General features: G+C 44.8%; 1 protein-coding gene across 1 annotated transcript; it reads right to left on the reverse strand.

Annotated features, from left to right (window-relative positions):
• Positions 1-9,000: 9,000 nt before the first annotated feature.
• On the reverse strand, positions 9,001-41,503 carry LOC120920425 (B2 bradykinin receptor-like). Its single transcript, XM_040332514.1, has 2 exons — positions 41,335-41,503; positions 9,001-11,006 (listed from the first exon to the last, which is right to left on the reverse strand). Exons 1-2 carry the CDS (start codon positions 41,371-41,373, stop codon positions 9,933-9,935), a joined length of 1,113 nt encoding a protein of 370 aa, XP_040188448.1. The 5' UTR covers positions 41,374-41,503; the 3' UTR covers positions 9,001-9,932.
• Between the last annotated feature and the right edge of the window lie 30,586 nt (positions 41,504-72,089).

Genomic DNA, 72,089 nt, shown 5'->3' on the forward strand with positions numbered 1-72,089 from the left:
AAAAAAAAAACATTTGTTTGCTTTGTTCATTAATATTTTTACACATTTAACATATATTTACACATTTTACATTGAAAAAAATTGATTTAATTTGTAAAATAACTTTTCAATGCATTGTACCATTGCTGGCAGCTGAAGTGTAAACAAAAAAGTTGTGGCAGGTATCGGTAATTGGTATCGGCGAGTACTAAAAAAAAGGACCCCACTATAATTTTTTTTTTTTTTTACACATTACATAATTTTTTATTACATTTCTTTAAATTTGATTGAAGCAAAGAGCATTATGTCTTATTCTATTGCCAACTTGTTTGATAACCTAATGTTATCTAAGGCTAGAACCCCTGTCAGCAGGACAGCAAGTGAAGAAAAATCTCTGTATGGATGGGCCTGCTCACACCCCTCATTATGGTATAAATGCTACATGAATCTTTTTTGTGCAATAGGCAGCCAATAATGAGTTCCCTTAATGCACGTGTGCTAATACATCGCAATGGAGTGAATGGGCCCTTATGAAACTTTGGATAATGGTAAAAACTCAACAGAGATTCTACACCTTTACTACTCAGTCTACAACTACTAAAATATATTTTCGGCTGGACATAAACCTTAACCACTTGCTGTCCAGGGCAAGTTAAAACATTTTCACACACACATTTTTTGCTACAAAATTACTTAGAACTCCCAAACATTATATATTTTCTGAAAGAAAAGGCCCTTGAGAATAAAATGGCGGCTAATGCAATTTTATCACTTATTTGCGCAACAAATGCAAATTTTCGGGGAAAAAATACACAATAGAATACCCCATTTTTTGGTACAATATTGAAGATGATGCTGTGCTGAGTGAATATATACCAAACATATTAAGATTTCGCATGCCTGTAAAATGGTGATAAACGACAAGACCTAAAATTGTCCATAGGGGAAGTGTTAAAGCAGAGTTCCACCTAAAAATGGAACTTCCGCTTAACCCACTCCTCGCCCCCTTACATGCCACATTTGGCATGTAATTTTTTGGGGGGGGGGAGTGGGGGCTTCAGGAGAAGGGGACTTCCTGTCCCACTTCCTCCTTCCACCGAGGGACTGGTAAGGCGATTAGCTTAATCGCCTTATTGCAGCCCCTCCCTGTAGGCGAGCGCCTGTCCAATCGGACCGCGCCGCTCGCGCATGCGCAGTGGGTGCCCGGCCGTGAAGCCGAAAGCTGTCACTGCCGGGTGCCCACACTAGGAATGAAGACGCCGGCCGGTGAGGGGGGGGCGAGGAGCGGAGCCCCGGCTGGCGAGGAGCTGGAGCCGTGGAGCAGGTAAGTGTCTGTTTATTAAAAGCCAGCAGCTACACTTTTTGTAGCTGCTGACTTTTAATAAACTTAAAAAAAGGCTGGAACACCCCTTTAAAAGCTTTTAAAGCCTTTACAGTTTATCAGTTTAGAGCAGGGATAGGCAACCTGGGGGCCCTCCAGCTGTTGCAGAACTACAATTTCCATCATGACTCTGGGATCAATTGTAACTGCCAGCCTTGCAATGCCTCATGGGTAATGTAGTTCCACAACAGCTGGAGGCCTGCTGGTTGCCTACCCCTTTTAGGATTAGTCAGAAGTTATGGCCTTAGAATTATTGTTCTCACTCCGATGTTTGCAGCAATACCTCACATGTGTGGTACAATCACTGTTTACGAGCTCATGCATTTGTTTGCATTCGCATATAAGTGGAGGAATGGAGGTGTTTTGATATTTTTTTTTTTTTTTTTTTATTTAATTTTTTTTTTTTTTACACGTTTTACATTTTTTTTTTTTTTGCATTTATCTCAAGGGCAAAAATATATAAAAAACAAGGTGCAATCAGCGCAAATATATAGATCAAAAAATTATGATATTAAAAGTGTATTTATGTGATACAGACCCCCAGGGTTCAGATCACTGGTAATGCCAGCTGAACACTAAGGGAAATTCGCAAAAATCCTAAGCAAGTAAAAAATAAAATAGAAAAAGTGCAGCGCAAAACTCAAATATATAAATGATACTGGTATACTCAAACACCAATACCATAAGTGTGAATATAAATATGCAGAAAAAAAAAAAAAAAAAAAAAAAAAAAAAAAAAAAAAAAAAAAAAAAAAAAAAAAAAAAATATATATATATATATATATATATATATAAAAAATTAAATACAATTCAAACAAACAGTCCAAAAGTCCATAAGTGTCAGAAGATGAGTGAATTAAACGAAAATAAATCTCCACCACGTGACAATCCACCAAAATTTTGAAGTGATCCCTCCACCGTTGTAGATGGCTACTCTCACCTTCATATATGGACCACTGAGTTAACAGATGGTCAATAAAGCAAATCAAATAGGCAGGTCATGAACAGGAACCAGGCTGATGTATTAGATCCTCATAAGACAACCAAACCGCAAAGGACAGGTGCATGTAAAGAGATAATCACATACTAAGTGCTCACTGTTGCAATGTGTGGATTTATTCTTTAAAAGAAGCAAAAGTCAGGCTACTCACATTTGGCCAGATAAAAAACGGCATGAAGTTGATATAACGTAACGCGTCCGGTGGTTTAGGAGCCTGAAACATCACGTCGCTCATCTGCTGTTCATTCCTAAAGATTGTTACTTCATGCCGTTTTTTGTCTGGCCAAATGTGAGTAGCCTGACTTTTGCTTCTTTTAAAGAATAAATCCACACATTGCAACAGTGAGCACTTAGTATGTGATTATCTCTTTACATGCACCTGTCCTTTGCGGTTTGGTTGTCTTATGAGGATCTAATACATCAGCCTGGTTCCTGTTCATGACCTGCCTATTTGATTTGCTTTATTGACCATCTGTTAACTCAGTGGTCCATATATGAAGGTGAGAGTAGCCATCTACAACGGTGGAGGGATCACTTCAAAATTTTGGTGGATTGTCACGTGGTGGAGATTTATTTTCGTTTAATTCACTCATCTTCTGACACTTATGGACTTTTGGACTGTTTGTTTGAATTGTATTTAATTTTTTATATATATATATATATATATATATATATATTTTTTTTTTTTTTTTTTTTTTTTTTTTTTTTTTTTTTTTTTCTGCATATTTATATTCACACTTATGGTATTGGTGTTTGAGTATACCAGTATCATTTATATATTTGAGTTTTGCGCTGCACTTTTTCTATTTTATTTTTTATCTCAAGGGGCCTAACAATTCCCCTTGCAATAGCTTTGGGTAGTAAAAGGTCCTCTTTATGGAGGCAGTCTATTGGATCCCTGGTGTCTCCCCTGCCTTCCAAAGCAACTAAACAAGTAAAGATCATGCTTGGTTAGTTACTTTCCTGGCTGTATGTAACTGGGAATCATTGTCGCTTCCGGGTTCATTCGTCACAGAGGAGAGGAGATGGGGAAACAGATGTCCCTCCATCTCCTTTGAGGAAATTGTCCCTGACACTTACCGTGGCCCTAGGCTTCCTGGAGGAACAGGAGAAGTTGAAAAATAATGCAAATGGACCTTGTTTGAATACAGGCTTACCGTAACAGAAGTTTGACGGGCAAGATGAGTGATGAAATCCTTTGGCATCCAAGGAGAAAAGACTAAAGTGCATTCCCATCCATAAGCTGTGAGCTACTTTAGCAACATAGGTTCCTCGGAGCCTGAGCTGGATGGAGGGCAGTAGAGACCATGCTGCCTCAACTTTTCCTGTGACTCGCAGAACCCAGATTCTCACTGCACCGCCGCCGGGTCCCCGGTCCTGTGCAGGATCAGTTTAAAAGGGGGAACAAGGCACCTGCTGAGCAGGAGAGCCAGCTGTACTGTCTTATTGCAGCCACCATTCCTCTTCTGCCAACCCCTGCAGCACTGCCAGCTTCTTTTCCTATTTCTCCCTCTGGCTGCACTGTAGGGAGATTGGTCCTAACATATGTACCCCTTCCATCTGCTATCCGGGCCCCCCTATTTACCCCTTTTCCCCACAGCACTCCCGGCTTCCCTCCTCTCCTCTCCGGCTGGCAATTCCGATAGTGTGTACGCAACCAGGGCCGATCCGCCCTATAGGCCCACTATGCAAGCCGATTAGGGCCTCGCAAAGCTGCGGAGGGCCCCCCAAATTACTAGAGGCCTGACCTGGTGAGAAGTGCTTTTCGGCCCCTCACCCCGCTTCTCAACTCACTGGCTGCATGGGAGAAGAGGTAAGAAGTCAGCACCCCCCCACTTCTCACTTTAAAGGGTCACTAAAGGAATTTTTTTTTAGCTAAATAGCTTCCTTTACCTTACTGCAGTCCTGGTTTCATGTCCTCATTGTTCGTTTTTGCTTTGATGTTGCTGTAATTCCTCTCTGTTCTGGACACTTCCTGGTTGTCTGTTTCCTGATCACCACAGTACTGGGAGATTTCTCACGGTGGTGACTAATCAAGGAGGTGTGATTACTGTGTGTAAAACGAAACTGGATTGGTGCTGAGGAGTTTTAGACAAAGTATCACTGCCCTCTATTGGCTGACTGCCCTCTATTGGCTCTCTGTACATCAGAGAACCAGGAAACAACAGCAAAAACAAAACTAAACTGCAGGTACATTATATGATTGGTTTTTATCTATTTTTAATCACTTTTAAAAGGAATCAGTTAACTATTATGTCTCTATACCCTGTAAACAGTCATTTCAGCAAAACATTTTTTTTCCTTTAGTGACCCTTTAATGTAAGATGTAATTTCTGACAGCAGAACACCCCTCCCCCCGCTTCTCAACTTTAATCTTTAATATGACATGTCACTGTTGGCAGCCCCCCCCCCCCCGGGTGCTTAGGACCCCATGGAGGTCAGGATCGGCACTGTACGCAGCATTTAAGTATAGTTTGTTTTTGACTGAACTTCCACTTTAATGATACAGTAGTGGATTTGTGTAATATCCCCATACATACAGATTTCCTAAATTTTTAATTGCCTCAAGAACCCCCCCCCCCCCTAATGGGGCCCCCTTCCACCCTTTGGCTCCATAGGAGCTGTGCTGGCTGATTTGGCTATTGTTACTCCACCAACCAAACATATTTTCATAGTACTGGCCCAGGGGGGCAAATTTCCTCCTACATCTCCGTCCTGTCTGCCCCTTATAAAAGCAGGAAAACATTTAAAATAAACACTTAAAATATAAATAAAAAAGCATTTAACACAATAAAAATAAAAAAAAGACGCAAATTTACAGTCAGAATAATAATGCCAGCAATGAAGAGGTGTGGTTGACATTGCTCAGAGTTCATTGTTATGTACAAGACGGGAAGTGCTGCAGTCCATCCTATTTCACTTATGAAAATAGCCATTCTATGTAGGACTGGAAATCGGAGAATGGCCCAGGCAGGTCACTTCTGAATAGGTTTGTGGACCTTGGCTTTTAACAAATGCAATTCCAGTTGTCTGAAATCAAGGGGGCTTGAGAAAAATCCATTCAGCTGGACCATACATGAGAAGAAAGGCAGGATTAGTCTTTGTGCGTCCAACTTTATGCGGCAGAGGCAGCCATCTTCAAGGACTGGTTCCACCAAATGTCCAGATGACCGCCGCCCCCGAGGGGCCTTTTCTAACATAATAAAGAAGTACACTGTATCCTTTCAGTCTTATCCAATCCATGCATAGGTAGGACTTTGGTTCTGTAGACTTCCCTTTCCTCAAGGCTGTTCAACTGGCCATAAATGTTACAATCTTACTGTACAATTTTCTTTAAATGTATGAAGTCTTTGTCATGCAAAAGCCTACCTGAATGATCTATTCAAATTGTCTTTAACCACTTCAATACAGGGCTTTAAAACCCACCTCCTTCCCGGGCCTATTCTGGCACTTCTTTCCTACATGTACAAATCATCATTCTTTTGCTAGAAAATTACTCAGAACCCCCAAACATTATATATGTTTTTTTAGCAGACACCCAAAATGGCGGTCATTGCAACTTTTTATCTTGCACCGTATTTGCGCAATAATTTTTTAAACTGCTTTTTTTTGTAAAAAAAATGGTTTCATAAATTAAAAAATAACAAAACAGTAACGTTAGCCCAATTTTTTGGTAAAATATGAAAGATGATGTTACGCCGAGTAACTAGATACCTAACATGTCACGCTTTAAAATTGCGTACACTCATGGAATGGCGCCAAACTTCGTTACTTTAAAATCTCCATAGGCGACACTTTAAAATTTTTACAGGTTGCCAGTTTAGAGTTACAGAGGAGGTCTAGTGCTAGAATTGTTGCACACGCTCTAACGCACGCGGCGACACCTCACATGTGTGGTTTGAACGACGTTTACATACGTGGGCGGGACTTACGTGTGCGTACGCTTCTGAGCGCGAGCTACCGGGGACAGGGGCATTTTAATTTTTTTATTATTATTTTTTTTTTTTTTTTTTACTTATTTCTTTATTTTTTACACTTTTTTTTACACTTTTTTTTTTTCAATCGCTTTTATTCCTATTACAAGGAATGTAAACATCCCTTGTAATAGGAATGTGTGTGACAGGTCCTCTTTAAGGAGAGATGCGGGGTCAATAAGACCCCACATCTCTCCTGCAGGCTGGAAAGAATGAGATCGTGAAAAAAAATTCACAGATCTCATTCAAACTAGCCGCAATTGCGGTTTGTTTACTTACGGGGACCCGGGCGTGACGTCATCACATCGCGTCCGGGCCTCCGACGGTCATAGAGATGACTGGTGACCAGATGGTCACCAGTCTTCTCTATGGCAAACATCCGGCGGACGGCGATCATCTCTCCGGGCCCCCGGTGGGACGGGAGAGCCCGGAGAAGCACCGGATGGCGGCGGGAGGGGGGGGATGTCCCCTCCCGCCGCCTGTAAGAACGATCTAGCGGCGGAACCGCCGCTATGATCGTTCTTACGGTGCGCAGGATCGCCGCCGCTAAAAAATGATATCTCAATGATGCCTCCGGGTGCAGGCATCATTGAGATATCCCCCCGCAAAGCCCATCACGTCATATGACGTCCACCCAGGATAACAGGTCCCCGTTTTGGACGTCATATGACGGCGTGCGGGTGTCAAGTGGTTAAAACCCAACTGAACTTTCAGTTTTAATAAGCTAAAGGCTTTAAGGGGACTGGACTGTGGCCAGTGGAAGTAGAAAATTCCCCAGCATCAGTGCCCCATCATTGATATCAGTGGGAGGAATAATGCCCCATTGATGGTATCAGTAGAGAGAATGATGCTCTATCATTAATGTCAGTTGGTGAAATAGTGCCTCAAGGGCCAGATAAAGGCAAGCAAAGGGCCACATCCAGCCCCTGGGCCGCAGTTTGAAGACCACTGCTCTGGGTGTATACAAAAGGTGGGAAAAGTACTACAGTTCAGCCTTAGCCTAGTAGAAAAATCTGCCCCTTGCCAGCATGTTTTAGGGCTCATTCACATTAGCAATTGGGAGGTGGTGGAATCCCATGGTTGAGCCGTGCTTTTACCCTCCCCCAACCGCTACCCCTTTTAGCTACAGAGGCAGAGGTTTGGGGTGTACACATGCTGCGGCAGAAATTATACCTCTAATGCCCTGTACACACGATTGGAAATTCCGACAGCAAAAGTCCAATGGGAGCTTTTGAACGGAAATTCCGACTGTGTTTATGCTCCATCGGACTTTTGCTGTCAGAATTTCCGCCAACAAAAAATTGAGAGCTGGTTCTCAATTTTTCAGACAACAAAAGTTTTTGTCGGAAATTCAATCATTGAACTTAATTTTTCTCGGCTCGTTGTAGTGTTGTACGGCACCGCGTCCTTGACGGTCGGAATTTTGTGTGACAGAGTGTGTGCAACACAAGTTTCAGCCATGATTCAGTCGGAAAAAAAATTTCTTGACGGAATTTCCGATCGTGTGTAAGCGGTATTAGCCTAAAACTGAGGTCATCTTGCAATTCCTCAATAGGCTTCTGGAGAGCAGAAAAAGCAATATGCCTGCCAGCGGGTTTCTGGATCTGATAGGGGTTAGCTTCTCATTACAAAAAGAGGGGATTTATTTGACTTATTTTCTCTTGTATTGCAACCTTTTGGGTTCTTTAATGTACTGTATGGCAGTCATAGCCTGTTGGTTAACTGCTCTTGATGAGAAACAACTATTTTAACAAAGTCCTATTCAGATCCTGTTCTATAGGCCCTCATGGAACAAAAAAGAAAGAACAGCTGGGACAAGAGCTAGGACTTCCTAGCACCCTCTCAGGTTACTGTGCTGGTCTAAAACTCATATACCCCTTGTTAAAAATTTATGTCAGATTTTTATTTTTGTCTGTGAACCATTATTGAGGAGATTTTCCCTCACTTCCTGTCCCTGTGATTCCCATACTAGACTTATCAGAATGGCTCAGTTATCAGTTCAAATGTTGTTTGACGTTCTAACTCTTACCCACTTTCCTAAAATTGTCATTTTGTTTTTGTCTGTATCTTGATAAAAATTGTCATCGATTTCTGGCCTAATGCTCATAAAAACCCAGCAGAGGCTTCAACACTGTATAAAACAAAGGGTTTTTGCTGGAGTTGAGCTTTAAAGTTTATGTAAACCCTAAGGCCCCGTACACACGAGGAGACATGTCCGATGAAAACGGTCCGCGGACCGTTTTCATCGGACATGTCTCCTGGGAGCTTTTAGTCTGATGTGTGTACACACCATCAGACCAAAATCCCCGCGGACAGAGAACACGGTGACGTAGAAGACACTGACGTTCTCAAACATGGAAGTGCAATGCTTCCATGCATGCATCAAATCAATTTGACGCATGCGCGGGATTTCGGGACGCTGGTTACACGTCATAACCAGCGGACATGTCCGATTAGGTGTACTAACCATCGGACATGTCCGACGGACATGTTTCCAGCGGACAAGTTTCTTAGCTTGCTAAGAAATTTTTGTCCGCTGGAAACCTGTCCGCTAGGCCGTACACACGGTCGGACATGTCCGCGGAAACTGGTCCGTGGACCAGTTTCAGCGGACATGTTCGACCGTGTGTACGCGGCCTTAATCAATTTTTCAATTTGTTTGGCATCATACCTCACTGTATATACATTTTTATGACAACGTTTTATACCTGGAGATCCTGCCAGTAACAGCACTTTCTGTTGCAGGCAGACAACGCTAAGCCACTGCCTTGAAATCTGTAGGTAAAGAAAATATCCCTAGTGCCGCACACTGTGCAAACCCGTTCATCACACAAGTGATAGTAGTCTCAGCCCAGCTGTGTCTAAGCCATATCCCCAATGCAGTGTGCCCTGCTGGGCGAAACACGTCAGGGAAGGGCTTAGATGGAGCAGGGCTGAGGCTGTTATCACTGGTGTGATGGACAGGCTTGCACCGTATATGGAGTTTGGGATATTTCCTTAGCCTCCAAAGTGCATAGAGTCAGAACTGACTCCTCACTCAGCCTGCACCCATCGGACATGGCTATAAAAGCCTGAGCGAAGACCCAAAGCTTTACACAGGTTCCCACTGCCTTAAAAGGTAGCATTCATATTGCCATGCAGGCTCCTTCAGTTGGCTGATGGGCTGCCTCTCTGGTAGACCTGATAGGTAACCCGACGGCCAACTATAGGAGTGAATAACATGGCAAGCTGACAATGCTGCAGCCAAGCAAGGCAGTGGCTATGTGTTGTCTTTCTGCAACAGGAAGAACTCAAAGATCTCCAAGTGAGAAATGAAACAAATAAAAAAATTCAAAAAATGATTTGCTTAAAAAACTGTCTGCAGTAAGGAATGATGACAAGTAAACTAAAAAATAAATTTAGAACTATACTTTAAAGAGCAGAAAAAAAGTTGCAGTACCGAATGTTCACTGCAAGTATGTAGATAACTGATGCATTTTTACTCTTTTGCATTAAGCCTTTCTAATGTTAGAGGTCCAAAGGGATCGACCTTCCAACGTACACAGCTTACTGGATCACTGAGAAAATCCCTTTAAAGCAAAACTCCAGATTTGTGCACTCAAGAGATGGACTTCTTTTTCTGACAATCCAGATAAAAGGAAGATTGCATTGTGTCCATGGAATAATTTGTTTGAACGGAAGGGCTCCTTGTCCTGAGCCTTTCCGGCACCAGTGGCCGGTAGACCTCTAATGCTTTCTTTCTAAAATTGTTTCCGACAATTACATACAAGAGTGGATTGATGCAGCTGTTACTGAAGCCAATGTAGGTCGATATTTGGTTAAAGATTTCATTGGGCTGTTTTACAGAACACTCATCCTGGAAGACCTTCAACTGCAGCAACGTGTCTATAAAAGTCGATATTTGGAATGGAAGCCAACAGGCTATAAAGACCAGCAACACGGATAAAACCAACAACGTGGCTCTTTTTTCATTGTTAATTTCCTTAAATTTCTGCATGGTGTTATTTCTCAGGACATTTATAATCTGGAAGGAGCAAAATCCAATGACTATTACAGGTATCAAGAAACCAATAACGTTTAAGATGATATTGTTTACAAGAATCCACTCGTTCGATGGATGTTTTATGATGCATGCAGTGATGTTTAACTCATGGACAAAGTAAACTTTTCGGAAAATAATTTTTGGTAAGCTCACAACTACCGCGAAGGTCCAAATCATGGCGCAGATCACTTTGGCCCACCAAGGTCTTCTCATCCGACCGACAGACATGGTCTTCACTAAAGCCAAGTATCGATCAATGCTGACCATCAACAAGAAGTAGATGCTGGCAAAGAGGTTTAACATGATCACGGTGTTCACAGCAACACATAAGAAATCACCAAACGGCCAGGAGAACCCTCTAGATATGGAAATGGCCCAGAAGGGTAGGCCACTGATGAAAACCAAGTCCGCAGCTGCCATATTCCCCAGATAGATCTCAGCTACAGTGCAGCGACTTTTATGAAACAAATAGACTGAAATGACAAATGCATTTTCTATGAATCCCAAGATGAAGATGAGCCACATGTAGACTGGTTGGTATTCGAACAGCCATCGAAAGCCTTCAATGGCAAAACACGACTTAACTGATGTTGTGGAATTTTCAGACATTGTGAGAGGGGTGACTGGCTCCTGTAAGAGAAACAAAAGTAGAGTTACTGGATATCAAGTAAGCTTTTAGCTGGCCATATCAATCTTTTCTCTAACGTAGTTGTTGCCCTACAGCCAATCATATCCAACATAACAGCATCATGGGCCCCTGTGCAAATTCATGTATTGGGGCCCCTACCAGCCTGGACCCAATTTACGCACCTACTCCCAAGAATTAAAGTATAAATAGTTGATAGAATTAAACATATATTCATCTACTATTTTAAAGCGAAGGTTCACCCTAAAACAATTATATACCATTAAATCCAGCATACTTCCGACATGTACAGTATGCTGGTATTTTTATTTTTTCCGCTGTACATACCGTCTTATAGTTCTTTTTCACCCGGGTTCTCACTACTGCCGGGAGTAGGCGTTCTTATGAAGAGGCGTAGATGATTGACGTGGGGATAAGGCGCGTCACGCATTCCGAAAATATACGAACTTAGACTCGGCTCTATATGGCGCCTACAAGCAGTGGTTTTTACAAAAAAAAATTCTTTATTATTTTTTGCAATATTTTTTTACAATAATTTTTTATTTTCTTTTACAATTTTTTAGGATCACCATTGGGGGGCTTTGGGGAGATATCAGGGGCCTAAACAGACCCCTGATATCTTACTTTTCAGACAGAGAAAGGGGCTGAGGACAGAGATTCCCAAGTCCCTTTCTCTGCAGCCAAGCAGCAGAGGGAATCTGTGCAACACAGGGTGATTAGGGTGTGCCTGGGCACACCTGGCGCACCCTGTGCGCACGCCTATGGGTCTGGGCTTTGACTAGGCCATTCCAACACATTTACATGTTTCCCCTTAAACCACTCAAGTGTTGCTTTAGCAGTGTGTTTGGGGTCATTGTCCTGCTGGAAGGTGAACCTCCGTCCTAGCCTCAAATCACACACAGAGTGCTACAGGTTTTGCTCAGGAATATCCCTGTATTTAGCACCATCCATCTTTCCCTCAACTCTGACCAGTTTCCCAGTCCCGACTGCTGAAAAACATCCCCACAGCATGATGCTGCCACCGCCCTGTTTCACAGTGGGGATGGTGTTCTTTGGGTGATGTGATGTGTTGGGTTTGCTCCAGACATAGCGTTTTCTTTGATGGCCAAAAAGTTACATTTTAGTCTCATCAGACCAGAGCACCTTCCTCCATACATTTTGAGAGCAACAAAAGAGAGGTTGTGTTTTGTAGTCCAGCAGAAAAATTATACAAAATTATAAAATTATACAACAGTTTATAAGCTTGTAAGCATGTCAGACAATGTAAATCCTAGTACCTGAAAGAGAAGAGATGACAATATCCTCACATGTAGTGTGCATGTGGATATTATAAGGTAAAAACAGACATATCTTTGCCTGCATTTCCACAACGCGACAGGACTACTAATCACATTTATGCACCTTATTCCAAATCTCTTTGGAAGTGTTCAACTTCATTGTTGATACATTGTTATATTTTATGTACAAATTCCTGTCATTGTTTATGGATAGGCTTGCCTAGTTAGCCTTTTAGATAGTTTTTTGTGCTGGAAACGGCAATACTTTTTCTTCTTTATTTTGTTCTACATATTACGATATTTTATATCTAAATAAACAAATCTATTTTTTAGAAAAAATCTTTTCTTGCGTAAATATATTCTGACCAACCAAATCGTGCCTAAAAAGTCCAAAAACTAGCCCTTAGTTCTCTCCTTTATCAAATCCTAGTACCTGTTCAGTTCTTAGTGGTGTTCACAAATGACACAGATCAGCCCTGCTGCAGCCTCACACCTTAAAGTGGTTGTAAAGCTTAGATTTTTTTTTTAAACAACAAACATGTCATACTTACCTCCACTGTGCAGTTTGTTTTGCACAGAGTGGCCCTGAACACCGACTTCTAGGGTATCTCTGCGGCTCTCGCGGCTCCTCCCCGCATCGTATAACACCCCTAGGAGAAGCGCTCTCTTGGGGGGTTACCTTGCGGGCGTGCTCCCGAGTCCATCATTCGTGGTCCATAGACGCTGAATGTAGGACTCGGCCCTGCCCACGTCATTGGATTTGATTGACAGCAGCGGGAGCTATCAATCCAATTAAGAGCTGAGAAGCCCGGGCAGAGGGACATCCCCACCGTGGGACATTCCAGGGCTCAGGTAGGTACTTTTTCACCTTAATGCAAACACAAGGGTTTACAACCTTTAATTCCAAGTTACATTGTTCCAGTCTGATCACTGGTGGAGAGGAGAATGAGGAAAGCCTACCTTTTGCTTGCAGACACCCATAATGTCAAGCCAACATGAAGGCAGTATTAGCTTAGTGGAAGAAGACTTTACTCAGTTACTGAAATGTTGACAGGACAAGACTCATTAAGTGCAATTTCTACATCTCCCATCACAGTTAGGCTAATTAATGAAGCGCTCAGTCTCCTAGTTAAAGTTGGATCACTTCCCAGCATACATATGCTTATCGCTGTCAAAGAATACACGTCACTCTCATTGGTTTCTAAAAATGCTGGCTCTGCTACTGCTCCCCGACTGACCCAGCTGCACTGAATGCTGAAATCAGCTTCTTTCTGAGCTCCCTCTAAGATGGGGTTCTTAACTTAAGGAGCAAAATATGTCTGATAGGGATGTAGTGATGTACAACTATGAACAGAATATGTAGACATGGACTTGGCGTGGAGATATAGAAGAGAAATTGAGCACCATAAAAACAACTTTATTATGTACCGTATTTTCCAGCGTATAAGACGACTGGGTGTATAAGATGACCCCCTAATTTTCCAGGAAAAAATTTGGTTTTGGGATATACTCGCCGTATAAGACTACTCCCTTCTTACTAGTCTTTCTGGAAGCTGAGGGGGAGCCAGAACCGCTGACAGAAACAGGCTTTTTCAGATCTCACTGTGCAATTACATTACATTGAATAAAAGTGATTGATGAGCGCAAAAACAATAGTGTAAAGAAAATTCAATAACAGTGAAACGTCCAATAAGGAATACTCTAATGAAGAGTAAACTCCAAAAGTGATGAAAAAATTAATACCACTTAAGTAACATAAGTGACAAGTAGGCACAATGGATATGAAAAATCCAGTGTGTAAGTATGGTACTAGAAATAAAAGCAAATAGTGAAATAAGTTCATATGTGGCAATTCCAAAAAACAGGAGTGATTAGAGATTCCAAAACGGTGACTGGATGTCCGTGCAGAGTGATGACAACAATCCACAAAAAGCAGCTGAGCTCACAGTGCGCTTACCTCACCCACATGCAATAACAGCATGGTATCTCCACAGATGGAATGTCTCCCGAGAAACGAATCCTCCTCACCTTTCCTGTAGTGACAGTAGCTGGAAGCCTGTATGTTATGGAAATAGCGTCCTTCTGGCTATGTCTGCAGATGCGGTCTTCACAAAGATGGAGGCTCCGTGTGCAGAAACCACATTCAGATGACCCAAAATAAACGGAAAAAAACTCCAATAGTGAAGTAATTCCAGATGGATTTAATAGCGTCCACAAAATAAAACAAAGCAGGGTTCAGTGTAACAAAATCTGAACCAAACGAAACAGCGAGTGAAACGGCTATGTGATCGGGTAGATTCGACACTTCCGGTCACGTCTTTCGATGCCTTACGCGTTGCGTCACGTGACTTCATCAGAGCCTCTGATGAAGTCACGTGACGTGACGCAACGCGTAAGGCATCGAAGGACGTGACCGGAAGTGTCGAATCTACCCGATCACATAGCCGTTTCACTCGCTGTTTCGTTTGGTTCAGATTTTGTTACACTGAACCCTGCTTTGTTTTATTTTGTGGACGCTATTAAATCCATCTGGAATTACTTCACTATTGGAGTTTTTTTCCGTTTATTTTGGGTCATCTGAATGTGGTTTCTGCACACGGAGCCTCCATCTTTGTGAAGACCGCATCTGCAGACATAGCCAGAAGGACGCTATTTCCATAACATACAGGCTTCCAGCTACTGTCACTACAGGAAAGGTGAGGAGGATTCGTTTCTCGGGAGACATTCCATCTGTGGAGATACCATGCTGTTATTGCATGTGGGTGAGGTAAGCGCACTGTGAGCTCAGCTGCTTTTTGTGGATTGTTGTCATCACTCTGCACGGACATCCAGTCACCGTTTTGGAATCTCTAATCACTCCTGTTTTTTGGAATTGCCACATATGAACTTATTTCACTATTTGCTTTTATTTCTAGTACCATACTTACACACTGGATTTTTCATATCCATTGTGCCTACTTGTCACTTATGTTACTTAAGTGGTATTAATTTTTTCATCACTTTTGGAGTTTACTCTTCATTAGAGTATTCCTTATTGGACGTTTCACTGTTATTGAATTTTCTTTACACTATTGTTTTTGCGCTCATCAATCACTTTTATTCATATTACTCATTTGTTGTTATTGCAATTTTAGATTTGAGCAGCACTAATTTATTCATTATTTCATTTTAAGTTATTATTTTTCACTCTTCACTTTGGGTATTGGCTAGCGCTTTAGTTCCCCCCTTTTCTAATTACATTACATTCCTCACTGTGCCATTACATTACATGCCATCACCTGCCCCCACTGTGCCATCACTTGCCCCCACTGTGCCATCACTTGCCCCTCACTATGCCATCACTTGCCCCTCTCTGTGACATCACTTGCCCCCACTGTGCCATCACTTGCCCCTCACTATGCCATCACTTGCCCCTCACTGTGCCATCACTTGCCCCTCACTATGCCATCACTTGCCCCTCACTGTGCCATCACTTGCCCCTCTCTGTGCCATCACTTGCCCCTCTCTGTGCCATCACTTGCCCCTCACTGTGCCATCACTTGCCCCTCACTGTGCCTGAACTTGCCCCCCACTGTGCCTGAACTTGCCCCCCACTGTGCCTGAACTTGTCCCCCACTGTGCGAACAGTGCAATCACTCACGTTTTTCTGAATCGACTTGCAGGCGGTGACAGTCTCTGTGCTGCGAGCGTCAATGATTTGAAAGCCGCGCCTTCTCCTCAGACTGTCCTGTGATAGGCGGAACACAAATTTTCCCAGCAGCACCTCTGTTCTGTGTTCCGCCTATCACAGACGTCTTCTCTATCACGGACGTCTTCTCATCTCGTCCGAGGATGAGAAGGCATCTGTGATAGGAGGAACACAGAACAGAGGCGCTGCTGGGAAGATTTGTGTTCCGCCTATCACAGGACAGTCTGAGGAGAAGGCGCGGCTTTCAAATCATTGACGCTCGCAACACGGAGACCGTCCCAGGCGTATAAGACAACCCCAGATTTTGGATGCATTTTTTTGCATCCAGAAAGTCGTCTTATACGCCGGAAAATACGGTACTATTAAAAATCCATTACATGACATTAAAAATTACTCTCCACATAGAGGTTCACAACATGCAAAAATTCCGATTACAGTTCACATGTGGACTCAACGCGTTTCAGGAACACATGTGACAGAATCAGTATATGGAACCCACTCCTAATCTTTAATAGAGTAATATCAGCCAGTAGGGTAGACAGGAATTCATAGCATGTGAATGTTGACCATAGAGATGAAAATGAGTATGTCTCTATGTCTTTATGAACCTTGCTTTGTGCACTGGTTCAAATCATTTGGTGGAGGGGGATTATGGTGTGGGGTTGTTTTTCAGGGGTTGGGCTTGGCCCCTTAGTTCCAGTGAAGGGAACTCCTAAGCATTGTCGGCCCATCCATAAGGGGATCCTGGGCGCCACCCCCTCTCTCCAGCCACCCCCTACATGCAGTGGATAGATTCATGCATAGCATGAATCTATCCGCGGCTGCCCCCTATTCATGTGTCGGGCCCCTTTCTGGTCACCGGGCATATGAATTACAGTGGCCAGAGGCTCTAATAGGCTTCAAAATATAGTGGACTCAGGACGTAGAGAATTGAGTCCACCCAGGTGTGTTGCAACAGCGAATTAAAATTCACTGTTGTAACACTGATCCTCCTCCTGGGCAATCGGGAAGCAGGTATGAAACGGAGAGGAGACACCGCGGAAGCTGCTCCAGGAGAGGACACTGGAGCATCTTTCCCTGAGCCCACCACACTGGAAGAAGGCAACATCTGACCGCTGCTCTCACATCCAGGGCAAAGGACAGTGGGTGGTGGTGGGGGTGTTAGTGCCACGCCGCAGTGGGGGGTAGGTGGTAGTTGTGCTAGTGCCGCTCCACTGGCGGCCCGAGGGAGGAGGGTTGTTTGCCGTCTCCCAAAAAAACATAAGGCATCAGCATACCAAGACATTTTGGACAATTTCATGCTCCCAAAATTGTGGGAACAGTTTGGGGATGACCCCTTTCTGTTCCAACATGATTGCGCACCAGTGCATAAAGCAAGGCACATAAAAACATGGATGAGCAAGTTTGAGGTGGAGGAACTTGACTGGCCTGCACAGAGTCCTGGCCTCATGCCGCTAAAACACCTTTGGGATGAATTCGAGAGGAGACTGTGAGCCAGGCATTCTCATCCACATTAGTGACTGTCCTCACAAATGCACTTCTAGAAGAACGGTCAAACTTTCCCATAGACACAATCCTAATCCTTGTGGACAGCCTTTGCAGAGCTGATGCTTTTATAGCTGCATAGGGTGGGCCAACTCAATATTGAACCCTATGGACTAAGACTGGGATGCCATTAAAGTTCATGTGCGTGTAAAGGCAGGTGTCCCAATACTTTTGGTAATATACTGTACAAGAAGTGGGCTTTAGATACACTTTAAGGGGAAGATTCTCGTACATTTGCATGGGCGCAGCGTATGTGAGATACGCTACGCCGCTGTAACTTACTTTTCTAATCTTTGAATCCAGAAAGAATTTGCGCCGTAAGTTACGGCGGCGTAGTGTATCTCTCACGGCGTAACGCTGCGGAATTCAAATGCAGCAAGTAGGGGGCGTGTTTCATTTAAATGAAGCACGTCCCCGCGCTGAACGAACTGCGCATGCGCCGTCCCTAAATTTCCCGCCGTGCATTGCGCTAAATGACGTCGCATTGGTTTTGACGTGGACGTAAATTACATCCAGCCCCATTCACGGACGACTTACGCAAACAAAATAAAATTTTAAAAATTTGACGCGGGAACGACGGCCATACTTAACATTGCGTACGCCACCAGATAGCAGCTTTAACTATACGCCGGAAAAAGCCGACTGGAAACGACGTAAAGAAATGCGACGGCCGCTCGTACGTTCGTGGATCGTCGGAAATGGCTAATTTGCATACTTGAATTCGATGGGAACGCCACCCAGCGGACGCCGAAGAATTGCATCTAAGATCCGAAGGCGTATGAAGATGTACGCCTGTCGGATCTAACCCAGATGCCTGTGTATCTTGTTTTGAGGATTCAGAACAAAGATATGACGCGGGAAATTTGAAATTACGCCGGCGTATCAGTAGATACGCCGGCGTACTTTCTTTGTGGATCTGCCCCTAAAGGTGCAAAAATAATTGCCATGTGAACATCCAGAGGCGACGTGTACCAATACCAAAAAAAAAAAGACAATTATAACAAACCAGTTCATATTTCATGATTTCCTGCATCAGTTCCTTTGTAGTTATTTTTTTTTTTTTGTTCAATGCCAAGACATGCCACGTTTTGTTATGTAGTGCATGCTAAATGCTTCTTTACACATCATTTGCTATCATTGCTCTCATAAATCTTTTTTTGTTGGAATGGCGAACGTTGAACAGAGTGGGAGCTGGGAGGACTTTAAACCTTGTGGCGTTACGCTCTTTCCACAAATTTCCAAGATCCTGCACACACTGGTACCTGTGCACTCATTAGAGATGAGGGATGGTAGTTCTTTGTATTGTATAGAATTCTGATTGTCATGCTTGGAAAGCAAGCCCATTGTGAACCATATCGCAAACTGCAGATCAAGTACAACCTGTCCTCACTTAGAACACATCTCCTTTCCATTCCCACAGCCATTCATCTTCTGCTAAAAGGACACTATTCATTTTCTTTTAACATCTAGAGAAAATATAGTTAAAGGAAAACCACAAGCAAGACGTAAAATGCCACCAATGCTATCCCTGTCTGTATATTGGTTTTGGAAGCAGCACTAGGGAGAACGCTTAAAGCAGTGTTCCAGCCACAATTTTTTTTTCTTAAAGTCAGCAGATACAAACACTGTAGCCATGGGCGTCCGCTCCATAGGGCAAGGGGGGGCAATTGACTCCCCCTGGAAAATCGAGAATGTGTTGAAGAGTCTTGCGGCTGTGGGCTGTCTGAGCGGTCCCGGGCCAGATGTCACACAGACACAGCAAGCAGAGTGAAGCCGCCTTCCCCTACAGTGTTTATTTGTACACAGGGGGAGGGAACCATGCTGTGACCTGGCTGTGCTGATGGCTGATCTGAGGTACTGAATGGGATGGGGGGAGGGGAGGTCCGTCTGTGCTGAAGGGGGGTCCATCTGTGCTGAATGGAGGGGTCTGTGCGGAATGGGGGGGCTGTGCTGAAGGGGGGGGTCCATATGTGCTGAATGGAGGGTTTTGTGCTGAAGGGGGGTTCTGTGTTGAAGGGGGATCTGTACATTCTCTATGCTATATTTAAATGGGCATGGAGTGAAGCTAAATTATCTCAAGAGCTATTTCACACTGCCAACTGGCCGCGTTATTGGGAAAGTGCCGCTTCACCATCGTTTTAGCTGTGCTATTCGGCCGCTAGCAGGGCGCTTTTAACCCCTGCTAGCGTTTGAAGAAAGAGTTAAATGTGTATCGCCACTGCGGAAGCTCCCCCGCCTGAAAAAATTTCAGCGGACACCCATGACTGTAGCTGCTGACTTTTAATAGGGACACTTATCTGTCCAGGGAGCCTGCGATGTCGGCTCCCCGAGGCCGATCCCTCCATTGGATCGGGTGCCAGTACCGCCATCCTAACTAAGGGAAACAGGCAGTGGAGCCTTGCGGCTTCACTGTCCGTTTCCTACTGCGAATGCGCGAGTCGCACAGCGCTTTGTGAATGGCCCACATGTCCCAGAAGACAGCGGGCCACATTTCCCATGAGACAATGCGAGGGAGGAAGAAAACTTGGAGCTCCGCGGAGAAGGAAGTGGCAGATTAGACCATGTGGACGATAGTGGAGCTTTTAAGGAAGGAAGGGGGGGGGGGGTTGCATGGAGAGGCCAGAGCTGAAGATGGGTGAAAGTGAGATGTGGATGGGGGATGCAGAGGTAAGCGTCTGTGGAAGAGGGCTGAACTCTGCACTCTCTTTGTATTGCACCCCAAACTCTGCACTCCTTGGCCCAGATTCACAAAGACTTACGACGTTGTATCTCCAGATACGCCGTCGTAAGTCCGAATGGCCGCCGTCGTATCTATTCGCCTGATTCATAGAATCAGTTACGCATAGATTTGGCCAAGATACGAGTGGCGTAAGTCTCCTACGCCGTCGTATCTTGGGGTGCAATAATTACGCTGGCCGCTAGGTGGCGCTTCCTTGATTTCCGCGTTGAATATGTAAATGAGCAAGATACGGCGATTCAAGAACGTACGTACGCCCGTCGCAATTAGTTACGCCGTTTACGTAAGACATACGCCGGCGTAAAGATAAAGCATGTCTCTAGGTGGCGCAGCCCATGCAAAGTATGGACGTCGGAACAAGCGTATCTTTTTACGTCGTTTGCGTAAGTCGTACGCGAATAGGGCTGTGCGTAAGTTACGCTCACGTCACAGGCATTGAGCCAACGTATCTTTGGGCGTAAATACGACGTGATACTGAGCATGCGCCGCATGCGCCGTTCGTTCGGCCATGCATCTACATGGGGTCAAGCCTCATTTAAATACAACACGCCCCCTACCAGCCTACTTTGAATTACTCGCGCTTACTCTACGCCCTAGTAACTTAGGACGCAAGTAAGTAAAAAAAAAAAAAAAATCGCAGATCGCTGCCATTACTAGTAAAAAAATAAATAAAAATGCCATAAATCTATCCCCTATTTTGTAGACGCTATAACTTTTGCACAAACCAATCAATATACGCTTATTGCATTTATTTATTTTTTTACAAAAAATATGTAGAAGAATACATATCAGCCTAAACTGAGGAAAAAAATTGTTTAAAAAATATATTTTTTAATATTTATTATAGCAAAAAGTGAAAAATTAGTTTTTTTTTTTTCAAAATTGTCGCTCTTCTTTTGTTTATAGCGCAAAAAATAAAAATCGCAGAGGTGATCAAATACCACCAAAAGAAAGCTCTATTTGTGGGGGGGGGGGGGGGTGACATAAAAATATATTTGGGTACAGTTTTGCATGACCACGCAATTGTCATTCAAAGTGCGACAGAGCTGAAAACTAAAAATTGGCCTGGGCAGAAAAGGGGGTGAAATGTCCTGTATGGAAGTGGTTAATGCTGATTATTGCTAATTGATAGTCTGGATCTTGCAGGGAAAGCAGCTCATATTGCTCATTTTGTATTATTATCTCTGGTTCATATGTACTCATTACCCATATAAAAGTAAAAATGTTCACATGTATCTATTTAGAGACAGGGAGATGAAGTAAATGTAGCGCTGCCCTTGCAAGGGCCACTGAATTTAATTGTTTTTTCCCCAAACATTACAGAGGTCACCAGCCACCCAAGCAGCAGTCCATTCCCTCCGGCTCCAATAAACAGTCTAGGAGTTGTGTTTTTGTGCTTTATTGCTGATACAATTTGTAACAGGAGAAGGATTGAGGCATGGGATACTACAAAACAATTCATACTTAGCATTTAGAGGATAATCTTCTCCTTAAGCACTAGAGGTCCACGCTATAGTCAAATGACGGCTGCAGCGCGGGCCTGAAAATCCGGGAGGCCGTCAATAGACGTCCTCCCCTTTGCACACGCAGGGCGCGCGGCGCACGCTGTGATGACCGTTTCACTGAGACTCCGTGGATCACAGATCCGTGTGATCACTTGATGTAAACAAAGAATCGGTAATCGTTTTTTTTTCTCCTCACGCTGAAAAAAAAAATCGATCCCCGGCTTGTTTACAAGAGACATCGGTCCCGAAGAGGAAGGAGGCACATCTACCTAATCAGTGCGCTCAAATAACGCCTGCCAGTGCCACCTGCCAGTGCCCACAGTGCCACCTATCAATGCCCACAGTGCCACCAATCAATGCCCACCTGTGATGCCAATCAGTGCCACCTAGTAATGCTGCCTATCAGTGTAACCGATCAGTGCCCATTATTGCCACTCATCAGTGCCCATCACTGCCACCTATCAGTGCCCATCACTGCCACCTATCAGTGCCCATCACTGCCAGCTATCAGTGCCACCTATCAATGCCACCTATTAGTGCCACTTCTCAGTGCCCACCAGTGCCACCTATTAATGCCCTTCAGTGCCACCCATCAGTGCCACCCATCAGTGCCACCTCTCAGTGCCCACCAGTGCCACCCATCAATGCCCATCAGTACAGCCTCATCAGCGTACATCAATGAAGAAGAAAAATTACCCGTTTGCAAAATATATTTTTTTAAATCTGTCTTTTTATTTATTTTTTAACAAAACAGAAAAACTGTAGAGGTGATCAAATACCACCAAAAGAAAGCTCTATTTATGGGGAAAAAAAATATAAAAATGTCATTTGGGTCCAGTGACCGCGCAATTGTCATTCAAAGTGCGACAGCGCTGAAAGATGAAAATTGGTCTGGGCAGGAAGGGGGCCCAGTAGGCAAGTGGTTAAACAACTGTAAATACTGGACAGCCTAAGGCCTCATAGCTGGGGACCATGCACCAAGTCTCTGGCATCTGAGTACCCTGCACCACTACACAGCTGTTGGTATCCAGTGCACACATAGCCTGAGCTATATGGGCTGGGTGTAACAAGATGTCTGCTGCTGCTTGCTGCAGCGGAGTGCAGGGTGTACCAAGATGGGCGTTGCAGCATTTTTTTTATATATAAATTCAGTGTCATTTTTCGCAGCATTTCAGTGCCAGCCACCTGTCAGTGCAATCAGTGCCCACAAGTGCCACCTATCAGTGCAATTAGTGCCATCTATCAGTGCCCACAAGTGCTACCTATCAGTGCAATTAGTGCCATCTATCAGTGCCCACAAGTCCCACCTATCAGTGCCAGCCACCTATTAGTGCCCATCAGCACCAGTCAGTGCCCATAAGTGCCACCTATCAGTGCTACCTATCAGTCCCCATCTGTCAAACTGCCACATGACATTGAAAAAAAAGTATTGGTATTCGGTATCGGCGAGTACTTGGAAAAAAGTATCGGTACTTGTACTCGGTCTTCAAAAAGTGGTATCGGGACAACCAGGGTTGGACTGGGACAAAGATTTGGCCCTGGACTTCATCCAGACCGGCCCACTTTAATTTTGCAAACACGCACAAAAAACATTATTTCATCAGTGACCATGACCAGCAGTGGCAGTACATAAATTAATTCATGCTTGTGCCCTCCTTTATTGCAGAAATACTACAGGAGAGGATCAGAGACTGCAAAACGTACTACAGGCAAGGGTCAGAGACTGCAGACATGCTACAGGAGATGGTCAGAGACTGCAGACATGCTACAGGAGATGGTCAGAGACTGCAGACATGCTGCAGGAGATGGTCAGAGACTGCAGACATGCTACAGGAGATAGTCAGAGGCTGCAGACATGCTACAGGAGATAGTCAGAGGCTGCAGACATAGTACAGGAGATGGTCAGAGACTGCAGACATGCTGCAGGAGATGGTCAGAGACTGCAGACATGCTGCAGGAGATGGTCAGAGACTGCAAACATGCTACAGGAGAGGGTCAGAGACTGCAAACATGCTACAGGAGAGGGTCAGAGACTGCAAACATGCTACAGGAGAGGGTCAGAGACTGCAAACATACTACAGGAGAGGGTCAGAGACTGCAAACATACTACAGGAGAGGGTCAGAGACTGCAAACATACTATAGGAGAGGGTCAGAGACGGCAAACATACTATAGGAGAGGGTCAGAGACGGCAAACATACTATAGGAGAGGGTCAGAGACTGCAAACATGCTACAGGAGAGGGTCAGAGACTGCAAACATGCTACAGGAGAGGGTCAGAGACTGCAAACATACTACAGGAGAGGGTCAGAGACTGCAAACATACTACAGGAGAGGGTCAGAGACTGCAAACATACTACAGGAGAGGGTCAGAGACTGCAAACATACTACAGGAGAGGGTCAGAGACTGCAAACATACTATAGGAGAGGGTCAGAGACTGCAAACATACTATAGGTGAGGGTCAGAGACTGCAAAAATACTATAGGAGAGGGTCAGAGACGGCAAACATACTATAGGAGAGGGTCAGAGACGGCAAACATACTATAGGAGAGGGTCAGAGACTGCAAACATGCTACAGGAGAGGGTCAGAGACTGCAAACATGCTACAGGAGAGGGTCAGAGACTGCAAACATACTACAGGAGAGGGTCAGAGACTGCAAACATACTACAGGAGAGGGTCAGAGAGTGTGCGGACATAATTGGGCTGAAATTGCACCCAGGTGACGTGTGCATTGCACAGATCGCACAACGTGTTCCTGTGTTTTTCACTTTGCTGCACTAACTTGGCTGGAAGGGGGGCATTAGTTTGGGCACCTGGAGCATTTGTGCACATCACTTGTGGGGTGCCAAGGGCCACCCCCTCTGTGGCAGAGAGTATCTCTTTGATTTGAGGGGGGAAGGAGAGGATATGTGCTAAGGGGGGGTGGATTTCATATACAAGCCCCCTTGCAGCACAAGTCCTAAAGTGCCCCCTAAAACATATCCTCTCCCCCCAAATCACTCAAAGTGAACTGTAGGCTTGTTCTCCAGTCCCCACCTTTGGAAAACTTACTTTGCAGTTGTTCAGGTAGTCTCAGACGAGCAGCATGGTGAGCCTCCTCCTCCTCTGTGCACACAGGAAATATCACACAGCAGGAGAAGGAGGGGGCGGGCTCAGTTCTCTCCACTGCACTCTGCAATGTATGTGTATCAGGGCCAGGCAGCCGGGGACTGCGGGGAGAGATGTCGGCTGACTCGGCTCTCTCTGCAGTAAAAAGTGTAGCTTGTAGCAGCGTGCAGGAACGAAAATAGCCGCACAAGCTGCTGCTCAGCAAGCCCTCTACAGTACTGATAAGCAGCGGTCAGCAGAGTGCAGAGACTCGGAGCTGTGACTGAAAATCGGCCCACTGATAGATCAGCCCACCGGGAATCTCCCGGTCCTCCCGATGGCCAGTCCATCCCTGGGGACAACCCTATTGATCACCCACTGTGTCCATTCATAAAGGGAAGAACCGTTAAATTACAGATTTACAGGCCCCTTTGCCCACTTATTCTAAGACATCCCCCTGTGTGTGCCCACAGCAGCAGCTGTTGGGAGAGAAGAGGAGGGAAGCCGGCAGCGCTTCCAGGGGGAGTCAGGGCAGTAAGGGGAATCTGCACTGCATGGGATGATTAGAGTGTGCCCAGGCACATCTGGCACACCCTGTGTTCACGCCTATGTATGGGGCGGCCGGGTAGTGGTTAAAGGAAACCGTTGCAGTGACAGGTGCATGGTCTTAAAGTGTAAGTAAACCCACCTATCATGTTCAGGCAAGGAAGCTGCCATCTTGGCCTATGTTTAATCTCCAACTGCCATGATGCTGCACATGTGATCAGTTATGGCACCAGCCATTGGATGGTTTGACAGTTTGGTTGAGAGCACAACCAATGTGACAGTTAGCAATCCCGGCATGCTGGAAATGTAACTGCTTTTTGAAACTGTTAGATCGATGGGTTTACTTCCGCTTTAAAGGAAGACCCCACTCAGCATTCGCTCACAATGAACTTTATTGTTCTGTCAGTGACAAACACTTCAAGGAGAACCTCATCTGACATGGTACTCCAAGTTTTATAAACACTCTGTTGCTGGTTACATTTATTGATGTATTTTCCATTTTAGTGAGCTGGGAAGCTGACCGGTTCTAGAAGTCTCTGGCAACTGTACAAAAGAAAAAAAAAAACAGGAGAGGCAAACATTCCAAAATTAACGTCTCCACCACTCCCTGTTCCACTCTTCAATGTCTCCGGTGACAGAGTGACCACGTACTACAGCAATCCTCCCTGATAGATTATGGTTATTATTAGATGTGGTCATAACAGGGGAGACTTATAGGCATTAATTGCTTCATTTGCACCTGTTGGATATCTGTGAGTCTATTTTCGCTCCTGCTGTGAACCATTTTAACCACTTAAGACCCGGACCTTTAGGCAGGTAAAGGACCTGGCCCAGTTTTTGCGATTCGGCACTGCGTCGATTTAACAGACAATTGCGTGGTCGTGCGACGTGGCTCCCAAACAAAATTGGTGTCCTTTTTTTCCCACAAATAGAGCTTTCTTTTTGTGGTATTTGATCACCTCTGCGGTTTTTATTTTTTGCACTATAAACAAAAATAGAGCGACAATTTTGAAAAAAATGCAATATTTTTTTACTTTTTGCTATAATAAATATCCCCCAAAAATATATAAAAAAACATATTTTTCCCTCAGTTTAGGCCGATACGTATTCTTCTACATATTTTTTGTAAAAAAAATCGCAATAAGCGCTTATCGGTTGGTTTGCGCAACATTTATAGCGTTTACAAAATAGGGGATAGTTTTATTGCATTTTTATAATTTTTTTTTTTTTTTTACTAATAATGGCAGTGATCAGCGATTTTTTTTTTTGTGACTGCGGCATTATGGCGGACACTTCGGACAATTTTGACACATTTTTGGGACCATTGTAATTTTCACAGAAAAAAATGCATTTAAATTGCATTGTTTATTGTGAAAATGACAGTTGCAGTTTGGGAGTTAACCACAGGGGGCGCTGAAGGAGTTATGTTTCACCTAGTGTGTGTTTACAACTGAAGGGGGGTGTGGTGGTAGGTCTGACGTCATCGATTGTGTCTCCCTATAAAAGGGATGACACGATCGATGCAGCCGCCACAGTGAAGCACGGGGAAGCCGTGTTTACATACGGCTCTCCCCGTTCTTCAGCTCCGGGGAGCGATCGCGAGGGGGCGGCTAGAAACGAATAGCCGCCCCCTCATCCCGGATCACTCCCAGACGATTTCCGACCGCCGCATGTACTGGGGGGGGGGGGTACCGATTGGACCCCCGACCCGCGGAAAGGCAGGGATGTAAATGTATGCCCATCTGCCTGTACGTGCCATTCTGTGGACGTATATGTACATGTGGCGGTCGTTAAGTGGTTAACCAAAAACATGTAGCAAAATAAATTTTGGCCTAAATTTATGAAAAAAAAATAGATTTTTTAATTTTATTATTGGATATGTTTTATAACAGAAAGTTATGGGTACAGTGTTGCATGACTTAGTAATTTCTAGTTAAATTAGCACAGTGCTGAACAGTAAAAAATGCCCTGGTCATGAAGGAGGTAAAGTGATCAAAAGTATGCTCGTCTACAGTATGCTGCCAAGAGCGTGACCTGTCTGGCGAGCTTACTGGACTGTGCCCAGTTTATCTTAAGAACCAGTTTACATTAATACTGATTATATCAGTCCCTTGAGTATTTATAACAAAGATCCAGAAGAAAACTGAAATATTTTATGCTGCCGTCACTTAACTGTTTATTTTTGCATGATAATGCGCTTAAAAATGTCTATCTCCAAGAAACAAATTTGGAATAATTTTTATTCTAATATATAATATCCAGTGTAGGTAAGATATTGTTTTGAAAATGAAAAGCTCTTAAAATCTCTACAGAAAACTGAATAACAATTCTGCCTTTTTATTCAGTAGGAAATTAGGAAATAGGTGTGTCTGACACCATGACATGAGATCGCCCACAACATTACGGCATGCACATTCTCACCGACAACTCACACAGAGCATATCATGTATAAACTACTGTTGCAGGATGAGAGATTTCTTATAATGCCACGTACACACAATCAGAATTTCTGACAAGAAAAGTTCGATGTGAGCTTTTGGTCGGAAATTCTGACCGCGTGTAGGCCCCATCGGACATTTTCTGTCAGAATTTCCGACAGCCAAAATTTGAGCTGGTTCTCAAATTTTCCCATTCTTCATTTTTCTGCTCGTCGTAGTGTTGTACGTCACCACGTTCTTGATGTTCAGAATTTCCAACACCATTTGTGTGACCGTGTGTATGCAACACAAGTTTGAGCCAACATTCCGTCGGAAAAAAATCCATGGTTTTCTTGTCGTAAATTCCAATCGTGTGTATGGGGCATGACTCATCTATTGTTTTTTTTTTGCCAACTTCCCCTTGCCAATCTCTTTAGAGCACCCCAATTTTTTCTAAGGCTTCAGATTTTTCAGAGTCATGGACCATAAATAGTTCCTCCACTCGGAGGTTCAGTTCTGACTCCACTCTGAGGTTCACTGCTGCCTATCTGCTTCTTGTTAAAACAGATTGAAGTTCAAGGTGTCCAGCTACATACCATTTTCAGGAGGTCTAAAAATCCAGCCTGTGTGTTTTGTAGATAAAAAGTCTTAAGCCTCGTACACGCGATCAGACTTCCATCAGACAAATCCGTGGATTTCGGTCCGAAGAGCGTTGGCTGTGAACTTGGTATGCATACAGACGGCACAACATTTTCAGCCAACAAAACCTAAATATGTATTTTTTCTACTCTTTAGCGCCACCCTTTGGGCAACTTCTAATGTTGTCTTAATGTTTAACATTGGTTCTGGGCATTCATGTTTGTAACTTTGGATTTTAGTTAGACAGATTTGTGAACACACGATCGCATAATCCGACGTAACAGATTTATTGTCAGACAGGTGGTGAGCATGAACAGCCAACATTTGTTGTCGTTAATTCCGCCAACAGTTGTCTGATGGAGCATACACACGTTCGGATTATCCGACACAACACGTCTGTCAGACAATTATTGTCGTCAAATCCGATCGTGTGTACGGGCCTTTAGTCAGCTACAAATTGCACAGACACAATGTAAACTAAATGGACAACTGTCTGTGCACACCTGATCTTCAAACCTTCAGTACCTATATGGCCATCTGTATGTGGACACGCTTCCAAGATATGATCCGCAGCCACCTCCTCCCAGCCACGTACAAGTCCATGAGTTTCTTGGGACTGTAATTGATCCCTTGAAGACTGCTGATGATGCTGAGTGCTAGGCTCCACCTCAATGCTGACACAATCCTCCTCCTCCTCCCATGGGTGTAGGAACCCTTACAAATCTGGGGGGGACAGCATTTTTACCCCTGACACCTACCTGACACATACACTGACCCCCGACACACCAACCTTACACCTACACTGAAATATGTTAAATGAAGTACAGCGCTAAATGAATAAATACATGAATGTCAATAGGTGTAATTAGGTGTAATGGTGTAATTATTAATCCTCAGGAATCGGATTAATAATTTACTGCTACACACCACTACACTACACTACACACTGACCACACTGACACACTGACCACTAACCCGCACACCACTACACTACACACTGACCACACTGACACACTGACCACACTGACACACTGACCACTAACCCGCACACCACTACACTACACACTGACCACTAACCCGCACACCACTACACTACACACCGACAACTAACCAGCACACCACTACACTGAACACTGACCCACCTGACCATTACACTGACCTACCTGACACCTACACTAACCTACACTAACCTACCTGACACCTACACTAACCTACCTGACACCTACACTAAACCACCTCACTCCTACTTCCTGCACTACTCACATTACACTGACCCACCTGACACCAACACTGACTATTACACTGACTGACACATACACTGACCCCCGACACACCGACCTTACACCTACACTGAAATGTGTAAAATGAAGTACAGCGCTAAATGAATAAATAAATGAATGTCAATAGGTGTAATTATTAATCCTCAGGAACCGGATTAATAATTTACTGATTTTTATGATGTTATCCCTCAGGGCTTTCAGCATGTAAGCCTGTGAGGGAGGCAGAGCAACCGCCGGTCAGCAGCAGTAAGGCCTCTTTCACACTGAGGAGTTTTTCAGGCGGTACAGCGCTAAAAATAGCGCTGCTATACTGCCTGAAAAACTCCTGCCCAGCCTTCTCAATGTGAAAGCCCGAGGGCTTTCACACTGAGGCGATGCGCTGGCAGGAGAGAAAAGCCAAGCAGCATCTTTGGAGCGGTATGTATACCGCTCCTTCACCGCTCCTTCCCATTTAAAACAATGGGAAACCGCGGTAATACCACCCGCAATGCGCCTCTGCAGAGGCGCATTGTGGGTGGTATTAACCCTTTATCAGCCACTAGCGGGGGTTAGCAGCCGCTAGGAGAGTCACGCCACGTGTTAATGCACAGATAGTACTGACAGAGACCGTTACATGCCAAAAGCCCCCTCCAAGCCCCCCCCCCCTTAGGAATCGGATTAATGGATTTACTGAGCTTTATGATGTTATCCCTCAGGGCTTTTAGCATCATGTAAGGGGTTAAATTATGAATCCTGCTAGGTTCCCTAAGGGGTGCATTATATAGCAGGATTAACCCCAAGGGGTTAAATAATCCAGCTATATAATGTATCCCTCAGGGAATTCGACATGCCAAATACCTAGCAGGATTCATAATTTAACCCCTTACATGAAAGCCCTGAGGGATAACATCATGATGCTCAGTAAATCATTAATCTGATTCCTGAGGGGAGGGGACTTTTGGCATGTAACGGTCTCTCTGTCTATACTCTCCTCTCCCTAACTAACTGCTGCTGACCGGCGGTTGCTCTGCCTCCCTCACAGGCTCACTTGTGACTCACTTTTTGTTGTCCATCGATCTGGTATGCCACACTGACACTGCCGAGTTGTTCCACTTCCCGGTCCCAGATGAAGGCTCTGAGCATTTCCAGGTCCGGTCAGGGAGGAAGGGTGGAGGAGAAGACGGCGGCGGCTTACAGATGCGCGGGCGGGCCTTCGCGCATGCGCCGCCCGCGTTCAAGGACTGGCCAGCCCCGCCGGAGCACCTGATCACATTCGCCCAATCCCAGGGCACCATCTGCCGCAAAATGGCGGTCGGCCGGTGACACAATAACGGAGCTTAGAAATGTGACACAAGTCCTCCTTACCTGGGGGGGATTTTGCCATACCTGTCCCCCCTGCATTTTTTCCTGGGGGGGATGCGTCCCCCCCGTCCCCCCCGGTTCCTACGCCCATGCCTCCTCCTCCTCTTCCTGTGTGATAAGCGGGCAATAAAGGGGGCCTTGAGAGGTAAGGAAGTCCTCCTCTTCCTCCCTCTGTTCTGCCTCAAGTGCCCTGTCCATTATTCCACGTAGCGTGTGCTCCAACAGGTGAATAAGAGGGACAATCTCACTGATGCATGCACTGTCACTGCTCACCATCCTCGTGGCCTCCTCAAATGGTAATAGGACAGTGCATGCATCCCTGATTATGGCCCACTGGCGTGGGGGGGAAAAAAAACAAGCTCCCTTGACCCTGTCCTTGTGCCATATTGGCACAGATACTCATTGATGGCCCTCTGCTGCGCGTTCAGCCGCTGCAGCATGGCCAACGTAGAGTTCCACCTGGTGGGCATGTCACAGATTAGGCGGTTCTTAGGCAGGTTGTATTCCTTTTGGAGGTCAGCCAGCCAAAGCACTGGCATTATATGACCATCGGAAATGTACACAGAGTTTCCTGGCCTGCTTCAGGACATCCTGTAAGTCCGGGTACCTGCCCACCACCAAGTTAAGGACGTGAGCAAAACAGGGCACATGGGTCAGTTGTCCCTGTTGGAGGGCAGAGAGGAGGTTGGTGCCATTGTCGCAAACCACCATTCCTGGCTTAAGCTGGCGTGGCATCAACCACCTCTGAGCCTTCCCCTGTGTAGCTCCTGTCCCCCAAGGAAGAGGCCACAGAGGAGGAGGAAGAAGAGGAGGGGGTGGAGGAGAGAGGTGTGTCACAATCACCAGTAGTAGCACTTTGGAGGCGTGGTGGCGGAACAACCTCCAACGCTACTGTACCTTGTCCTGCATCCTTCCCAGCTGACAGCAGTCACCCAATGCGCCGTGAAAGATAGGTAACGTCCCTGTCCATGCCTTCTGGACCATGAGTCAGAGGTAATATGCATCTTAGTGCTGACCGCCCTGTTCAGCAAGGCATGGACATTGCCTGCCACATGCCGGTAGAGAGCCAGAATCGCCTTCCGTGAGAAAAAGTGGCATTTGGGAACCTGCGACTGAGGTACCGCACATTCCACAAATTCACGGAAGGGGGCAGAGTCTACCAACTGAAAATGCAGCAGTTGAAGTACTAGCAATTTAGCTAAGCTAGCATTCAACCGCTGGGCATGTGGATGGCTGGGAGCGAACTTCTTTCGGTGCTGCAGCAGCTGGGGCAGGGAAATTTGCCTGGTACAATCTGACGTTGGCGTACCGATAGTAGATTGTCCGCAAGTACTTGGCTGTGACACACCTAATTCTACACCTTCAGTCCTATCAGTGCAGGCTTCAGAGAGGACTGAAGGTATAGTGAGAAGCAAGGAGAAGTCTGCTTTGTTCTTTGAGGTACACTTGCCAACGAACTGCATGGCAGGTCAACATATGTCTGGTCAAGCATGTGGTGCCCAAACGGGTGATGTTTTGGCCATGCGTGACATATGTTGCAAATGGCAGCGGTGCGATCTGATGCACTCGTCTCAAAAAAGGCCCACACCAAAGAACTTTTGGAATAACGCAGAGAGACAACAGCACCCTGCACATGCGGAGCTCTGCGGTGTGATGCAGTCGGTGTGCTGCCCTTAAGCTGGCCCCTGGAGGGCATCCTGCCTCATTGGAGATGTGCTTCCTCCTCCGCTCTCCTATCAGGCACCCACGTGGAGTTAGTGACCTCATCATCCCCTCCCTCCTCATCACTGTAGCAAGCCTGGCAGTATGCTGTAGCTGGGGGGACATGACTGCCAGATTGCTGTCCTTCTTGGGCAACCCCTCTCTCTGGGCTCACGTTACTGCCTTCCTCTAGCTGGGTACCATCATCCGAGCCTTCAAAGCGCTGCCCATCCTCCTGCAGCATGCACTGTGGTCAAACTCCTCAGGAGGACATGGTGGGGCTAGGGAAGGAGTGACTGATGCCATTGAGCAGAGGGAAGAGGCCGCGTTGGCAGCTGCTTTGCCAGACAAAGTACCCTGAGCCTGGATGAGAGAGGATGAGGACGGTTTGGTCATCCACTCTACCAAGTGTTCGGCATGTTGCGGCTCAACACGGCCAGCTGCTGAAAAAAAGGACGAGCGTGTCCCACGCCACGTGCTGATGAGGATGCACCGTGTCCACGACCAGCACTGTTACCTCTAGAAGCAGAGCCTCCTTGCCCACTTTTGATCCCTGCCTGTGGTATTAATATGAGAACACCAGTAATTGTATTCACGTAGCTTTAGGTGCACACTGTGCAAAGGACACAGTACATTAAGTGAAAATACTGCAGCTAGCACAATCACCTGCCTGCCTGTCAGTATATTAGAAAGAGCATACAGGAACGGATCTAGCTAAACTCAATACAAGGGCCCAGATTCAAGTAGAATGGAGCAGTATTTGCGTGGGCAAAGAGCAAAGATTTTTCTCTGCGCCCACGCAAATATTTCCATTTGCCCAGCGATTCACGGAGCAGTAGCTCCGTAAATTGCGCGGGCGCTATGCTAATTAGCCCTGCGTAAGGGCGCCTAATGTAAATGATCCCGCCGGGGGCGGGAATCATTTAAATTAGGCGCGCTCCCGCGCCGAGCTAACAGCGCATGCTCCGTCGGGAAACTTTCCCGACGTGCATTGCGGCAAATGACGTCGCAAGGACGTCATTTGCTTCTAAGTGAACGTGAATGGCGTCCAGCGCCATTCACGGTTCACTTACGTAAACGACGTGAAATTTAAATTTCACGGGCGGGAGGCGCAGCTATACTTTAGCATTGGCTGCGCCTGCTATTAGCAGGAGCAGCCTTATGCTAAAGGCGCCGTACGGAAACTCCGTACCTTGCGTACGCAGGGCCCGCGCAACTTTTGTGAATCGGTGGTAGTATGCAATTTGCATACTACACGCCGATCACAAAGGCCGCGCCCCCTAGCGGCCAACGCAAGAATGCAGCCTGGGATGTGAAGGCATAAGGAGGCTTATGTTTGTCACATCCTAGGCTGCATTCGGTGTAACGAGGTTCCTGAATCAGGAGCACTCGTTACACCGGAGCAAGTAAGCACTTGCGCCGCGCAACTATGGTTGCGCGGGCGCAAGTGCTTCTTGAATCTGGGCCAGTGTATCAATATATATACAACACCTGGGATGCATATATATCATCTACACACTGTAACTGACTCGCCTGCCTGCCTGCTCTATCTAACTCAGTTGAAATGACACTGTCTCTCTCTCTCTCTCTGTCTCTATCTTTAACCACCGCCACAACACACTACACAAGGCCGCCACGCAGGCGGCCTTATATAGTGTGGGGCGTGTACTAAATCCCCTGAGGCATAATTGGCCAAAGCCACCCTGGCTTCGGCCAATTATGGATTTCCGTTTTTTGCGCGCTATGATTGGCCAAAGCATGCGGGTCATAGTGCATGCTTGGCCAATCATCAGCCAGCAATGCACTGCGATGCTGCAGTGAATTATGGGCCGTGACGCGCCACTCGAATTTGGCGCGAACGGCCCATAACGTTCGCAATTCGACGAACGAGCGAACATACGATGTTCGACTTGAACACGTAGCTCATCCCTACTGTGGTGTATGTATGTATGTATATACCTACCCTTCACTACCTCCATTAGTCTATGACTAAGCACAATTATTTGACACTGTTGTTTTACAAGTAATACTTTATTAATGGCATTACAACTGTTGTAAATGAGTAGGTTGGCATCATGCAGTAGAGGATTAATAAGCCCATACATGCATCATTTTTTTTGACCAACCAGTGGGTTTAAAAAAAAAGGACTCAATTCCCCCATCCACACTCAACAATGTTGATGGGGGAATCCTCCATATTGCGCTATTGTATTCTGAAAGTGAAAAGACTTCCCCACCATCAGAATACACTAATCAGCGGTGCGGGCTATGGCCTGCGGTACTGATTGAGAGACAAAAAAAAATCATCTCCATACATGGATGTTAAAAAAAACTTTCAGGTTTTGTCCCTCCCCCAGCCTGTGATTGGACTGTAAAATGAGAAGCAGCAGACTGATGAGCTCATTGTTCTGCTCTCATCTCCTATGAGCTTGTTTATTGCACTGCAACACAACTGATTGGCTCCTTGTATAGCTTCTTCCTCCCCCTATGAAAACTCTGCTGTACAGGGACTGCAAGGGACTGATACCATGTCAGTGCTAGCAATTACAAAATACATTTAATGACATATTAATGAATAGTTTTATATTTGCCTGTATTTTTTTTTTTTTTTGCATATTTTCTGTTTTGCATCAAGTTCTGATGTGATGTTAAAAAATAAACCTGAATAATAACTGAAATTTAAGTGTAGAAAAAAAAGTTACGAACATTTTATTCTCCATGAACATTACAAAAAATAATTTGTATAATTTGTCTTGAAATGTTTACTTTTTCTGGTAGCTTAGTCTTTTGGAACGCTTCCAGTAGGGTGTTACAGCTACAAGATTTGCCAGTCATGCATATATGATACTGACAGATCCTAATGTCACTTGCGATAAACAAGGCATAGTAAAAGTAAAAAAGCAAGATAAAACTCCAAAAAAATATTAAAATAAATGGTGGCTGGGGTAATGTTTCAGCTTGCCTAAAATTTCCTGGCAACACAATAGCACAATCAAGAAATGGGTTTCTTCTTGGTGGGCATGGTGAGAAGGTAAAGAATTTGGTGTTTCATCGCCCCTTTATTTAGACTGATATATAGACCTTTACAAAAAAAAAAACTATGGACTAGATTCAGCAACCAGATACGGCGGCGTATCTCCAGATACGCCGCCGTAATTCCAAATCTGCGCCGTCGTATCTTTACGCCGATTCTCAAAGGCAGATACGTTGAAAAAATAGGCTTCCTCCGCCGACGTAACTTGAATACGGCGGCGTATAATTGTGTGCAATTTTACGCTGGCCGCTAGGGGCGCTTCCGTTGTTTTCGGCGTAGAATATGCAAATGACCTAGATACGCCGATTCACAAACGTACGTACGCCCGGCGCAATTTAGTTACGACGTTTACGTTAGGCTTTTTCGGCGTAAGGTTACTCCTGCTATTAGGAGGCGCAGCCAATGTTAAGATTGGACGTCGTTCCCGGTTCGAATTTTGAATTTTTTACGTCGTTTGCGTAAGTCGTTCGCGAATAGGGCTGGACGTCATTTACGTTCACGTCGAAAGCAATGACGATCTTATGGAGGGACACGTTAATATTTTTTGGAAATGGGTTTGCCTAAGTTTACAAAACTTATGTTATTCTCCCTTACTATTTTTATGGCTTTCAGTTCTTGTTTTTTGTTTGTTTTGTTCCGTTCACAGGCTGTGCTCGCTTCCCAGTTGGAGCTCTATTGTTATTACATGTGATTGTAACTTTGTAAACCATGTATTATCCCTACGCCCCATCTTTTTTTTCTTCTGTATCCCCATGAAATTTCAATAAAACGTTTAAGTAAAAAAGAAGAAAGGAAACATATATAATCAGCACTCAAAGGGTAAAGGGAATTGTGCAAAAAAAAATCAATAAAAAACACTTAGGGCCAGATTCACAGAAGAAGTACGCCGGCGTATCTACTGATACACCGGCGTACTTTCAAATTTGCCGCGTCGTATCTTTAGTTTGAATCCTCAAACCAAGATATGACGGCTTCTAGCTTCGATCCGACAGGCGTACGGCTTCGTACGCCTTCAGATCGTAGGTGCAATACTTCGGCGCCAGCTGGGTGGAGTTCGCGTCGTTTTCCGCATCGGGTATGCTAATTAGCTTTTTCCGTCGATCCACAAAGGTACGCGCGGCCGTCGCATTCTCTTACGTCGTCGCTAGTCGGCGTTTCCTGGCGTATAGTTAAAGCTGCTATTTTGTGGCGTATAGATAGACTTGCCATGTTATAGTATGGCCGCGCGTCAAATTTTTTTTTTTTTTTTTTTTTGCGCAAGTCGTCTGTGAATAGGAAAGGACGTAACTCACGTCTAAGTTAAAAAAAATGACGTCTGTGCGACGTCATTTCGCTCAAAGCACGGTGGGAAATTTCAAAACGGAGCATGCGCAGTTCAATCGGCGCGGGGATGCGCTTCATTTAAATGAATCATGCCCCCTACCCGCCCAATTTGAAATACGCGCCGAGAGATACACTACGCCGCTGTAACTTACGGTGCAAAATCTTCCTGGATTCGACTTAGAGCCAGGTAAGATACGGTGGCGCCAGGGCAATTCTACGTGGATCTACCCCATAAGGTGCAAGAAATACCTCCTAAAAAGATGTCATATAGTGCATTGGAATACTAATGACAACAAAGTATATAATATAGTGCAAACATGTCCGTGTGCATAGAATTTGTATGCAGCATAATAATAACCAGCAAAACAGCAATAGACAGTCAATAATTGGTGAATAATCCATGAGTGAAAAAAAACGATCCATCCAGAAAGTGCACGGTGCACTGTAAACAGGTAAAGGGATCTGTCACTGGCAGCATCCTCCTAAGCACGCCTCTTATCAGATTTGCAGGACCATAAGATCCCTTTCACACTGAGACACTTTTCAGGCATTTTAGAGCTAAAAATAGTGCCTGTAAAGCTACTGAAAAGCGCCTCTCAAGCCACCCCAGTGTGAAAGCCTGAGTGCTTTCACACTGGGGCGGTGCACTTGCAGAACAGGAAACGAAAGTCCTGCAAGCAGAATTTTTGGGACAGTGGGGGAGCGGTGTGTACACCACTCCTCCACTGCCAAAGCCCATTGAAATGAATTGGCAGCGCTGCCGAAGCACCTGCAAAGTGCGAATAGTGCCACTATAACGGTAAATCTAGCAGCGCTTTACCACAAACGCCCGCACCACCCCAGTGTGAAAGGGGTCTTCGTAATAATGGTCAAACAGGCAAGAACAGCTTATCATCCAGGAAACAGATCACAGATCCCATAAACTGACTTGAAGATATTAATGAAAAAATACTGCCATAGTGAAGCCCATCAAATGATCAAAATGCTTTAATACAAAGTAGTGGCAAGAATTACCTCAATATAGGTGATCTACAGCATATAAAAGTACTGATGTGAGATGCAGCAGGCTGTTGGCATGTGCGATACCACTGGGTAGCAACTAGGCGTGCGTGATGTCGTCACCTCCAGTCCCAACACGTTTCGTCACCAAAGACGTCTTTGATGATGGGCCAAGTAACGGACATCTCACACCAGGGAATTTCCACTGTTCTTGCCTGTTTGACCATTATAACTTATGGTCCTGCAAATCTGGTAAGAGGCGTGCTTAGGAGGGTGCTGCTGGTGTCGGGCAGAGAGTGGTTGATTTCCGCCATTGTACATTTGTTTAGTGCAAATGGGGTGAAGTTGAATGTTCTCGACAGGCTCATTCATAAAAGATAAAAAATACTGCATTATGATCACTAGAAGGAGCGGAGGATCAGAATTTATTTCCTATGGTCCACAGCTACATCTAGTGGTGGTATTTCCCCAAATCATTCTATTTTTTTTATGAATTAATCAAATTTGAACTATAATGGAAATAGAAGGAGATATTTGTTTTTGTTCCTTTTGCCCATGACAAATGTACCAGCAGTTTCTATGGATAAACAGCTATGCAAGCTTTTTTTTTACAAATACTCATACACATAACGCATAATAAAAAAATAAAATAAAAACATACCCACTTTTTCCCAAAACCAAACAATTAATTCCCCATTCCTTCATTCAACTATTCCATTATATTGGACACTTCATATAGGATAAACAGGTTTGTGCTGCAGGCATGAGTCCGCTCATTAAAACCAAGCGTCCTGAGCATTAGTGGAAGGAGGATGAGCGCAACTCTGCGTGTAGTACAAATGGTCCCCCAACAGGGAATTGTGGTGAAGCTCTGTCAACGCTCCTTTCTCTCAAGGAAACCGCATGCTTCAAGATAAAGGTAAGGCTGCTACCTGGTTTTAATAATAATAATAAAAAATAAAATATATATATATATATATATATATATATATATATATATATATATATATATAAAAAAACAGTAGTAAATACCATAAATACCAGTTTTATTTAAATGCATGCTGTGATGTAGCACTAAATGTGTAAGAGAATATATTCTGTGGTAAAGAATAACAATGAGCTTGGGTTTGATCCAAGCCCTCCTGAACCTGGAAGTTGGCTGTCACTGCTGGACCAATGAGTCACAGGTAGGAGATTCCCTGTCCCACAGCCGACTTACACAAAGGCACAGGGATGCTGGTGACATCATTGACCTAATATGACCATGGGCCAGATCCACAAAGAAATTACGCTGGCGTATCTATTGATACGCCGCGTAATTTCTAAGATCCCCCGTCGTATCTTTGTTTTGTATCTACAAAACAAGATACGACTGAATGAGGGCTCGATCCGACTGGCGTACGTCTTAGTACGCCGCCGGATCTTAGGTGCATATTTACGCTGGCCGCTAGGTGGCGCTTCTGTCGATTTCCCCGTCGAGTATGCAAAATCAGCTAGATACGGCGATCCACAGACGTACATCCGGCCGGCGCATTTTTTTACGTAGTTTCCGTAAGGCTTTTTTCAGCCTAAAGTTACCCCTGCTATATGAGGTGTAGCCAAAGTATGGACGTCGGGCCAGGGTCGAATTTTCCGTTGTGTACGTCGTTTGCGTAAAACGTTCGCGAATAGGGCTTTGCGTAGAATGACGTTCACGTCGAAAGCATTGGCTTTTTGCGGGTTAATTTGGAGCATGCACACTGGGATACCCCCATGGACGGCATTCAGAAAAAACGTCATTTACGTAAGACGTATTAACATAAAACACGTCCACAACTTAGCCATTTGAATTGCGCGCCCTTACGCCAACACAGTTACACTACGCCGCCGTAACTTACGGCGCAAATTCTTTCAGGATATGGAAAATACGCTGAAAGTTACGGCGGCGTAGTGTATCTGAGATACACTACGCCGGACGGAAAAATGCGCGCAGGTACGTGGATCTGGCCCCATGTGTCCATCCACAGCTCATTGGCTCAGCAATGACAGCCAACTTTTAGGTTGAAACCAAACCCAAGCTGCATCCTAGTGAGGAACGCTATATGCAAAGGTGAAGGTGATAGGCCAACGGTAAAGGTGATAGGACATAGGGATTGCCCTTGAGTCTGCAGGAATGCATTGTTACTTTGGGGAGACAGTATGCACATGTTCTGGATTGAGCATTAAAAGGACCGTAGTGGTCCCCTGGAGAGGCACTGTAGTACAGTAGGATGTCTTCAATATAGATGCAATAATACTTTGCATTTCCATTATAAATTACAGGTTGACTTTTCTAAGGCAAGAGACACATACAACTTAGATTAACATTAGATCCAAAGTCCCTGTTCACTGTTCTGACTTCAGAAAAATAAAACTTGTTTGGTTACTTTACGTTTTTACAGTGAACGTGTTTTAATTAGCTCGATTTATTACCAGCTGCAAAATTAGCCTTCTGGTAATATATCTAGCTAATTAAAATACAGAAAATATTAACACTTAAACCACAATGTATAATGCCGCGGACACACGGTCGTTTTTTGTGATGGAAAAAAAAACGTAATTTTTTCTCATGAAAAAAAACAACGTTTTTCAAACTTCGTTTTAAAAAAAGACGTAGCATACACACCATCGTTTTTTCAAAGAGCTCTAGCAAAGCGCGTTTACGTTCAGCACGTACGGCGGCACTGTTCCATTCAAGCTCGCGTCATAACTTGCTTCTGAGCATGCGCGGGTTTAAAAACGTTGTTTTAAACGTCGTTTTAGCTACACACAGTGATTTTTTATGACACAAAAAACGACGTTTTGAAAAATGACATAAAAAATTGAAGCATGCTCGAATTTTTTTTGGTCGTTTTTCAGAAGACATAAAACAACGTTTTCCCCACACACGGTCATTTTAAATGACGTTTTTACGCGACATAAGAGTAGTTAAAAAACGATTTTATGGTCTGAAAAACTTTTCCTGATATCACAACCAAGAACGCTCATTAACATTAGAAGATAATCTGAACTCTCCCACTTTACTTTTATTCTAAATATAATTAAACACATCTGTTATCCAGCTGCTGTGACGTTGCCTTTTTGTTGTTTTTTTTTTTTTTACCTATCACATTTTTTTCCCTCATTACAGAAACATGATTATTGCTATTATTAGGAGAAAATGTGTATACAGTACCTTATAAACATGGAAATCTCCAGTGGTTATTCCAGACATAATGCAGCTTAATTCCTGTGTGGTATAAATGAGGAGCGGAGGAAACCTCAAAGAAGATTGTGCATGTGTGTGCGCGTCTGGTATCACACGCTGACTGAACTGAAGAGGGCGGCTTTCAACGCTGAACTTTCAATGGAACATCGACTGGCTCTGTGCAAGTTAAAAATTACATCAGCTGGGCTGGCACTGACTGATCTTTTTTTTTTTTTCTTAAGAATATATTATAAATAAAAATATATAAGCAATTTAAGAGAAAGCATAACGCCTTTTCATAATTTCTTTTTAAAGTTTTCAAGCTGATGTTATTTATATTTTTTAATTTGAAATAAAATATATTTGTAAAAAAAATTAATAAATAAAATGTAATTAAAAAAATCAGGTGTATCTAAAACCAAAACTTTTTTAGAGATCTTAATAGAGTAGGGAGTTGTTAGAATAGGGGTTTTTAATCTTATTTTTTTATTACATCCCCAATAGATTTGACGAATAAGTCCTACCCCCCTCATGTTGAAATCATCATCTCTACCAGTCCTAAAAGGTATCAATAGCTTTTTACTTTACACATGAATAGCTAAGAAAAAAAAATCATAGGGATTTTATTGTGTTTATTACAAAATTACAAAAGTTAGCTATGACTAGCTGTCAAAACATGGATTTGAGATACAATTACAGACTATTTTACTTCTTTGCCTCCATTGCTGTTCTGGAACTGATGTTAAAGCGTTTGTTACCCCAGCATTTCATTTTCTTGATATGCGCCTGCTGTACCATGTACTTGTTTGAGAAAGTATCCTATTCTCTTTGTATTGTTTCCTTTGTGTGAAATCCCTGGTGTTCCTGCTAGCCCCCTTGCTTTCCTATTAAAAACCGACCACAATGTGCTCTCCTGCTTAATGTGGTCAGTTCTTCACTGGGAAGCTCAGTGTGCTGCCATGTGTTACAAGGTTATCGTTTACAATCACTTTAAGTGGTTCCTTCATATGAAGAGTCCAATACTGGTTTGAATATACAGCCATGGCTAAAAGTTTTGAGAATGACACAAATACAAATTTTCACAAAGTCTGCTGCCTCAGTTTTTGAGATGGGAAATTGCATATACTCCAGAATGTTATGAAGAGTGATCAGACGAATTGCAATTAATTGCAAAGTTCCTCTTTGCAATGAAAATTAACTTAATCCCATAAAAAAAATGTCACTGCATTTGTGAAGAAGGCTTCAGGGTGCCCAAGAAAGTCCAGCAAGCGCCAGGACTGTCTCCTAAAGAGGATTCAGCTGCGGGATCGGAGTGCCACCAGTGCAGAGCTTGCTCAGGAAAGGCAGCAATTGGGTGAGAGCACATCTGCATGCACAGTGAGGCGAAGACTTTTGGAAGATGGCCTGGTGTCAAGAAGGGCAGCAAAGAAGCCACTTCTCTCCAAAAAAAACATCAGGGACAGATTGATCTTCTGCAGAAAATATGGTGAATGGTCTGCTGAGGACTGGGGCAAAGTCATATTCTCCGATGAAGCCTCTTTCCGATTGTTTGGGGCATCAGGAAAAAGGCTTGTCCGGAGAAGAAAGGGTGAGCGCTACCATCAGTCCTGTGTCATGCCAACAGTAAAGCATCCTGAGACCATTCATGTGTGGGGTTGCTTCTCATCCAAGGGAGTGGGCTCACTCACAATTTCGGTTCGGTTCCCTCGGTTCCTTGATGGGATGCTATTATCACTATTATTAGTTTAATTTAACATGATGGCCATTGGAGTAGTCGGCTACATACTTGTGCAATGCATATATCACCTGTCCCTTTTATTATGTTATCTTATGCGGGCACTTTCATATTTAATCAAGATGCATCCCCGTCGAGTGGATCATTCGATGATGTATTATCATGCATAGGAATACTGTATTCACAATCTAGCGTCTACGTGGAGGTAGGGGGACGCCCCCAGATTACATTCATACTAGCCGCGATTGGACGGGGACACCCTTGCAAATGCCTACGATTGGCTATCACTTCAAGTGGGAGGGTCCTCCACGATGACACACGATATGTAAGCCGCGAGCTGCGGCATGCGTGTACCCGCTTCAGAAGACGTTATACTTACGAAACGTACGTCAAGCGGATACACGCACGCCCACACGCACTTCCGGGTTAACCAGCTGTTTGTATGTGGAACGCAGGCTGGCGCTGACATCTTTTTGAAAACTTGAGTGCTGTGTTGGGAAGATATTGCTAGTACAAGCTAGCTGCATACTTGCTTTTCTTTTGCCTTCTTTGTTTTTAAAGTATTTTATTGGGGACTTTGTTCCGATTTTACTTTTATTTCTATTTTTATTACTTATTTTTTGTAACAACCTGTTTAACCTGTGCATGCCATGAGTGGCAGTGCGAATAAAACACCACATATTTGCTGAACCTACTACTCTATATGAGCTCATTTTTTTCCCCCGGAGGGACTTGGAAGGTCTGGGAGACCTGAATTACTGTGATTGGAATTTCTATCCAGAGGACCCAGGAACTTCCACCCAGAGGACCTAGGAAGGAGAAAGCCCTGGCGTTGGAGATTATACACATATATGCACTTTACCCCTGCAGGGGTGAGTGCCTCTGGTGAGTGGGGACCCAGGAGGGGAGCACCGGATTCACTGCGTGAATGTTCACCAACTGCCTACTGTGATCACTTCACTTAGATTGGAATCACCTGTTCACGAACATTTCCATTCACCATATAATTTTTTGATAATTTTTTGATATATTATTTTTTTGAATTTTTCTATATCTGATCAACCTATGAGGACTAATGAACTATTTTTCTTTGAATTTGTGATTTATTGATTTTTCACTACCTCCGAACTGTTCACCTGTGCACAGCCGACCCTGACCCAACCACGTTGGCAGGCGGCCATCTGTCACTTTATGTTTATTGTAATAATATCAATTGTATTTTGCCTAATTTTATTTTAGTGTTTTACCCAGTGCACACTGTGGTCTGATATAGCCTTTGTCACACACATTGGTTATTTTGTGATGGTATTTAGTGCCTCCATTGGTTGCTTGTGGGACTGACTGTCACATATACCTCACACTTATTATTTATTATACACAGCTTACTTCGTGTCTGAAAGTTTATTGCATTATTTATTTTCACTAGGAACTCTTTGGGCACTAGTGTTGGTTGGACTCCAGCCTTGGTTCACACACTGGTTTTTCTCATTTTGATATTATAAGCCCTTACCGAGACAGCGCCACGACCCCCACACCTCTTCTCACTCACAATTTTGCCCAAAAACACAGCCATGAATAAAGAATGGTACCAAAACACCCTCCAACAGCAACTTCTTCCAACAATCCAACAACAGTTTGGTGAAGAACAATGCATTTTCCAGCACGATGGAGCACAAGGCAAAAGGGATAACTAAGTGGCTCGGGGACCAAAACGTTGACATTTTGGGTCCATGGCCTGGAAACTCCCCAGATCTTAATCCCATTGAGAACTTGTGGTCAATCCTCAAGAGGCGGGTGGACAAACAAAAACCCACTAATTCTGACAAACTCCAAGAAGTGATTATGAAAGAATGGGTTGCTGTCAGGAATTGGCCCAGAAGTTGATTGAGAGCATGCCCAGTCGAATTGCAGAGGTCCTGAAAAAGAAGGGCCAACACTGCAAATACTGACTCTTTGCATAAATGTCATGTAATTGCCGATAAAAGCCTTTGAAACGTATGAAGTGCGTGTAATTATATTTCACTACATCACAGAAACAACTGAAACAAAGATCTAAATGCAGTTTAGCAGCAAACTTTGTGAAAACTAATATTTGTGTCATTCTCAAAACTTTTGGCCACAACTGTAGATCTGTGAAGTCACTGTCCATCTAGTGTTGAGCACTGATGGAGGGAGTGATGTTGCCCTCAAAACACGTTGGTAATTTTTATATGACTTTTTTTTTACCAGCAATTAAATTTATCTTGGACTCTTTCTTCCGGGTTTTGGTCTGGTGCACCCTTCTGTATTTCTATACAGGTACGTCATCTAGAACATCAAGCTGATGTCTACACTTTGATTGCAGACTATATCATGCAGAGAATCCTGTTTCAATTGTTTTAAAATTATTCAGAAATTCATTTCCATACCGGCAAGGGACTTTGAATACATTGAGAACCTCTGGGTTAGAACTTCTAACAATTTTTTTTTCCCAGTGTGTCCCATTATGCTTTACTTCCTGATATTTAACCTCCTGGTTTAACAAGGAAAAAACAAGGAGGTCCACACACAGATTAAAATGTAGCCAGTTCCTCCTGAACCAGCTGATATTTGTCCCTTGTGCACGCAGCTTTAGATGATTGTCACCAGAACAGGTGTCTCCATTGGACATTCTGCCCTCTGTTGCTATTCTAGTACCAATAGTAAAAAAAACCTGCCCATTGGAATGCATGGGCAGCGCTTCGGAAGCACCGCAACACTGGCATTTTTAACCACTTCTTCGGCCGCTAGCGGGGGTTAAAAAGCACCATGCTAGCGGACGAAAATCGCAGCTTAAACAAGCGGCGCTTTACCACTGACGCAAAGGCGGCCTTAGTGTGAAAGGGGTCTTAGTCAGCCTGCAGAAAGTAACAGTTTAAACTTGGCACTCACCTTCTGCAGGCTTCAGGTTTCAAGTATCAAAAATGTAAGATTTTAATACTGCTCTATTATGCCAGGAAGACCATTGCATCATACTGGCTACAATCTGACCCCCTGCTTATTGGTTTGTTGAAACGTTTAACCGCCTGCCATACATATACTGTGGTAAGGTGGCTCTATTGCGCAAAATCACGTACCTGTACGTGATTTTGGCAATAGCCACTGGGGGCGTACAGGAGACGTGATCGCGCGCTGATTGGCCACAGGGGGAGCCAATCAGTGGGTCCGCCGGACCGTTTCCAGCGGACATTTCTGCTCCCGATTTTGATCTGATGGCTGTACACACCATCAGATCAAAATCCCAGTGGAAAACATACGCGGTGACGTGGCCGTGCCGTCGCCGCGACGATGACGCGGTGACGTGCGTAACCCTGGAAGGTAAATACTTCGACGCATGCGTCGAATCACTTCGACGCATGCGAGGGATGGGGATTGCTTGGACTTATCCGGTGAGTTTGTACAGACGACCGGATCAGTTCAACGGACAGGTTTCCAGCGGATAGATTTCTTAGCATGCTAAAAAAAATGTATCCGCTTGAAAACCTTCGGCTGGAGAAATCTCCGCCAAAAAATTTCCACTAGGCCGTACACACGACCGGATTTGTCTGCTGTAACTGATCCGCGGATAAATCCCAACGGACAGATCCGGTCGTGTGTACGAGACCTGACTCTACTATAAGCCCAGGACCCACCTGCTCAATCAACCAGCCAGACTCCTGGCTGTTTCCAAAACCCGGTCCCAGGATTGGAGATTCCATCCCACCCATATCACTATGGAATCTCCGGGCTCCAGGTCCCCAAGTGGATTTTACAAACTTTGGAGGAAACTGATCAAACAGATTCCTCCACATTAAATAACCCTGGAGCCCCTCAACCTGCCTATTTGAGAATCATGGGCGACCATTACCAGGACAGGGAACTGTACTATCACAATATATTTAGCCGATGAAAAAGACATAATTATTGCAGTCTGAAGCATAACAATAATGTTTTATAAATAAAACAATATTCAAATTTTGCAAAACGTTTTAAAAAATTGGAAACCAAACTTTATACATTTGCCAATATAACGGGTTACCTTTACTGACGATGAAAATTAAAACCACTACAAATATTAAACTCTAGGAGAAAATAAAAATAAAATACTAACCTTACACCCTGGGTTCCAGTGTGCACCATGTGGTGGTGATGTCACTCTGCCTTCTCACCTGGAAAAGCTGAGGATCACAAATCTTCACAGGTCAGGAATGCATTTTTGCGAAATTTGGGATCCTTAGCTTTTCCAGGTTTCCAGGAGAATGCCTGCCAAAAATAAAAGGAATGGGCCAGATTCACAGAAAAAGTACGCCGGAGTATCTGCTGATACTCCGGCGTACTTTCAAATTTGCCGCGTCGTATCTTTATTTTGAATTCACAAACAAAGATACGACGGCATTTGGCTAAGATCCGACAGGCGTACGGCTTAGGATGCAATACTTTGGCGCCCACTGGGTGGAGTTTGCGTCGTTTTCCGCGTTGGGTATGCTAATTAGCTGTTTACGGCGATCCACGAAGGTACGCGCGTTCGTCGCATTCTCTTACGTCGTCGCTAGTCGGCTTTTCCCGCCGTAAAGTTGCGATTGCTATTTAGGTGGTGTCAAATTAGACAGCCCATGTTAAAGTATGGCCGTCGTTCCCGCGTCGAATTTAAATTTTTTTTTTTTTTGCGTAAGTCGTCCGGGAATTCGAAAGTACGTAACGCACGTCGCCGTTCAAAACATTACGTCGGGGCAACGTCATTTCGCGCAAAGCACGGCGGGAAATGTCAAAACGGAGCATGCGCAGTACGTTCGGCGCGGGAACGCGCCTAATTTAAATGATACACGCCCAATTTGAATTAGGCGGGCTTGCGCCGGACGGCTTTACGCTACGCCGCCACAAGTTTACAGGCAAGTGCTTTGTGAATCAAGCACTTACGCTGAAAACTTGCGGCGGTGTAACGTAAATGGGATACGTTACACCGCCGGATTTCTACATGAATCTGGCCCTTTATTTTCTTTTTTCCCCTAATGTTTACATTTTTTTTTTATTATTATTATTATTTTTTAATAGAGTCCTAGGCAATAAGCAAACCCTGCATTTTTTAAGCAAGGTCCACTTTAAGCTGGATAAGCAATCCTTCTGTTAGGAACATATTTGTCAGTACAGGAAATACTCAGAGCCAGGAGGCTGCAAACATTGTTAAAACAGGAATTATCCTCGGTAGCGGTAAAGTTAATCCATCCTGCTGGCACCTTTTCAGATACTGTTGGGACAAATACTTTTTTTTTTTTTAAAGCACATTTATACTTTAAAGCATTTTGGCTATTCATAATTTATCAATTTAAATAAAAAAAAATCATAATGTAATGGTGACAATATAACTTATTTAAAGGGAATGTATCATGTTTGCCTGTATTTATGCATTTTCTTTGTTTATACTCAAGGCTATTTTTTTAAAATGATGTATATATTATTTACCACCTCATTATTTACCACCTGCTGCCACAAATTGGCGAGTACAAAGCAAAGGAGACACCTAAGCACTTTTTTTTCTAACTGCTCTGTTGTAAATCACGAATAGATCTGCACATTACACAGCTAAATGACTAAGGCCTGGTACACACGATAGGATTGATCCGCGGATACGGTCCTCCGGACAGTATCCGCGGATAAATCCTCTGGCGGATTTGGATCCGTTGGCATGTACTCACCATCGGATCCAAATCTGCGCGGAATTCAACCGCGGTGAAGTGTCCCGCCGTCGCTGCGATGATGACGCGGCGACGTGCGCGACGCTGTCATATAAGGAAATCCACACATGCGTCGAATCATTACGACGCATGCGAGGGACGGGTTCGGACGGATTGATCCGGTGAGTCTGTACAGACCACCTGATCGATCCGCTGGAGCCGATTCCAGCGGATAGATTTGTTAGCACGCTAACAAATTTTTATCTGCTGGAAATCGGAAATATCCGCGGATAAATATCCGCTGGAACGTACACACCAGGGGATCTATCCGCTGAAACCGATCCGCTGAGATTTTTCAGCGGATGGATCTTCTCGTGTGTACGGGGCCTTAGAGAAGAGACTCACCTCTTTCCTCTCAGAACCATTTGAATCTTCAGGCCGGGTTCACACTGTTACGACAAACGCATGACGTATGAAAATCAATGTTTCCCTATGAGAGCTGTCTTAACTGGTCCGACACAAGTCGGTCCGACTTTGCAAAAAGTTCCTGCACTACTTTGGTCCGACTTTGTTCCTACTTCAGCCCATTGAATATCATTGAAGTCGGATCAAAGTAGGATCCTTGTCGTTACCATCCGACTTGTGGCATCCGACATGTGATTACAGCAGCAGTAAAAGGAATTTATCTCACACTGGGTTTGTTTTGATTGGTCAAAGAACAAGTCAGACTATCACAAAGTCGGATAAAAGTAGTATCCTGTTCATGAAAGTTGGATGGATATTGGACCAATGTAGGATCAATGTAGGACTGATGTCGCAGAACAAAGAAGGATGAAAGTGGTATCACTGTTGTGTAGTATCAGTGTGAACCGAGCCTCAATCTGCAGAAGCAATCAGATAGTAATAAACTAATGCTGGGCTTTCTTAGAAAGTCCAGCATGCCCTCTAAATACTTTATTATGGACATACCCTGTATGGCATGTTCATTTATGAATAAGGATGTAATAAAGAAAACAATTATACAAACAATTCGTTTAAAAATAGATCAACTAGCAATAATAAAAATAAAAAAAAATCTAAAAAACTGACTTGTAGTTGAGTGGATTTTAAACTTATCTGATAATTTGAAACAGGAATTGCAGATACTTTAGATTTTCATGCTTGAAGCATTGACTGTGTCCAACTATGCACCAGACTTGAAGCTGCTGGAATGAATCAGAAGAATTTAATAATCTATTCTACAGTCAATGTAGTATTGAAGTATATCACTCATACAGGGAAAGAAGGTTCAGCCTTTGCACCGAAGGTAGTTTAGGGGGAACTTGTTACATTCCTCGCAGGACTCCTCACAGAATCACGAATATCTAGGCGTTTCCAGGACCTCCGCATCTTCCAAATTTCCCAATATCGATGCTGAGTATGTCCTCTGAGCACAAGGGTATTTAGGCACAAGCTTTTGACGTGACTACAGCTGCCTTATCACCAGACACCAGCTACAGGAGAGCTAAAAGTGCTCTACCTGAATACTCTGTTCCCTTCCACTGCCTCAACCTGACTATTCTCTCCCCTGCCACTTGCCAAGACCCCTGCCTGGACTAACTACTCTCTCCCCTGCCACCTGCCAACTCCCTTGCCTTGACCTGACTCAGTGGCATCAAAACATGCTGTCACCCCCCGGACTAAGCAGGTTAGTGCGTCACAATGCCACAATGGATGGAGCAAGGATGTGATTGGGGGGATGGATGGAGCTGGGATGGGATAAGGGTGGTGGATAGAGCCAGAATGGGATCGGGGGAATGGATGGCTCCGGAATGGGATTGGGAAGTATAGATGGAGCCGGGATGGGATAAGGGGAATGGATGGAGCTGGGATGGTATAGGGGAATGGATGGAGCTAGGATGGGATCAGGTGGTGGATGGAGCCCGAATGGGATTGGGGTGGTGGATGGAGCCCGGATGGGATCGGGGTGGTGGGTGAAGCCCGGATCGGATGGGGTGGCGAATGGAGCTGGGATGGGATCAGGTGGGGGGTGGATCGACCCAGGATGGGATCTTTGATTTGCGGGGTTGGGGGGATTGGTTAGAGGATATGTGTTGGGGATGCTTTGGGAGAGGAGAGGAATTGTGCTGTGGGGTTAAACTTTAAATCTGTCCCCCTCTTTCTACTTCTAGCACAAGTAATTTCTAACCACCCCCTAGTGCATATCCTCATCCCCCACCTAAAATTACTGCTAGCAGCATAGATGTTACCTGCCATACACGCTGTCCCTCTTCTCCCTCCTCAACTCCTCCTCCCGGCCTGTGTACTTGAAACTTCAGAGCCGACGAGGAGGCTGGTGCAGCCATCGGGGAGAGGGATATGAATGCAGCATGTGGGGCGGTCAGATCCCCGTCACCTCTGTCTCTGCTTAACACCCTCCTCCTCCAATCTCCCTGCACATCGCGTGCAGCTGAGGAGATCCCGGAAGGGAAGGAGGGAACCGCAGCGACTGTGCCAGTCAGACCAGTCTGAGCCGGGTGTCACCTCCCTAGCAATGCCACTGACCTGACTACACTCTCCCCTGCCACTTGCCAAGACCCCTGCCTGGAATTATCTACTCTCTCCCCTACAATCATGTCAAGACCCTTGCCTTGACCTGATTACTCTCTCCCCTGCCACCTGCCAAGAGTCCTGCATCAACCTGACTACTCTCCCCCCTGCCACGGCCACTGCCTTGACTTAACTACTCTTTCCTATGCCAAGACCCCCTTCCTCAACATGACTTCTCTCTCACCTGCCAAGACCCCTGCCTGTAACTAACTACTCTCTTCCCTGTCACCTGCCAAGACTTCTGCCTTAACCTGACTACTCTCTCCCCTGCCACCTGCCAATACCCCTGCCTGGGCCTGACTACTCTCTCCCCTGCCAGCTGCCAAGACCCCTGCCTCAGTCTGACTTATCTTCCCAATGCCAAGACCTCTACCTGGAACTACTCTCTCCCCTGCCATCTACCAAGACCCCTGCCTCGACCTGACTACTCTTTCACCCGCTGCCTTCCAAAACCCCTGCCTGGACCTGAGTACCCTCCTGCCTGCTGAATGGCAATACATCTGCCTTGTCTACAGCCCTCTAACCAGTCTCAGCATCTTAGTCATTCTGTTCTTGCCACTCCTCTGGTGGGGCTATCCCGAAGGCCACAACCAGGTGCTAGTTGCATAAAAAAGCATGACCAATATGGTTCCCAGCCATCTCCACCATCATGAGCTCTGGTGAAGACCAACTGTCACATGGACTGCACACCTCATAAGAGCCTGCAGAACCTGCCAAGATGCACCATAACAGGCCCTCAGGATTGCCTAGCTGGTAACCACAAACAGATGAAAGACAAGTATATACCGTACTAATGAGCAACAGAGCACAGAGCCAAAACGTGATAATAATCAAGAGTGTCCAGGCTGAGTGCACTAGGCGGCAAAGAAGTGAATCTGGAAAGGAGAGATAACCAAGGTTAACAACACAAAACACGCAAGGCAACTAAGAAAGTAAAGGGGACAAAGATAGCAAGTAGGGATATTTCTATGTGCTAAACAGGAAGCACACCAGTAGTCATGGTGTGTGTGACAATAAACAGCACTGACCAAACAATACATGCAGCTGGAGACAAGGCCAACACAAACTGGAGCTCAGAAACTAAAGTCATTGGGACTAAATAAAGGCAGGGGAAATGCTTCACACACCTTATACTGGAATAGCAAAGCTATGCATACCAATGAGGCTACTGGGAAATCAAAAACAGTTGTGCAAAGGTGGAGAGAACATAAAGTTGGGCTGTGCTGCAGAGTAAGTACAGAGTCAGGCTTAAAGTGTGCTACAGTGCATGCGTCAAAGTCATATCGAGCATGCACGGGTTTACCATGGACAGGTAAGCATACAGACGACCAGTTTTCTCGGCAGGAAACACTCTCCCGGGAATCCCGACGAGAAAATAGAGAGCAGGGTTCTCTTTTTCCCCGTCGGGATTCCCGGCTGTTTTCCTGATGGGAAACCTGCTAGGGAGCATACACATGACCGGGGTTCCCGGCCAAATGCTCTGCTGGCAAGAAATGCAAGAAATGCTGTATACAAAGAAGGACTTCTGACTCTAGGAAGTAAAAAAAAAAAGCCTCAGGTGCAGGATGACAGCCAGTCAAATAGCATTTTCAGAGGATGGTCAGCAAAAACGTAGCCCCAACTTTTCAAATATGACAGGTTTACTTTAAAGAAGACGATGCAGCTATTGAAACAGTAAAGTCCGGCCCATGGGCCAATCGCGGCCCGTGTTCCGGTTTTGAACAACCCACCTGGTTACTTGGACATATATATCTTTTGTGGCCCCCGACGATCTCCCAGCGGCGGGGGCCACAAAATTTGTATATGCCTTGGAACAGGACAGGGAGGAGGCGGGACGAGCGCTGTAGACACACGGGAGAATTTCCTGTGTACAGGCGGCCTCTGTAATAGAAAGTGCCGCGCTGCCATTGGACGACTGTTTTGTCCATCAAATGAGGCGGGACTTTCTATTAAAGAGGCAGCTGTGTAAACAGGAGATTCTCCTGTAATTAATCTTTGGTGCTTGTGAGTGCATTCCTGGCAATGGTGAGTGCATTCCTGGCAATAGTGAGTGCATTCCTGGCAATGGTGGCTGCATTCCTGGCAATGGGGAGTGCATTCCTGGCAATAGGGAGTGCATTCCTGGCAATGGTGCTGCATTCTGGCAATGGGGAGTGCATTCCTGGCAATGGTGAGTGCACTCCTGGCAATGGCTAGTGCATTCCTGGGCAATGGTGAGTGCATTCCTGGCAATGGTGGCTGCATTCCTGGCAATGGTAAGTGCTGCATTCCTAGCAATAGTGAGGCTACATTCATGGCAATGGTGGGCCTGCAGATGGGCACTTGTGAGGCTGCAGATGGTCACTGACCCTTTGCTTTTACAGTGAAGGTGCGTGTTATATGCCAATAAATACGGTATATCCAAATAATACGCCCAAGCTCATCTCTTTACTCATAAATAGCCACAAAGGCAAGAGAATTATTGTTGGGCTTTGTAATAGTGCTCCGACGAACACACTCAGACTGAATTTTAATGGTTCAAAGAATGTCAGGAAAAATGATCGGCCCTCATGCACGTTCACTTCATCAAATCTGGCCCTCTTTGAAAAAAGTTTGGACACCCCTGCCTTAATGCATCCTATGCATCTAAAACCTAACCTAAAACCGCAAGCACTATTGATAAGCTACGGTGTACTATGACATAATCCATTCCAGGAGAATGCTCGTAATCCAAAGTACTTCAGATCAAAGCGAGTTTCCCCATTGAAGTCGATGGAAACAAAAATATTTTTTTCCGTATTGACTTCAATGGCATGCAATACCGCATGCGGCCGGAGGTAGGGGGGCGCCGGAGAGCATCGGAAACGGCCGGAAAGGCCCGAGGACACCTCGGCTGACTTCACCCAACCTCAGAAAGACTCCATTCCTGAGGTTTACCAAGGTCAGCCAAGAAGCTGTCCTCGGGCCTTTTTGTGCATTTCCGAAACGGTGCCGATCGGCTGCAATTGGCGCCATTCGGCTCTGGTGCCCCCCCCCACCTCAGGCCAAACACGGTACTGCACATCACTTTGGCCTGAATCCTGCTCATTTTGCGAGACAACACTCGCAAACCGAGTTAGAATTTTTTTAAATACAGTGCTCGTATTGCGAAACGCTCGTTAATCGCGTTACTCGCAATCCGAGGTTCTACTGTCTTTACTAAAAAGCATAAGTATCTCATGTGTTTTGGACTTAAATTGTTGGCATGTTTAACAAAGAATAATTTTCTAAGAAAGAATCAACATTAATAATAAGGAAAAAAAAAAAAAAAAGAGGGATAACCACACATGATGCGAAACCAGATCAGAGACGCAATAAGCATTTAAAACGTGAGCAAGTCTCGGGTTCCTTTTTGGTGGAGTCTGAAGTGGTTATAAAAATAAAATAAAAATCAATTCTGCTCCATATCCTTTTAGGGTAAACCTACAGCTCAATGGTTCCAGATAAACATCCTCTCTTGTACAATTTATCCTCAGCCTTTTAAACTGTCCTCTTGGAATGTTTAACAGACAGAACATTGTGCCGACAACTATACTGTGCAATATCTCCATTTCTATTGGAAGGCTTGAAATAACTTCTAGTATCTAAAGAACTTCCTTGACATTCAATCAACCAAATCCAAAAAGTTGATGGTGTTATGTTGTTTCCAGCATATTTTTATATTGTTGTTTATTTTAAATTTTTTAGGATCCCAAAGACTATTCATCTCCTCCCACACAATCAGGATGTCGTCGATGAATCTACAATAATATTTAAGGTGAGGTAGATGATCTTTCAAAACATACTTGCATACAAATACCAATTAATTGCTTATGAAATTGTGCATCATGTTAAACATAGCTTTGACTAAGGCAGAATTCCAAGCATTCCAAAATGAACCTCTTATTATTTTTTTTACTAAGGTTGGAGTAGTTATGGATAAGCACAATTTACCGATCTAATATTTGTATAAAGAGAATTTTTGTTGGCTGTAGCTAAGATACATTAGTTCCCATATTGTAAGTCTTTCAAAATCCGGATCAGATGTTTGGTGTGCCTCAAGTACACTCCATTCCACCAGGTGCTGTACAAAAAAAATCTATATATTGTCCCAGCCATGCATAATTCCAGTCTATTTCATTGACCAGTGGTGGCCCGTCCAGGCCACCCACCTATATGGTAATGGATAGATTCATGCATAGTACTGCCATTGACAATTGGCCTCCCTGGGGGGTTCTTCTTACCTTTCTATATTTTCAAGACGTAGTGAACAACTGGTATTCTACAAGCTGATGGAATAAATATTTTGCCTCTTTTTCATTTAATACTTTCAGTTTGGTTCCCCTTTTTATTTTAATTTTTTTTTAATTTCTTTATTTTTCAACTTTTTTTTTCTTTATACAGAGAAAGGAATAAAGAAAACAGACACAAAAAATAAATCATCTTTACATATTTTAACATATCCTCCTTCTATATATACACAACAAAAAGTAAATTAGTACATTTGAATCCCCCTAGTCCTACAACTCCTCCTTTCTAGGGTAATATCCACTAGGGGTGGGGAGGACAAAGTGAGACATTTAGTCTAAACCATAGTAAGAAGCGAGGTGAAAAAAAGAAACAACAATAAAGTAATGAAAGAAAAAGGAGGGGGGGTTCCCCTTTTTATAAGCTTCTTTAGTTCTTCCTTGAAACATGCAAAATCTGGTGCAGCTCTGCATAGAAACCAATCAGCTTCCACTATTTTTTGTCAAAGCTTAATTGAACAAGCTGAAGTTAGAAACTGATTGGCTCCCATACACAGCTGCACCAGATTTTTCACTCTCCAGTTATAGTAAATCAACCCTAATATAGGATTTTGACCCCTAAGTCACTCTTAAAGGAGTTGTAAAGGTAAAAGTTTTTTTATGCATTAAGGTGAAAAAACATCTGCCGATTATAAGCCCCCCGAACCCCCCCTTTACTTACCTGACCCCTCGAAAGTCCCACGCCGTGAATGCGCAGGCTTCTCAGACATTTTCCCGGCTCTATCATTGGTTGATTGAAAACAGCACAGCCATTGGTTCGCACTGCTGTAAATCACATCCAATGATGCGCCGGAGGGCGAGGCCGAGTGATACAGTCGCATGAAGCTTGCTCGCATGAAGGTGTTGAGTCCTTGCGGGGGGAGCCGAGACAGCCGCCGAGGGACCCCAGAAGACCAGGTCCGGGGCCACTCTGTCCAAAACGAGCTGCACAGTGGAGGTAAGTATAACATGTTTGTTATTTAACCACTTCCTTACTGGGCACTTAAAGCGGAGTTCCGGCCACAATTTTAAATATAAAAACTTTTTATATATAAATACCCCTGTAATACACAAGCTTAATGTATTCTACTACAGTTAGTCTGTAAACTAAGGTCCGTTTTGTTAGGTTGTTACAGCATTTAGATACTTTATAAAATAGAAATTGACTGGGGCCATCTTAAGTGTGGGCATCTGAAGCCAGACTGTATTACTTCCTGGATTTTAGCTTTGCAGATCTTGCTCTTGCACAAGCAGTGTAATAGGTTTCTGGTCAGGTTTCCAGAGCAACAGCAGTGTCAGAGGAAGTTGCAAACCTCTCCTCCCCCTCCTCCCTCATGTAAAACAAGCAATATTATTTAAAAAAAATGTATAAATATATATATATATATATATATATATATATATATATATATACACACACACACACATTATATATATATATATATATATATATATATATATATATATATACACACACACACACAGCGGCTACTTTTTTTCTGTACAGCTTTTCATTTAAAAAAATAATCTCAGCAACAAAATGTATTTATGCATCTAGATGTATTGAAGACAACTTTGTGATGTTCAATGGTAAAAAAAATGGGGCTTGTGTTCTGGTGTCATATGGGATGGTGGGAGGATTTCAAAACTGCTTATTTACAACTATTTGGACAAACAACTTTGTCTATGTTATATAGATAATCGTTAAAATTTAGTAAATATTCCCCCATCACATAGTATCACCACCCCCCCCCCTGGCAAATTGCATTGCTCCAACATATTGCATCACCCCTCCACCACATTGCATTGCCCCCCGCCAAATTGCATCACATCGCACCAGCACATTGCATCACTCCGTCAAAAAATCGCATCGCCCTAAGCACATTGCATTGCCCCCGCCAAATCGCATTACCCCGCCACCAAATCGCATTGCCCCAGCACATCGCATTGGCCCCCGCCAATTTGCATGACATCAGAACATTGCATCACCCCCCCCACAAAATCGCATCGTCCAATCACATTGCATTGCCCCCCGCCAAATCGCATCACATCGCACCATCACATTACATCACCCCGTCACCAAATCGCATCGTCCCAGCACATTGCATTTCCCCCACCAAATCGCATTGCCCCAGCACATCGCATTGGCCCCCGCCAATTTGCATGACATCAGCACATTGCATCACCCCCCCCACAAAATCGCATCGTCCAATCACATTCCATTGCCCCACGCCAAATCGCATCACATCGCACCATCACATTGCATCGCCCCAGCCAAATCGCATTACATCAGCACATTGCATCACCCCCCACCAAATTGCATCGCACAAGCATATTGAATTGCCCCCGCCAAAAAGCATTACATCGCACCATCATATTGCATCACCCCGCCACCAAATCGCATCACCCCAGCACATTGCATTGCCCCCACCAAATCGCATCGCCACCAAATCGCATCGCCCCAGCACATCACGTTGCCCCCCCACCGACAAATTGCATTGCACCCAGCGCATCGCATTGCCCCCAGCACATCGAATCGCATCATCCCCCAGCACATCTCATCAAATTGTATCGCCCCAGCACATTGCATCAAATCGCATCAGCACATCCCCACTGGTGACACTGGTTGGCACTGGTAAGTAGCACTGGTTGACACTGGAAGTTGGCACTGACAGTTTCACACTGAGCCGATTTGCCTGTTTCAGTAACACTATATGTAACTGAATGAAGAGACCAGCTGTGTATAGAGAGGGGAGAAATGCAAGGTGTACAGAGAGGGGGGACATGCTGGGTATACAGAGAGGGGGGGGGACATGCTGGGTATACAGAGAGGGGGGGGGGACATGCTGGGTATACAGAGAGGGAGAGATGATGGCTAGGTATACAGAGAGGGGGAGATGCTGGGTATACAGAGAGGGAGAGATGCTGGTTATACAGAGAGGGAGAGATGATGGGTATACAGAGAGGGGGAGATGCTGGTTATACAGAGAGGGAGAGATGATGGGTATACAGAGAGGGGGAGATGCTGGTTATACAGAGAGGGAGAGATGATGGCTGGGTATACAGAGAGGGAGAGATGCTGGTTATACAGAGAGGGAGAGATGATGGGTATACAGAGAGGGAGAGATGATGGGTATACAGAGAGGGAGAGATGATGGGTATACAGAGAGGGGGAGATGCTGGGTATACAGAGAGGGGGAGATGCTGGGTATACAGAGAGGGGGAGATGATGGCTGGGTATACAGAGAGGGAGAGATGCTGGTTATACAGAGAGGGAGAGATGCTGGTTATACAGAGAGGGGGAGATGATGGGTATACAGAGAGGGGGAGATGATGGGTATACAGAGAGGGGGAGATGATGGGTATACAGAGAGGGAGAGATGATGGGTATACAGAGAGGGAGAGATGATGGGTATACAGAGAGGGAGAGATGCTGGGTATACAGAGAGGGGGAGATGCTGGGTATACAGAGAGGGGGAGATGATGGGTATACAGAGAGGGGGAGATGCTGGGTATACAGAGAGGGGGAGATGCTGGGTATACAGAGAGGGGGAGATGCTGGGTATACAGAGAGGGGGAGATGCTGGGTATACAGAGAGGGGGACATGCTGGGTATACAGAGAGGGGGAGATGCTGGGTATACAGAGAGGGGGAGATGCTGGGTATACAGAGAGGGGGAGATGCTGGGTATACAGAGAGGGGGAGATGATGGCTGGGTATACAGAGAGGGAGAGATGCTGGGTATACAGAGAGGGAGAGATGCTGGGTATACAGAGAGGGAGAGATGATGGGTATACAGAGAGGGAGAGATGATGGGTATACAGAGAGGGAGAGATGATGGGTATACAGAGAGGGAGAGATGATGGGTATACAGAGAGGGGGAGATGCTGGGTATACAGAGAGGGGGAGATGCTGGGTATACAGAGAGGGGGAGATGATGGCTGGGTATACAGAGAGGGAGAGATGATGGGTATACAGAGAGGGAGAGATGCTGGGTATACAGAGAGGGGGAGATGCTGGGTATACAGAGAGGGGGACATGCTGGGTATACAGAGAGGGGGAGATGCTGGGTATACAGAGAGGGGGACATGCTGGGTATACAGAGAGGGGGAGATGCTGGGTATACAGAGAGGGGGAGATGCTGGGTATACAGAGAGGGGGAGATGATGGCTGGGTATACAGAGAGGGGGAGATGATGGCTGGGTATACAGAGAGGGAGAGATGCTGGTTATACAGAGAGGGAGAGATGCTGGGTATACAGAGAGGGGGAGATGCTGGGTATACAGAGAGGGGGAGATGATGGGTATACAGAGAGGGAGAGATGATGGGTATACAGAGAGGGAGAGATGATGGGTATACAGAGAGGGAGAGATGCTGGGTATACAGAGAGGGAGAGATGCTGGGTATACAGAGAGGGAGAGATGCTGGGTATACAGAGAGGGGGAGATGATGGGTATACAGAGAGGGGGAGATGCTGGGTATACAGAGAGGGGGAGATGATGGGTATACAGAGAGGGAGAGATGATGGGTATACAGAGAGGGAGAGATGATGGGTATACAGAGAGGGAGAGATGCTGGGTATACAGAGAGGGAGAGATGCTGGGTATACAGAGAGGGAGAGATGCTGGTTATACAGAGAGGGAGAGATGCTGGGTATACAGAGAGGGGGAGATGATGGGTATACAGAGAGGGAGAGATGATGGGTATACAGAGAGGGAGAGATGATGGGTATACAGAGAGGGAGAGATGATGGGTATACAGAGAGGGAGAGATGCTGGGTATACAGAGAGGGGGAGATGATGGTTGGGTATACAGAGAGGGAGAGATGATGGGTATACAGAGAGGGAGAGATGATGGGTATACAGAGAGGGAGAGATGATGGGTATACAGAGAGGGAGAGATGATGGGTATACAGAGAGGGGGAGATGATGGGTATACAGAGAGGGGGAGATGCTGGGTATACAGAGAGGGGGAGATGATGGCTGGGTATACAGAGAGGGAGATATGATGGCTGGGTATACAGAGAGGGGGAGATGATGGGTATACAGAGAGGGGAGGTGCTGGGTATACAGAGCGGAAGAGGTGAGAGTTAGCCCCATACACACTATTCGATTGTTGTGTATGGGGGCTTAAGCCTTGTACACACGGTCTAATTATTGGATGAATTTTCATCAGTTTTTTGTTGGATCTAGTCTCAAATCGTAAGTGGAGAGGGTAGTCACCATCAGAAAATTCTCAGATGACAGAATTCAACGTCAGAAGTGACGTAATGTGTTGTTCTTTTAATTAATTTCTAAGCATGCCTAGTCTTGCTCTTCAGATTTTTTTTTGGGCAGAAAACCATTCTAATGAAGAAAAAAATTGGACGTTGTGGTCAGATAAGACAAAAAATTTCAAGCCTGCACATCCAGTTTTTGTCTGACGAAAATTTGTATTCGGCTGTCAAAAGCAGCATACTAACGATCCCAAAATCGGCAGATCGTTCATCAGACAAAGTCTATCTTCAGATTTTCTGACCATGTACAGTATACAGGCCTTTAGGCAGTCCAAATTGGGCTTTAAGTGCGTCAAATGCAAGCAGTGTTCCATTTCGCATCACAGATTCTACTAGGGTTGCCACCTCATCTCTTTAAACCCGAACACACATAAATGACACAGGTTCTGAGGCTAATAGAATGCAGAAAAGGCACCAAGGAAGTTTAATCAAAAGGACGGCCTCTCCGAGTGATGTCATCAGATGGCCATGCCCTATTGCTATACAGGGCCGTCTTTACCATAGGGCAAACAGGGGCAGCTGCCCAGGGCCCTGTCACTGTTGGGGGCCCCCTCTCTCCAGTCACCCCCTCTATGACTAATAGATAGATTCATGTATAGCATGAAGGCACAGGCACCCCGATTGGATGCCTAACAGACCGAAGAAGAGAGGAGGGGGAAGCATGGAGGACGCAAGAGCCGTCCCACAGCTCGCCGCCATCACATGCTGCCTGACCCACCACTAAGTGGCAGCATTTGATGGGGCACAAGTGGCTGCATTTAAGGGGTACAATGGCTGCAATTGATAGCATAGTGGCTGCATTTGAAGGGCACAACAGCTGCATTTGATCGGCACATTGAGGCTGCAATTGATGGGGTTTTTTTTTTTTCGTTTCTTTGCACCCCCCAAAAATTTAGAGCACCAGCCACCACTGGTTGTCGGGAAGAGGCCCTTATCAACAGGGGGGCAAGGTGCTTGAGGGTGTTGAGGGCATGCAGCCTGGTATGGTTCAGGAGGGGGGGGGCGCTCACTCGTCCCCTGCCTTTCCTGACCTGCCAGGTGGCATGCTCGGATAAGGGTCTGGTATGGATTTTTTTTTATTTTGGTGTGGGGGTCCCCTCTGAATCCATACTAGACCTGCGCAGTTTTTGTGCAAAATTTATTTGACAGCAATTTTTTCTTTTTTACATTCAGCCTCAGCGGGGAAACCCACTGACAGCTGATAACTCATGCTAAGGACGCACTGGTCGCCTTCCCAGCCCCCTGCTTAGCAACCAGCTATATACAGTGATAAATGAAGAACCGCAAAACACATAAAAAATGCACCACCTGCATTTCTGGTGCAGCTCCATTGAAGTCTATTAGCTGCAAATCGCAGGAAATAAAAATCCAAGACCCTTTCCAAAAACGCACTGGCCGCAAAACAAATAGATGAGAACCAGTACCATAGGAAGCCATGTTAAATGGACTGTAGTGCGTTTCCGCAAACTGCAAAGCGCACTAAAAAACGCATAGGTGTAGGGTGAGGCTCGGTTCACATATGAGCCGCATCCGTCGCACAGCAGGGGTCAGGTGCGCGTTGGTTCACCGTTTCAAGTTTGATTTCCGATTTTGGTCTCAATTCGGACCTGAAACGGACCAAAAAAGGCACACGTTTTTCCTGCAAAGCACACACTGGTTTCCTACACCACGTTCCAGTGTGAATAGGTCCTCCCTATTGTTCCACTCCACAAGGGCCCCCAGCAGGTCCTGTTTTCAGGATTTCCTTCACTTTAAACAGGTGATTTTATCAGTATTGCTGAATGGTAATTACCACAGCTGGGGAGAGCCTGACAACATGCTGGAGGCAGCAGAGGGCTGGCATTGAGATCTTCTGTCCTGTGAAGTTTTGGTTGGATTACATGACACACAGACTGGCCAGAGAGTGAAAACCAAGCCTCGTAAGCATGATTCACATCTTTATGTATCTGCTGGTTTACATCATTTCAGATAATTCAGGCAGTATAAAGCCATAACAGGATGCAATGATTGCAGTCTGGGTGGTTCATCAGTAGTTCTCTGCATCAGTGAAATCTGATTATTGTGACCAGTATTCCCCCAGGCTTAGGTGTGTTGGAGTATTATTAATGTTCCTCTAAAGTTACTGCTTCCCCCGTCTCCATCTAACATCCCATCTCTAACACTCCAGTTGGTGTTTTCCTTTTCTGAATATTTGATGACTGTTCCTTGCAACATTTCCTGTGTTTTGCTTTCTTTTATTGTCTACTATTTCTTCCATGTCAGTAAATGTCATATTTATAAGACACGATAGACTCACGATCCTGAATATGACCACATTCACCCTCGCTATCTGCTGTTTTTAAAGTGAACCTGTCCTGGCCTATAAAGTATCCGCAGTAAACGTGGTACACTTGACAACCAGGCCAGTAACTTCTGACACTTCGCTCCTACATGTAAAAATCATAATTTTGTTGCTAGAAAATTACATAGAACCCCCAAACATTATATATGTTTTTTTTTATTTATTTTTTAGAAGAGACCCTATAGAATACAATGGCGGTCATTGCAACTTTTTATCTCACACGGTATTTGTGCAGCAATTCTTCAAACGCCTTTTTTTGGAAAAAAAAAATGTCATGCTTTAAAAAAAAAACAGTAAAGTTAGCCCAATTTTTTTTACATAATGTGAAAGATGAAGTTACGCCGAGTAAATAGATACCTAACATGTCACGCTTCAAAATTGAACACACGCTCGTGGAATGGTGCCAAACTTTTGTACTTAAAAATCCCCATAGGCAACGCTTCCCTTTTTATTTTTTACTGGTTACATGTTTTGAGTTACAAAGGAGGTCTAGAGCTAGAATTATTGCTCTCGCTCTAATGTTCGCGGCGACACCTCACATGTGTGGTTTGAACACCATTTTCATATGTGGGCGGGACTTAAGTATGCGTTCGCTTCTGCGTGCGAGCACACGGGAACAGGGGCACTTTAAAAAAAATAATTAAAAATGATTGTTCATGTTACTTGAATTGATTTATTTTGGCACTTTAAAAAAAAAAGAAGAAAAAAAAACATTTGATCACTTTTATACCTATTAAAAGGAATGTAAACATACCTTGTAATATAAATATGACATGACAGGTCCTCTTTACAGTGAGATGTCGGGTCAATAAGACCGCACATCTCACCTCCTAGGCTGGGAAGCCTAAAATACATAAATAATAAAAAAAAAATGATCCTGGCTTCCCAGCCGAGGCGGCGCCATTTTTTTTTAATGCAGAGGCCGGGCGTGACGTCATAACATCCCGCCCAGCCTCCGACGATCATAGAGACTCTGGCGACCATCTGGTCCACCGAAAATCTCTATGGTCAAGAACCAGGGCTGGCGGACCCTGTCACCGATCGCACAGGTGAGACGGTAAAAGCACCAGAGTGCGGGGACGTCTCACTGCTTGATCGTTCTTACGGAGGGCGAAAGATCATTCCTATGGTGTGCAGAATCGCCGGCAGAGACCGGCAATATCTGAATTATGCCTGTAGCTGCAGGCAGCATTCAGATATCACTGCACAAAGCCCATGCCGTTAATTTACGGCGTGCGGTTGTTAAGTGGTTAAAGTGTTACTAAACCCACAACAGTAAAATCGGTCTGTATATGCAGCATAGCATGCTTGTTATACTCGCTGTGGAACCTAAGGGGTTAATCCTCTCCATTGTATAAAAAGGCTGTTTGATCCTGTCTTCTCTGATCCTCCCATTTTTCCACTGTCCGCAATCCATCTCATGATAGTTAAGAGCCTTGGGGGCACTCTCCACATGCTCAGTTTGGTGTATTGCTAGAGAGTTTTTATTTAATTTTTCTTGGGAGAGTGGCCCTGTACTGATCACATGCAACCAGCACTGTCCAGATAAAGGGTCAGGAGTCCTGCATCCTCATTGGACAGTCAGATGGGAATTAAAACTCCTCCTACTAGGGTTGTCCCGATACCACTTTTTAAGGACCAAGTACAAGTACCGATACTTTTTTTTCATGTACTCGTCGATACCGATTACCGATACTTTTTTTTTTTTTAAATGTGTCCATGTGTCCCCAAATGCAGCCTTGTCCCCAAAGAGAAAGCCAAGCCAGATCATTGGATGGGTGATCTGTCTATCAAAGTGCCCGGACAAGGGGAGGTGCTATATATGACGAGGCGCGGCGGGGAACACACAGCTATTCAAATGAAAGCTGTAATGTTCCCCGCGCTGATCAACTAGGCGGGGGGGGGGGGTTTGGGTGGAGTTTTTGGCTTTGTCTTTGGGGACTAGACATCGGCAGCTCTCTCCGCCCCCTCTCCTCCCGCTCTCCCCCCTCTCCACCCGCTCTCCGCCCCCTCTCCACCCACTCTCTGAAAAAAAAAAGTATCGGTGGAGCATTTGCGCGAGTACAAGTACTCGCGCAAATGCTTAGTATCGGTACCGATACTAGTATCGGTATCGGGACAACCCTTCCTACAATGGGTGGGTGACTGCTCCCACTTGAAGAACTTGTCCAGACACGTTTCAGGCGCGTGGTGTGCTGCACGTACGCCCAAGCTTAGCTGTTCGAGGTTAACTCCCTCGTTACCGGACAGTTCAAAACACGAACACTCTTCGCTCTTTAATAAATCTCTACTCACGATTTCCGTTGCCAGAGGTAACAGCCGAATCCCGGACGAGCCCCCACGTGTAGCGCTACCCCCTCAGGAGCCGCTGATTGTTTTGGGATCGGCGTATTACGTTACCTCTATGTGATGTCTAGGGGTGAAGGTAGTGAGTAGAGCAGTCTGCAGATGAAGGTTTTCTGAATGCTTTATTTCCTGGCCCAACACGGCCAACATCAACTTGAGGTAGACAGGAAAGATTGATGTAGTAAAGGAACTCTGCGGTATCAGGCCTCGGATAAGGAAAAGCAGTCCTGCTTCTCTGCAGCTGTAACGATACTTCGCCACTCTAGCCAGAGTGGGTGAAGTGCCCCTGGACAGATCTCTGCCACAGGCCTGGCAGCCAGGGCGTCACTTTAGGTTGCTGGGAGGAACAAGTCTCTGCCACAGACTTGGCTCTGATTAAATTAGGATGCCAGATGAAACCTCTGCCACAGGCTCAATGCTGACAATGTGAACAGCAGAGCGAATCCTCTCAATAGATCACGTCAGGGTCACCGGTTGACAGTGCAAGTGTACCTGTCAATGTCCGGTCACCAGATCCCCGATGGTTCGTTCAAGCCCTTTTGGATAACCTGCCTCCGGGTTCTCCTCAAGCCGAACCCCCACCGAACAGCATACAGCCTGGGATCTTCTCCGTAGAAGTGGGGGACCCAGTAAGTCACTGGGGCCCCTTTGTGGCATCAGTTGCTCCAGGCAAGGAGGGCCCAGAGTCAGGAACTCCGCGTAGCACGTGACCCCAGGCCAGGTAGGCCATAGTGGGGGGCCCGCGATGTGTGCACACCCCCTCCCAGCATGCACAGCGAGGCCCAACTCCTCTCATTGGCTGCTGGGAAGAAGCGTCTCCTCCTGGACCTCTCTGGCGCCATCTGCCACCCAGGGATGGCACCACATCCCTAGAAGGCAGACTGACCCACAGAACAATCCAGAATTTGGCGACAGACAAATTTAACAAAATTAAGAATGAGAGCAACTTATCTCTCTCATTCTCCCACTAACTTTAGCGTAGTGCCCTTTCTGAAAGTAAAGGGGGCGCTACACTAGTAAAAAAAAAATATTAATAAAAAATGCCATAAAACTATGCCCTATTTTGTAGACGCTATAACTTTTGCGCAAACCAATCAAACGCTTATTGCGTTTTTTTTTTTGATTTTTTTTTTTATGAAAAATATGTAGAAGAATACGTATCGGCCTAAACTGAGGAAAAAAATGTTTTTTATATATTTTTGGGGGATATTTATTACAGCAAAAAGTAAAAAAAAAAATCATTTTTTTTTTTTTAAAATAGTCGCTCTATTTTTGTTTATAGCGCAAAAACTAAAAAGCGCAGAGGTGATCAAATACCTCTTGGGCGTTAGAGAGAAGTGGACCGACCTGGAGCGGTGTATAGTGTTTTGTATTGTTGGATCCCAAAAAAATTGGTTAAAAGCCCCTCCCATTCATCTTCAGTGTAATAAAGGTAAGAACCATCCTCCAAGTGCACAAGGGGCTCTGTAGTATAAATGTGTGGGGATATGGATGACGTTCTGTGAGATGAATGGAAATACTGTAAAGCTCCATTCACACCAGTGTGATTTCAGATGCTACTTGTGCCGCATGACAATGGAAATCACATTGTCTGTTTAACCACTTCCTGACCGCACTATATTTAAAAGATGGCTCCAGCATGGTCATCCTGTTCTGAAAGGGGGGCCGTGGACATCCTCCCAGAACCGCACCCCCTGTGGCATGCATCCAGCACAATTTGTGATCGCTGTGTCTTTTGGGCACAGCGGATCGCAGAGCGGGGTAAAGGGCCAATCACAGCAGCTCTCTACCATGTGATCACCTGTGTTCAATCACAGCTGATCACATGTAAACAAACTTGCTGGTTATTGACATTACTTTCTTCACGCGCTGCCACAGTGTGAGGAGAGGAGAGCTGTTAACCGGCAACTGTAATGGGACATGGGCACTGATCATTAGTGTCCTGATTATCGGTGCAGCCTCAACAGTGCCCATCAGTACTGCCTAATGGTGCCCATCAGTGCCACCTCATCAGTGATTTTCATTAGTGAAAATTGACCTGGGCAGGAAGGGGGTGAAAATGCCCAGTATTGAAGTGGTTCATGGTGCCTGTTCACATCAATGCAACTTGGAGCACAGAGCAATTTTGGAAAAGGTTACTGTGCTACTTTGGTGAGATTACAGTGTGATTTTTTGGCCCCATGGTATATGCAAACCTTACCAAAGTAGCACTACATACTCGCACTGAAAGTCCAATCAAAACCAGATTTCAGCAGTGTGAACCTAGCCTAACCATTTAATATTTTTTGGGGCATATTGGGTAATGATATTGCTAAGTACCTGTGGCCTTTTGCATCTGTTCTGTATTAGGACTATACTTTTCCATGATCAGATTCCTGAAACCTGATTCCATCCATGCAGACGGCAACACTTTTTTTGGATCTACTGCCTTGTCTAAAAACACTATTTCCATTTATGTAGTGTTCAGTGAATCCACAGGAACATAAAAAAAAAAGTGCCAACTTGTATTAGATTATTTTTCTAAAGCTGGCAGTGGAGAAGTCTGTGTGTGTTTTGTTTAATAATAAAAAAAATACATACTTTGACCAGAGCAGTGCAGTACTATACCATGGTGACACTGTACTACTCTGGGAAGGTGATCAGGATTTTTTTTTTCTTTTACACTGATTGCTGGTAAAGCCTTGATTGTGCCAAAACGCGGTGACGTAAAACACTACGACATTCTGAGAAAAATGAAGTTCAATGCTTCCGAGCATGCGTCGACTTGATTCTGAGCATGCGTGGATTTTTGACTGATGGACTTCCACACAGACGATCGTTTTTTTTTTCTATCGTTTTTTTATCCATGGGAAAAATGTAAAACATGTTCAATTTTCTTTCACCGATGGAAAACAAAAAGATGGGGCCCACACACGATCGGTTTGTCCGATGAAAACAGTCCATCGGTCTATTTTCATCAGACAAACCGATCGTGTGTACAGGGCTTAACAGTTATAAGCAATAATTTTTATGAATGACATTCATTCATGTGCCATTATATACAATTATGATATCTGTGATTAGTCACAGCTGTCACATGGTACAGGTGTGCTGTAATTGGCCATGTCTGTACCATGTGATCACCGTGACCAATCACTGAGATCACCAGTAGTACACTATGAATGGCTATGATTAAAGCCATTCATTGTGTACATTTGACATGTGATCGCTGACTGACATTGTAGCGGGGCCAGCCCAACACAATGATTTGTCATCCGCTGTGTCTGGTGGGTGACAGATCGAGCCACAGCATGGCTACTAGAGGGTGCAGAAGGTGCATGAGTGGGATGAAGTTATATGATGTCCTTCTGGAATAACTGTTATCCCGTTTGTCTGGCATTTCACCATTGGCTGGACAGGATGTAGTTAAAGAGGATCTGCAGTCTGCTCACATAATTTGTAATAAAAACATCTTTGTCATTCTGAAGCTTCCCTCCAACCACTTTGCATATTACTTTATATATATATACTGTGATTCTGTACTTGCCAAATATGCTGCAGAGATCTCCCTCCACTGAGTCTGGCTGCAACCGTTTTAACTGTGGGCAGCTGAAGCTGCTTCCTGTTCACTTCCTGGATTTACACAGACACACACCTCCAGCTCTGCAGCTCTCATTGGCCCTCTTTTATGACTCATCTTCCCTCCCTTCCTAGTGTAGTGGTACCCCCGTGGGGGCTGCTAATAGACTCTATACCCCACTGGTTACCATGACTCTGCAAATCCTCTCTTACCTCTGACACCTTCCATTCTGCAATGTTACATTAGTAATGAGAAACTTACACAGAATCACTGAACCATTTAGATATGTTTACTGAGATAAAAATGAACACAAAGAATGACATGAGAAAAACACAGCTTAAGTTTGACAGTATTTCTCTTAACTGATATAGAAAAATGCTTAACATAAATCCTCTACAAGACCTATGTTAACAGGTATACAGAGAAACAAATATCCACCTTTAACACATGTATTGGATACCTTTCCTCCGAGGCCTCTGCACACAGACCAGCAATCGGTGATGGACATATGCATACAATAACTACAATGTAAATTGGGCAATATCCTACAGATTGGCTCGCCCTAGGTTGTAGTTCAATGATCTAGCAATAGGATGCAAAGCAGTGGTGCATAACAAAGAGGAAATGATAAATGTTCTTTCAATTCCAGATATCTTCAGCTAGCCTGTTGTTTATACTGCAGTGTAATTTGTAATCCAAAGTAAGGAGGAGACCCAAAAAGAAAAGAGCAAGATGAACTAATTGATGCTTTGTCTGAAGAAGTAGTATCGCATGAATGTTCCTCTTTAATTGTATGTAGCGCCTGGCTACTTTCATAGCAGGTGCTCTTGTAAATTTAGAAGGGGGTCAGAGAGTTAATTGACTCTGACCATGTTTATTTAGCTAAATTTAAGGCCTCTGTTCCAGCTCTGGCTGTACTGTGTGCCCGTGCTGCTGTCTGGGGGACTTCAGTCACCCCCCAGACGGTAGGTGGCATGAGTCAGGGTCGTGTGGATACTTCTCCTCGGCAGCCAATCAGGAGGGTTGATCGCCTTGCTGTGCATGCTGGGGAGGGGTATTTAGGGGGAAAATGCCATTGGTTTGGGTCGTAGTCGCCCCACGCCTTCCACCTGGGCAGTCGTCCCACCACCCTGTGTGAGGCCCTCTTGGCCGGGGTGTGTGTCGCAGTGTTCCTGGGTCCGGGACCACGTTGGTCCGGAGTATTAATCTACCTCATAGACTCAGTAGGCAGACCGAGTCGGCCAATTTATAAGTGGTCCTGTGCTGTCCGTCCAAAGTGGAGGAAGCTGGTCGATGGAGAACCTGTCTGGGGGACACCAAGCACGAGGCTGGTGTCACAGGAGAGGCCTATCTGCTCATCGAAGGACACTCTGAGAGGCTGGACGATGGTTGCCTATCAGTACCTGTTGCAACCAAAGCTGTTTGAAGGAGACCCATGTGCTGAATCATGCTGAGAAGGATTTTGAACCACTCTCTTCACCTTTGGGAGGGTCTGTGGCAGAGACTTTAACCTAAAGTTCAGAGTGACACTCTGGCTACTAGGCTGGTGATAGAGGCCTATCCAGGTGCACTATACCCACTCTAGCTAGAGTGGTGTAGAAGTTTTCTCATTGGAAGCAGGACTGTTTCCGCGTCAGTTGGCCCTGAATCCGGGGGTAACGTGCCACCCAAAACAAACCAGCAGCTCCTTCGGGGTAGTGCTACATGTATTAAGAAGTTTAGAGTGCAATGGGAAAGAATAGGCCCCAAGCGCATGCTGTGTGAGGTTTGTAAGGAAGTAGATTCACATCCGTGGAACTACAAGTCTCACCAGCCAGTCTGTGGAAAACCACTCAGCAATACTGTTATCTCTATCTGGATGGGCTGTGCCCGCTCACCACTATGGACCCAGTCAGATGAAGGGCACCAGCTGGATTTCCTCTTGGTGTCTCCGTCCGGTGGAATGGTGCCGCCGCCACGCTGCAACTCCCGGTGGGCTGGAGTGCATGGGTGCCCAGAAGCTCTGGAGCGCAGGCCGATCCGCTTTGCTGGAATAGCAATGCTGTCCTCTGAGGCTGGCAATCCGGCTCTCCGCTGTGTAAGCCGCAGACTCGCTCCCTGTCACACAGACACTCAAAACGGCGTCCAGAGAGAGCGAAATCAGGCCACACCCACCTTTATTTACTCTCCCAGCAGGCTGCTCTGTGTGCACAGCATTCTGTGTCCTGTGGTTCAGATTGGCCCGGCCAACAGTGTCACTTCCGCGACCCAGACTACATGTTCCATGACGCATTTCTCTGGTTGTTCTCACAGGAGGAAAAAGAACCAGCATGCACTAGAGGGAGCCAAACTCATACACAAAAACAACAAACTGTCTCTTAATGATAACTACAGTAGCAAACCTTCGCTACACTAGCAAACTCTGAGTGAGAGAGAGAGAGCTGTGCATGATGTCATTAGCCTAGGCTTTTTACCAGACAAAAAGCGGGAAGTTGGCCGTATAAGGTATTTACTGGCAGAAAAAAACGTTTTACTATCCAAAGTTAAAACAAGGGCAGAAGATTTAATAGATATAAGAAAGTTGAAAAAATGACTGAAGTTCCGCCTTAAGATAAAATCCTTCCACCTTTTACAATCACTTTACGCTATTTATACTACAGGGAGTGCAGAATTATTAGGCAAGTTGTATTTTTGAGGATTAATTTTATTATTGAACAACAACCATGTTCTCAATGAACCCAAAAAACTCATTAATATCAAAGCTGAATATTTTTGGAAGTAGTTTTTAGTTTGTTTTTAGTTTTAGCTATTTTAGGGGGATGTCTGTGTGTGCAGGTGACTATTACTGTGCATAATTATTAGGCAACTTAACAAAAAAAAAATATATACCCTTTTCAATTATTTATTTTTACCAGTGAAACCAATATAACATCTCAACATTCACAAATACACATTTCTGACATTCAA

This window comes from Rana temporaria, chromosome 13 (genome assembly GCF_905171775.1).
Source record: "Rana temporaria chromosome 13, aRanTem1.1, whole genome shotgun sequence".
Lineage (NCBI taxonomy): Eukaryota > Metazoa > Chordata > Amphibia > Anura > Ranidae > Rana > Rana temporaria.

Coding starts and splice junctions, on each gene's coding strand:
- LOC120920425 (XM_040332514.1), bottom strand. CDS start 41,373: ATGTCTGGAATAACCACTGGAGATTTCCATGTTTATAAG. Junction 11,007..41,334: donor GAGATTTCCATGTTTATAAG/GTACTGTATACA, acceptor TTTCTCTTACAG/GAGCCAGTCACCCCTCTCAC.